Genomic DNA, 71,546 nt, shown 5'->3' with positions numbered 1-71,546 from the left:
CAGGCGGTATTAGTCGTGAAACAATTTCCACAATTTCTTAATTGTGTGCCAAACTCGTAACTCAGATATTCATCTCTATGATCATATCACAGACATTTTATCCTCTTGTCACGACGATCTTCAACTGCACTCTGAAATTACTTGAACCTTTCAATAATTCAGACTTGTGTTTCATCAAGTAAATATTCTCAGCATCTACTCAAATCATCTGTGAAGTAAGAACATAACGATATCCACCGCGTGCCTCAGCACTCATTAGACTGCACACATCAAATGTATTACTTCCAACAAGTTGCTCTCTTGTTCCATCTTACTGAAAACGAGGCCTTTCAGTCATCTTGCCCATGTGGTATGATTTGCATGTCTCAAGTGATTCAAAATCAAGTGAGTCCAAATGATCCATCTGTATGGACTTTCTTCATGCATATATACTAATAGACATGGTTCGCATGTCTCAATCTTTTCAAAAACGAGTGAGTCCAAAGATCCATCAACATGGAGCCTCTTCATGCGTTTTATACCAATATGACTCAAGTGGCAGTGCCACAAGTATGTGGTACTATCATTACTATCTTATATCTTTTGGCATGAACATGTGTATCACTACGATCGAGATTCAATAAACCATTCATTTTAGGTGCAAGACCATTGAAGGTATTATTCAAATAGATAGAGTAACCATTATTCTCCTTTAATGAATAACCGTATTGCGATAAACATAATCCAATCATGTCTATGCTCAACGCAAACACCCAATAACAATTATTCAGGTTTAACCCCAATCTCGATGGTAGAGGGAGCATGCGATGCTTGATCACATCAACCTTGGAAACACTTCCAACACATATCGTCATCTCACCTTTAGCTAGTCTCCGTTTATTCCGCAGCTTTTATTTCGAGTTACTAACACTTAGCAACCGAACCGGTATCTAATACCCTGGTGCTACTAGGAGTACTAGTAAAGTACACATTAATATAATGTATATCCAATATACTTCTGTCGACCTTGCCAGCCTTCTCATCTACGAAGTATCTAGGGTAGTTCTGCTTCAGTGACCGTTCCCCTCATTTCAGAAGCACTTAGTCTCGGGTTTGGGTTCAACCTTGGGTTTCTTCACTAGAGCAGCAACTGATTTGCCGTTTCATGAAGTATCCCTTCTTGCCCTTGCCCTTCTAGAAACTAGTGGTTTTACTAACCATCAACAATTGATGCTCCTACTTGATTTCTACTTTCGCGGTGTCAAACATCGCGAGTTGCTCAAGGATCATCATGTCTATCCCTGATATGTTATAGTTCATCGTGAAGCTCTAATAGCTTGGTGGCAGTGACTATGGAGAACCATCACTATCTCATTTGGAAGATTAACTCCCACTCGATTCAAGTGATTGTAGTACTCAGACAATCTGAGCACATGCTCAACGATTGAGCTTTTCTCCCTTAGTTTGCAGGCTTAAGAAACTTGTCAGAGGTCTCATACCTCTTGACGTGGCACTAGTCTGAAATCCCAATTTCAGTCTTTGGAACATCTCATATGTTCTGCGACGTTTCAAAACCGTCTTTGGTGCCACAATTTTAAACCGTTCAACATTACGCACTGAACTATCACGTAGTCATCAAAACGTGTATGTCAGATGTTCGCAACATCCACAAACGACGCTCGAGGTTCAGCACACCGAGCGGTGCATTAAGGACATAAGCCTTCTATGCAGCAATGAGGGCAATCCTCAGTTTACGGACCCAGTCCGCATAATTGCTACTATCAACTTTCAACTAAATTTTCTCTAGGAACATATCTTAGTAGAACTAAAGCGTAAGCTACGACATTATTTGCAAAGACCTTTTGACTATGTTCATGATAATTAAGTTCATCTGATTATTTAATGAACTCCCACTTAGATAGACATCCCTCTAGTCATCTAAGTGATACATGATCCAAATCGACTAGGCCGTGTCCGATCATCACGTGAGACGGACTAGTCATCATCGGTGAACATCTCCATGTTGATCGTATCTACTATACGACTCATGTTCGACCTTTCGGTCTCTTGTGTTCCGAGGCCATGTGTGTACATGCTAGGCTCGTCAAGTCAACCTAAGTGTTTTGCTTGTGTTCCGAGGCCATGTCTGTACATGCTAGGCTCGTCAACACCCGTTGTATGCGAATGTTAGAATCTATCACACCCGATCATCACGTGGTGCTTCGAAACAACGAACCTTCGCAACGGTGCACAGTTAGGGGGAACACATCTCTTGAAATTTTAGTGAGGGATCATCTTATTTATGCTACCGTCGTTCTAAGCAAATAAGATGTAAACATGACAAACATCACATGCAAATCATAAAGTGACATGATATGGCCAATATCATCTTGCGCCTTTGATCTCCATCTTCGAGGCGCGGCATGATCACCTTCGTCACCAGCATGACACCATGATCTCCATCATCGTGTCTTCATGAAGTTGTCTCGCCAACTATTACTTCTACTACTATGGCTAACGGTTAGCAATAAAGTAAAGTAATTACATGGCGTTTTCATTGACACGCAGGTCATACAATAAATTAAGACAACTCCTATGGCTCCTGCCGGTTGTCATACTCATCGACATGCAAGTCGTGATTCCTATTACAAGAACATGACCAATCTCATACATCACATATATAATTCATCACATCCTTTTGGCCATATCACATCACATAGCATACCCTGCAAAAACAAGTTAGACGTCTTCTAATTGTTGTTGCATGTTTTACGTGGCTGCTGTGGGTTTCTAGCAAGAACGTTTCTTACCTACGCAAAAGCCACAACGATGATATGCCAATTGCTATTTACCCTTCATAAGGACCCTTTTCATCGAATCTGATCCAACTAAAGTGGGAGAGACAGACACCCGCTAGCCACCTTATGCATCAAGTGCATGTCAGTCGGTGGAACCTGTCTCACGTAAGAGTACGTGTAAGGTCGGTCCGGGCCGCTTCATCCCACAATGCCGCCGAATCAAGATAAGACTAGTAATGGCAAGCAAATTGAACAAATCATCGCCCACAAATACTTTGTGTTCTACTCGTGCATAGAATCTACGCATAGACCTAGCTCATGATGCCACTGTTGGGGAACGTAGCAGAAATTCAAAATTTTCTACGCATCACCAAGATCAATCTATGGATTAACTAGCAAAGAGAGAGAGGGGAGTGCATCTTCATACCCTTGAAGATCGCGATGCGGAAGCGTTGCAAGAACGCGGTTGGTGGAGTCGTACACGAAGCGATTCAGATCGCGGCCGAATCCGATCTAAGCACCGAACAACGGTGCCTCCGCGATCAACACATATGCAGCCCGGTGATGTCTCCCATGCCTTGATCCAGCAAGGAGAGAGGGAGAGGTTTGGGAAGACTCCGTCTAGCAGCAGCACAACGGCATGGTGGTGATGGAGGAGCGTGGCACTCCAGCAGGGCTTCGCCAAGCACTGCGAGAGACGAGGAGGGAGAGGGGTAGGGCTGCGCCAAGAGAGAGGGAGACTCGTGTCTTCTGCAGCCCCAAAACCCCCACTATATATAGGGGAAGGGGAGGGGCTGCGCCCCCATCTAGGGTTCTCCCTAGGGGTGGCGGCCAGCCCTAGATTGGATGGAGGGGGCGGCCAAGAGGGGGAGAGAGGGGGGGCGCACCCTAGGTGGGCCTTAGGCCCATCTGAGCCTAGGGTTTTCCCCCTTCCCCCTTTCCATGCGCCTTGGGCCTCTTGTGGGAGGCGCACCAGCCCACCTAGGGGCTGGTCCCTTCCCACACTTGGCCCACGCAGGCCTCGGGGTTGGTGGCCCCTCCCGGTGGACCCCCGAAACCCTCCGGTGGTCCCGGTACATTACCGGTGACGCCCAAAACTCTTCCGGTGGCCAAAACCTCACTTCCTATATATTATTCTTTACCTCCGGACCATTTCGGAACTCCTCGTGACATCCGGGATCTCATCCGGGACTCCGAACAACATTCGGTAACCACATATATCTATTCCCTATAACCATAGCGTCATCGAACCTTAAGTGTGTAGACCCTACGGGTTCGGGAACCATGCAGACATGACCGAGACGTTCTCCGGCCAATAACCAACAGCGGGATCTGGATACCCATGTTGGCTCCCACATGTTCCACGATGATCTCATCGGATGAACCACGATGTCGGGGATTCAATCAATCCCGTATACAATTCCCTTTGCCTATCGGTATGTTACTTGCCCGAGATTCGATCGTCGGTATCCCTATACCTTGTTCAATCTCGTTACTGGCAAGTCTCTTTACTCATTCCGTAATGCATGATCCCGTGGCTAACTCCTTAGTCACATTGAGCTCATTATGATGATGCATTACCGAGTGGGCCCAGAGATACCTCTCCGTCATACGGAGTGACAAATCCCAGTCTCGATTCGTGCCAACCCAACAGACACTTTCGGAGATACCTGTAGTGCACCTTTATAGCCACCCAGTTACGTTGTGGCGTTTGGTACACCCAAGGCATTCCTACGGTATCCGGGAGTTGCACAATCTCATGGTCTAAGGAAATGATACTTGACATTAGAAAAGCTCTAGCAAAATGAACTACACGATCTTGTGCTATGCTTAGGATTGGGTCTTGTCCATCACATCATTCTCCCAATGATGTGATCCCGTTATCAATGACATCCAATGTCCATGGTCAGGAAACCATAACCATCTATTGATCAACGAGCTAGTCAACTAGAGGCTTACTAGGGACATGTTGTGGTCTATGTATTCACACATGTATTACGGTTTCCAGTTAATACAATTATAGCATGAACAATAGACAATTATCATGAACAAGGAAATAAAATAATAACCATTTTATTATTGCCTCTAGGGCATATTTCCAACAGAACCACCGGCCTTCACGCCGCCTCCCTGGCGGGCAAAAAGGATGCACCCTCGCGGAGCAGCCGACCCCGTAGGCAAGAAGATTAAACCCATTACGGGACGAGGAACCGTTCTTGAGGGATGGCTCGATAAGCCATGCAAAATACACACAACACCGGATACTGAACCAACCCACAGCCTCAGAGCATGTTGGATACTCCGGCAAGTGGCTAAGAGCGGTGAGGATATCCTCACCAAAAACACCTCAGAGCAGTACTCTCCGGAAGACGACGACCTCAGTGTATTCATGGTCTTTGAGACTTTCGCTTCAAACAATCGGCGCAAGAGGGCGCTCCGTGACCTCGTCGAAGTCTGCCAAGTCGCAGCAATAAACCCCTGGAATGACACAGCCATAACTTTTAATGCCGATGACGAACCAAAATTCCGGCCAGTCCGGGCACCAGCCGCCCTGGTCCTCAATCCAATTGTGGATGGCTTTCGGCTCACTAAAGTGCTCATGGACGGCAGCAGCGGTCTGAACCTCATCTACGAGGACACGCTCAATAAAATGCAAATAGACAGGAGCTGCATCGAACAAAGTAATACGACCTTTCGAGGAATCATCCCCAGTCGGGAAGCAAGATGCACGGGAAAAATCAAACTCGACGTGGTATTCGGCACGCCGGAGAACTATTGGTCCGAAGAGATAACCTTCCAAGATGCCCGGGCCCAACGGTATTATCACTCTCGCCAGTGATCCGGACATAGCACTCCGCGCCAAAAACAAAACCGCATCCCTGGCCCTCGAGGCACTATCCGAGGCCCTTGCAGCCGAAGAATTAACCGCACTACGCTCCACGGTGGATAGGGACGATGTAATCCTTGATAAGCGGCCCAAATCCACCTCCTTCAAACCAGCTGACGAGATAGTCAAATTTCAAGTTCACCCGACGGACGCGGCAATGGCCGGACTGGAAGAAATAAAAGCTCTTTTAGCAAGCAACCCAATCCTGGCCGCGCCGAACATCGGCAAACCCATGTTATTATACATCTCTGCAAGTCACCAGGTGGTGAGTGCGGTGCTCGTCATTGAACGAGAGGAGGATGGACATAAATTCCCACTTCAGAAACCGGTATACTATGTATCCACTGTTCTCACACCATGCAAATCCCGGTACCCTCATTACCAAAAGATAGCATATGCGGTCTTCATGGCATCCCGGAAGCTACGACACTACTTCCAAGAGTGCTCGATCACGGTGGCTTCCGAAGTACCACTTAATGATATCATAAACAACCGCGACGCTACAGGCCGGATTGCCAAGTGGGCCATTGAGCTCTTGCCATTTGATATAACATACAAACCATGCCGAGCCATTAAATCCCAAGTATTGGCTGACTTTGTCGCCGAATGGACAAAGGCCGAACTCCCTAAAGAGTACGGTACATATTCCAAGTGGGTTATGCACTTCGATGGCTCTAAAATGCTGGCCGGTCTAGGAGCGGGCGTTGTATTAACGTCCCCCACATGAGACATAGTCCAGTACGTACTCCAAATATTATACACAGACTCCAATAACGCAGTCGAATACGAGGCCTTATTGCATGGTCTTCGGATGGTTGTCTCCATGGGCATACAACGCCTGGAGGTGCGCGGGGATTCTAATCTCGCAATATCCCAAATAAACGGAGACTTCAATGCCAAAGATCCGAAGATGGCGGCCTATCGTAACGCCGTACTCAAAATATCAGCTCAGTTCGAGGGTCTCGAGTTTCATCATGTGGCTCGAGAAAGTAATCAAGCGGCGGATGTCCTTGCTCGCATGGGCACCAAGCATGACCCCATCCCGCCTAACATCTTTTTCGAAAGGCTCTTCAAGCCATCCGTGGTGTGGCAGGACGAGAACGACAACACTAGTCCGGATCCGATTATACCCCCAAATTCCGAGCACAATACCGATATCATCGGGGGCTCAGCCACCGAAATAACACCATTGGCCCATCTAATAATGGCAGTAATTGCCCCATGGACTGAACCCTTCTTGGCCTACCTCAATAGGCGAGAGCTCCCTGAGGATCAGAATGAGGCTCGATGCATTGTTCGACGTTCGAAAGCCTACAAAGTTCATGAAGGAGAGCTCTACAAGAAGAGCGCTACCAGAGTCCTTCTAAGATGTATCTTCGAAGAAGAAGGACGGCAACTCCTGGCCGAAATACATGCTGGTCTCGGCGGTCACCACGCCGCAGCTCGGGCTCTTGTAAGTAAAGCCTTCCATACCGGCTTTTTCTGGCCGACGGCCCGAGCAGATGCACATGACCTTGTCCAACGTTGTGTAGGATGCCAGCTTTTCTCCAATCAAAGCCATATGCCGCATACTGCTCTACAAAAAATCCCCATTACTTGGCCTTTCGCGGTCTGGGGGCTTGATATGGTCGGACCCCTTAAAGGGGGAAGCCATCAGAAAAAATATCTGCTGGCCATAAGTGGATAGAGGCCAAACCAGTTAAAACGGCCGAAGCCGAACCAGTGATAGACTTTATATCCGGTGTCGTACACCGTTATGGCATCCCACACAGCATCATCACCGATAACGGCTCCAATTTTACAGCCGATGAAGTGAAAACGTGGTGTGCTAATCTGGGCATCAAGCTCGATTATGCCTCCGTCTATCACCCACAAACAAATGGTCAAGTCGAACGAGCTAATGGTCTTATCATGAGCGGCATTAAGCCCAGACTAGTGCGGTCTTTAAAAGAGTTGGACAAGCACTGGGTCGAGGAGCCCGACTCTGTGCTCTGGGGGCTGCGGACCATGCCCAATCGCACTACCGGATACACACCATTCTTCATGGTGTACGGCGCAGAGGCTATTTTGCCCTGCGACATCATTCATGACTCACCTCGAGTGCGCATGTATGAAAAGAGAGAAGCCGAGCTTGATCGGCAGGACAGTCTAGATGCCCTGGAGGAGGAGCGCGACGTTGCAAAAGCCCGTTCCGCATTCTATCAACAACAGGCTTGCAGATACCAAAGCAGAGAAGTACGGGCCAAGACTTATAATGTTGGTGAACTCGTTCTATGCTTGCCAGAAAAGAAAAAGGACAAACTCAAGCCCAAGTGGGAGGGTCCCTTCATTATAGAAGAAGTTCTCACTGGAGGTGCGCACCGCCTGCGTGATGCATCGGATAATCGTTTAAAGCCGAACCCGTGGAATGCCGCCAGACTCCAAAGATTCTACGCCTAGAGCCGGACTCACTGTTCGTTTTCCTTTCTCCTCTTTCTGTTTTTTCTCTCTTTAACTTTTTTTAGCTTTACAGCCCTTGTGCGGCTAGACCACACACTTATGAGGTACACATCCTTAAATGTACACGCCCATAATACCTGGGGGCTTCTTTTATAGAAGCTTATTATCATTTTCTGAGCATCAAGCTCGCAACATATGCGTCCTTTCCTCATATGTACCTTTTCTTCGCCATTATATGCACCTTTATGACTTAACTTTTTGCCAAGCTGGGTTGCCTGACTCCTGTGCTTATGCCGTACGTTCCCATTTGTTCGGCTAGTGCATAAAGGGAGCACCTCTGCGATTGTTATAACCGGGTCATCCAGACTTGTACCTCAGACTGGGTGAAGCCGAAAGCTAGCATTCTTAAGGGAATAATCGGTCAGCGGACTAAAGACGTTTTACCCTCGTTGAACTATGAATCCCCAGATGTTACGTATACTGCGATTTTTCGAATCACAGTTTGGGCATGCATACTAACGCATGTTCACCCAGGGAAAGGAACCCTTAACGGAACTATTCTCTCTGGAAGATGTTTCTTACAATCAATAAGTAATATAACATAGCTAGCCAGATACAACTTGTCTGTTCAAGCAACTATGATCCCTACGCCTGGTTTGCACGCATGCCCCGGTATTTATCACCGGTCCGGGATTCGGAAACGCTCCGCACCTTTGGGTCTGGAGGTTGAAGCGAAAAGGTCTGCCATGACAATGGTTTTACAATTCGTCTAGGGACAAAATTTGTCAATTGAAGTACATAGTCACTTGGACTCAAAAACTTCTTCCTCTATACCATCTAACAGGTTGTCTAGCTTACAATCCTGTTGTGAAAACTTGGCGGCTATGTTTACTTGGTCATACACCAAGCTCATAGGAATCTCTTGTCCATCTGACCCTTGAGGTCCGACCCGGGCCATATGATTCGGATCAAGTCCAGTGTACCGCGTTTTCACCATGGCCCAGGCCTCTCGCGTGCCTTCCCGGCAGGCTGATATCTTCCATAATTTAAAGCGGCGCCGAGCTCCCTTGAATAGCTCCACAAGCTCCTCCATACTTCCTGGAGGAGATACGGATGGCCATAAAGCCTTAGCTACACTCCGCATTGCTTTCCGCGCTCGATCGTGCACTTGGGACAGCTCTTGTAGCAGATCGCCTTGGGATCCGGACATTTACTCTTTGGGACGGCCAGTCAGCATACCTGCAGACATAAATCTGTCAACTCATTTCTTTACCGCACTACACAAAGGTAAGTTCAAAAGCATACTGAATATGCCGCCCCGTAGCCTCCTGTTTTCTTTTACGGCGTCCACTAGCTGGGCTCGCATGTCTTTTAGCTCCTCGCCCAGTTGGGTGTTGGAATCCTGCAGCTTGTTCTTATCATCCCTGGTCCGCGTCAACACACGTTCGCCAGCGGCCAGTTGCCTTTCGGCCTGTTGTTTACCCGCCTGTGCGACCTTGAGTTCCTCTTTCAGTTGATCTAACGATCCTGCCATGAGAAATATGACAGTATTAACATTACTGGTATATGATTATATTTTTCTGGATGGAGGGGAACATTACCAGGCAGTGCCTCCTTGGTTTTCTCCAGTTCGGCGGTAACAACAGCTAGCTGGGTCCGACACTTCTCCAGCTCATGAGACAACATGTTCTTCTACTCCGTGAGTGCTTGATTATACAACGATCCTTAAATCAGTTGTTTCAAACAACTTCAAGTCTCGAGGGCTACTGGTATATGATTACCAGATTTGTACAATGCGTACTTACCCGCATATCTTTCAAATGCTGGTCGGTGGCTCTGACAAGCCCATCTCGAGCAGCTCGGATGTACGCATCAGCCGAGCAGAAGGCGTTGAATGCCTCTTTAGTAAATCTAGGGTCGCGAAGAGCGGCCCTCCGGCGCCGATGATTCATGGCGCTCTCTACTTCAGAGTTTGTGACAGATACATCATCCGAATCCTTTGAGGGAGGACAGTCCGGCGTCACTCCCGTGTCAGCCCCCGCCCTAGGGGCAGGGTCTGGAACCTGATGGGTGGAGGCGCGATTGGCAGGATCCCCGGACATAGTTCGGCGAATACTCTTCCTGATAAAACACAGCGGACAATGTCACAGTTCGATGTGACGGCCAGAGGGCATATTTAATGTCATACCTCTTGGATGAAGGCTCGGCCGTGTTGTCATTCGCCTTCCTCTTCGAAGACCCGTCCGGCGCAGGAGCCACTCTCTTATGAGACGCCTCTGGTGTAGCATGGCGCACCGAGCGCTTCCCCTTTGGAGCACGAGACAGTGCCGCGGGTGAGGCATAATGAGGAAGTTCATTTGGAGGAGGTGTCTCCTGACTACTTACATATGAAACAGGAAGGAGGCCAGGATAATCGGCCACGATGGCCACTTCTGTGCCATCATAGCTCACCTGGTAGAAGACTCCCTCCTTGAGCTCTACAAATATGTCCGGATCCTCTTCGTATCCGGGGTCGAGGTCCTAGTTATGGTCCTCCGGCTGTGGAGCGGGGCTATGGATCCCTGCGACAGCCTTCCACTATTCCTATTCAAAATGGACGGGTTGTCAATCAAACATAACTCAGGGAGAGGATTGAGTAAGGTGGTGGGAATAAAACTCACCCAGTTTGGAGGATTATACATGGAAAATCCCTCTCGGCGCTTAAGACGAGTGAACTCCTCTTTCTCCCCTTTGTATAGATCGGCCAATATTGTGGCCAGGGCGGCAAGGGTGTCTGGACCCTTTCATCTGTAGCGTGAGGCGTCATCTTCCCCATTATAGTGCCACATGGGGAGCCCTCTGAATTGGAGTGGCTGAACACCCCGCGCTATGGAAATCGCCATTACCTCGATTATTGATAATCCGGACTGGGTGAGTGTCCTTATATTTCCCATTATTTGTTGGACTTCTGTGCTATCTTCCTCCTCGAGGCTCCGAGGGCGCCAGCTGTGGCGTTTCTTCAATGGAGCGCTGGAAAATTCGGGAAGGCCCATTCGAACTGGGTCGGGGAGGGCGACATCTTCAATATAAAACCACTCCGAGGGCCACTCTTCGGATGCCTTCTTCGGCGTGCCGGACAGGTATCCGGTCCCGGCTATGCGCCATATCTCGGCGCCGCCCACCTCGAATACAGATCTCTTTTGGGTGCGAGGGACGAGGCAGAAAAGCTTCCTCCATAATTCAAAATGGGCCTCGCAGCCCAAGAATAGCTCGCAAAGAGCGACAAAACCCGCGATGTGCAGGATGGAGGCCGGTGTGAAATTGTGCAGTTGGAGGCCGTAGTACTCCAGGAGACCTCGGAGGAAAGGGTGGATTGGAAATCCGACGCCTCTTAATAAGAAGGATACGAAGCACACTCGCTCCCCCTGGTTGGATTGGGGAAATTTTCCGCCAGGGCTTCGCCGGTAAAAGAGGTTAATCCTGCCCGAACAGGGACTAGATCCGGGGGGGAGGAATCCCTGCGTTTGAAGCTTACTCAGCTGGTCATGGGATACTGAACATCTCTCCCAATCACCTTTTTCGAAGCCATGGGGGCGGGAGGAAGAACTGGGAGCGCTAGCCATGTTTGAATGGTTTCCCCTAGCAAGCTCTAAGGATTTTCCGCCTGATGTGGAATGACATCTGAGATCCAATCCATTTAAATAGACGCCTTTCTTATATGGCCAGGGTGTTATGTGCAAAAAATACTTTGACCTTTTGTATTCGCTCGACATGTGGAAACAGAATGAATGGAGGCGCAGAAGTCAAAGGGTGTAACATTAAATGAAAAGCCGAGTATAACTCTTCGGGACAGATGCTTTGAAGTATTCGGAGAAGGAACCCGCCTTGCAATGCCGAAGACAATCTGCGCGCCGGACACATCGTCATTGAAACCTGGTTCGGGGGCTACTGAGGGAGTCCTGGATTAAGGGGTCCTCGGGCGTCTGGTCTGTGTGATGTGGGCCGGACTAATGGGCTGTGAAGATACAAGATAGAAGACTTCTTGTCCGGATGGGACTCTCCTTTGCGTGGAAGGCAAGCTTGGCGTTCGGATATGAAGATTCCTTCCTCTGTAAACCGACTCTATACAACCCTAGGTCCCTCCGGTGTCTATATAAACCGGAGGGTTTAGTCCGTAGAGGCTCTCATGATCATAATCATAACCATACAGGCTAGACATCTAGGGTTTAGCCATTACGATCTTGATGTAGATCAACTCTTGTAACCCCATATTCATCCAAGATAATCAAGCAGGAAGTAGGGTATTACCTCCATCAAGAGGGCCCGAACCTGGGTAAACATCGTGTCCCCGTCTCCTGTTACCTTCGATCCTAAGACGCACAGTTCGGGACCCCCCTACCCGAGATCTGCCAGTTTTGACACCGACAGTCGCCACCTTCAAGGGAACCAATAGTGGAATCACGACATCTTGCATTGTGTGAGGGCGTGAGGAGAATACGGTGGCCCTAGTGGCTTCTTGGGGAGCATTGTGCCTCCACACCGCTCCAACGGAGACGTACTTCCTCTCAAAGGGAAGGAACTTCGGTAACACATCCTCGTCTCCACCGGATCCACTCTTGGTTATATCTTACCTTTACTTGTGCAAGCTTATATTGTGTTGTATCCCTTGCTTGCTTGTGTGCTTGTTGTTGTTGCATCATATAGGTTGCTCACCTAGTTGCATATCTAGACAACCTACTTTGATGCAATGTTTAATTTGGTAAAGAAAAGCTAAAATTGTTAGTTGCCTATTCACCCCCCCTCTAGTCAACTATATCAATCCTTTCAGATGCAATGAACAACAAACTTTGATGATGCTCCCAGATATATCACTAGGCCCCGATGGATTCACAATCAATTTTTACATCCATCATTGGAATGTACTAATATATAATATGTGTGTTTGGAAGTGAGGAATTTATTTGAAGAGGGACAAATTCCTGAGATGGTCAATTCCATGGTGTTAGTGCTTATAGTGGAGTTTATATCAAAGCTTACGGTCTTACGTGCATGCTGGCTTTGTGTCGACGTAAAAATAGAGAGCTACGATACCGGTCTTACAAGGCCATGCTAGATTCTTGATCAGAGGCCAAGCGTCATGGTATGTTCAAACTGCCAACTCTTTAATCGTGGAGGCCCTTGCTGTCAGGAACAGAATCAAGCTCGCTTGTGATCTAGGTCTTGGCAACATCACGGTAGAAAATTGATGCGAGCGAGGTAGTAAAGTTGTGGAGGGGTCGGGATCAGGGTTGAACTGAAATTGCATCGATTCTCAAAGAGATTGAAGAGCTCAGCGGCAACTTGAATTTTTTTCCAAGTGAACTTCATTGAACATGAGGCTAATGAAGGGGCACATCGTGTGCCAAGCAGGCTTCTGCTAGTAGAATATATCTTTGGATCAATTTTATACCTAGTTTCTAGTTGTTTATCTGCAAAATGATTAAGCCCACTGATTAATTAATGAAAGCTCTTGATTAAAAAAAAGGGACCATCTTCGTTACCAAACTTCGTTGGGGGTTGGCATTTGCGAACGTTTCCCATGACATTTTTTAGGGGAAAGCCACCTAGTGCACTTAATTAAAATCAAATCAAAGTTACATCGTCCATGATGTCTGGAAGTAAAAGCTGGGAGGATCACCATCCAAAATAAAAGTAGAATTTAAATTGAAACTATGTCTAACAAGGTTGTGCGCTAATCTATTAGCCTCCCTAGGATAATGAGCAAAGGATACCACACCAATACAATATGCTTTTTGAAAACAATCAGCCAAAATAGCAGTATAGCGGCTCCAAATCTCGTTCACGCCATTGCATGCTTGAATAACTTCCAGCTAGTCAGATTCAACAATGACTTGTTGACAGCCAAGTCCTTCAACGAACTCTAGTTCTCACTGAATAGCCATTGCTTCCGCTGTTGTTGCATCAAGGAGATGATGCAACAGCCAGGATGCTCCTGCAAGAGCCTCTCTGTGTCTGTTTTGAAGAATTGCCGCTGCTGCACCCATTCCATCTTCAAAAAGCGGCATCAACATTTAGTTTATAAGAATTGACATGAGGTTTCACCCACATAACTTCATCCGGTTTCTGAACGTTCTTGCCCTTAACAAATTCTCGTCGCTGCCACCATATATACCATGCCCGGAACACCAAAGACTCTCGGAATCCCAACCTACCGAGAACAGGCGGCTGTCTCCCAAGCTGCGTGAGTAATTCTTCAAGGATCACACTACCTGACCTATCAATATGAATGACTTTGCCTATCGTGTCATGTAACCCGAATTTCTTCCATACTTCTTTTGCTCTTTCACGTGCAAACATCAGATGCCACATATCTTCCGGCCCTTGCTTGCATACTGGGTATTGGGGTTGTACCTTGATGTGTCCGTTTGCTAAGATCGACATCCCCGGGACAATACCATGTAAAGCACGCCATGCGAAAAATTTCACCTTGTTTGGAATTTGTAACTTCCACAAAATATCCCATACCAGGTTTGCATTCATAGCTCCTTAGCCATCACCCTGCCTAGTTTGAGCACCAAATTGATGTTCCAATTCAACATAGTAAGCTGATCAGACCGAGAATGAGAACGACTTTGTATACCGCCATGCCACAAAATCTTCAGCTGGCAGACGGCAAAGAGGAGGCAGACGGCAAAATGCCAGATTCCAGTAGTGCATGTTCATGCTCAAGGGGATTTTTAAAATTCTTCCTGCATCCACCCAAATAAAATTATCTCTAGTCAGAGCCTCATCCACAGTCATGTATAGGGATCAATTAAATCATCTACATTTTGTAGAAGTCTTTGCGGATATTCCCTTTTGCTCCTACGTGCATATGCACCCATTGTCGAAATACACATTTCGAAAAGTTGAAAAATTCGGAACAAAAATCCCGCGTGTATATCCGGATATTTTATGTCCGTTCACAAGGTTTCGGTGAAAAACGACGTTTTTTGTGGCTTGTGTAAAAAAGACAATTTCTGATGCTTCATTCTAACTATTCACGAGGCAGGCATTTCTTTATCTTTTTTACACAAGCCACAAAAAACGTCGTTTTTCACCGAAACCTTGTGAACGGACATAAAATGTCCGGATATACACGCGGGATTTTTGTTCCGAATTTTTCAACTTTTATAAATGTGTGTTTTCGACAATGGGTGCATATGCACCTAGGAGCAAAAAAGCCGCGTCCAAGTCTTTGTTCTTTTACAGTTATTACTTTCCTATTCGGACTGCTAGGCATCTAATGGTCCTCCCATATGTTGATATTTGCTCCAGTACGAACTCTTCATATGTGTCCTCTCGTAGCCTAACTATTATGCTCCGCCAAGTAAAAGAGGATCCTTTTTCGGACCCGCTTTCAGTAAATTTCCATCGGGTAATACTTAGCTCTGAGAACAGTTGCACATAAAGAATTTGGTTTTGTGATCAACCTCCAACTTTACTTTGCTAACATAACGAGACTCTAACCCCATGCCTCCATTCTTTTTTGGTACACACATTTTCCACCATGCCCATCAATGCACTCTCTTTTATTCTAAAGTATCTCCCCACCAAAAGCTAGACATTTCATCTATTATGAGATTACAAATCTTCTTGGAAATATTAAAAACTGCCATAACAAAAACAGAGAGACTGGGTAACAGCTTTCAATAAAATTTCTTTGCCATCCGAAAGGAATTTTTCTCGCCAGACCTTCAGTCGCTTTATTACTCTCCCAATAAGATGAATAAAACTGTCACTTAGCATGTCAATTCTTCATAGAGAAAACATTTTCTTTTGAAAAACTGCCATCATTTGATCTCGATCAAACAACTGCGAGGCGTTGGCTGTGAGTTTCTTCCAAGAGAACCTTTGCCGGCTAGCATTATACCGGGGAAAGAAAAGCATCTGCGTCGCCATCCTCCCAAAACCCAAATCGAACTCGCGGCGATCTCTCGCCTTCCCAAACCAACAGACTCTGTACGGTCTTCTCGCTCTCGCGCCCCTCCCACAGTTTGTAGCGTGGCTAGCAGCAGCAGGGTGCCTCGCCGGCAGCTCTAATCTTGGCACTGAGCTGTGCCTCCAACCTGTTTGAGTGAATGCGCAGGTGGACGCGCTTGCTTTCTTCCACGCACTAGATCTTGTGAATTTTCCGTCTCCACCTGATTTTGAGATTCGCTGCTGACCATGGCTGACGCCTCCGCCGGCGGCGGTTCCCTGGACGACTACCCAACCATCGACCCAACCTCTTTCGACGTGGTCCTCTGCGGCACCGGCCTCCCGGAGTCCATCCTCGCCGCTGCCTGCGCGGCCGCCGGGAAGACCGTCCTCCACGTCGACCCCGACGCCTTCTACGGCTCCTTCTACTCCTCCATCCCGCTCCCTTCCGTCCCCTCCTTCCTCTCCGCCGACTCCTCCACCCCCTGCCCGTCCTCAACCACAGCGTCCTCCTCCGCCACCGCTGCATACACCGCCGTCGATCTCAAGCGCCGCAGTCTGTACTCGGAGGTTGAGACCTCGGGGACGGTTCCCGAACCGTCCAGGCGCTTCACGGTCGACCTGGTGGGTCCCAGGCTTCTGTACTGCGCCGACGAGGCCGTGGACCTTCTTCTGAGGTCAGGGGGAAGCCACCATGTGGAGTTCAAGAGCGTGGAAGGGGGCAGCCTCATCTACTGGGATGGTGCGCTCTGCCCGGTGCCAGACTCTAGGCAGGCCATCTTCATGGACAGCACACATCGGTCTAAGGAGAAGCTTAATCTTAGGGATAATCTGAAGGAGAAGACCCTCTTGTTCAGATTCTTCAAGCTTGTCCAGTCACACATTGCCGCATCGTCTCCTGGCGATAAGGATGGGGAGGGCGAAGCCTCTGGTAAGATATCCGAGGAGGACTTGGACCTCCCCTTCATCGAATTCCTCAAGAAACAGCAGCTTCAACCCAAGATTAGAGCGTAAGAGCATGCTCAAGTGTTATAGTGTACTCTATTTTTTTAGCAATTTGACTGATTTAGGCTTTTGTGTCTTGTTTCTAGGGTTGTGCTATATGCAATTGCCATGGCAGATTATGATCAAGATGCTGCAGACTCATGCGAGAAATTGCTAACAACGAGAGATGGAATCAAGACGCTAGCTCTTTATTCCTCGTCCATTGGGAGGTCACTTTGCTCACTCGATCCTTTTTTGGTACTCTTTTGAGAAGACATATCTTCTATGATGTATATACCTTTGTTGGGTAATCTGTTTAGTCTGGTGTAGCTTAAGAGATGTCTAACATGTGGTGATTTTATATGTGACTTGCTGTGGTCTAAATTTTCTATATGTGCTCATTTTATCTTTAACAGGTTTGCTAATGCCCAAGGTGCTTTCATTTATCCTATGTATGGGCATGGCGAGCTACCGCAAGCTTTCTGTCGCTTTGCTGCTGTTAAGGGTGCCCTATATGTAAGATGTTATTCTCAGCTATGTTATTTTTCTTTTTGATAAATCTTACATATACTACTGGAACATGATGATAGTGATGATGTGGTAGGCCAAGGGTTTAACACCTCTCTGCTGGAATGACCTGCCCTTTTAAACCAGAACATGGCCAATTATATTGTCTTTTTTGTGACTCTTTTAATACTTAGACTCTGGTATATCTCTCTTCTGTCAATCAGGTGTTGAGGATGCCAGTCACAGCCCTTCTTGTGGACCAGGTATGATAAAATTTAAGCTCTATGCTGGACGTGTTCGTGCCAATGTTTGTCTGTCTGATATAGTCAATTGTACAATATAATCTTTCCTTTTTGTTGCTCAGTATTTATATATTTTCATTATAGATTTTACTGTCATCTTCAAATGTGTACCAACAAATTGCAAATCGGCATAGGATTCTATGACACCCACTTGATCCAGCAAAGATAGAGTAGAGAGAGTTGGCAAAATTACCTGCTGCTGCTGCTTCAAGAGGGAAAAGATGGAGTGTTATCATAATTAGATTCTCCTGTACTATCAAAGTCTGGAAAAAGATAAAACAATCTGCAAAATTCTTTTTTTTGCATCTTTAGATGGTGAAAATTTGTTGGCAACCACCATGGTTATGCATCTCAGTCCTGAGCTCAACAAGAACAGTTCTGCCAAAGTGTTTGTCCAATCTGCAAAGCAGTCAGGGAGAGCCTGATTTCAAGTACATGCAAGGGATATTTTTTTCCTCTCAGGATAAGAATGATACTGACTCATTTTATATATTTGAACGCATTAGGTCGATTCCCAGAATCAGTAGATCAGCGATCATTTTCAGTGTTTATTTGCCTCTGAGTGATGTCGCATGCTTTAGTTAGGGATCTGCACGATCAATTTTGTAATCTGTGAATAGCACCCAACAATCAACATTCTCTTGATCAGGAAAAGAAGCGTTATATAGGCACCAGATTGGCTTCTGGTCAGGATATTTTGTGCCAGCAGTTGATACTAGGTCCCTCATACAAAATTCCTTCATTGGACATGCCATCTGATGCTTCAGACTCAAACTTGACGAGAAAAGTTGCCAGGGGAGTATGCATAATCAGCAGCTCCATAAAAGAGGCTTCATCAAATGTTCTGGTTGTTTTCCCCCCAAAATGTGAGGACAGTTATTTCTCCTCTGTTAATGTTTGTATTGCTTGAATAAGTGATTTGCTTCTCATTTGTTTCCTTCATTTTAGCATTACAAGAGCAGCAAGCTACAGCTGTTCGGGCGCTTCAGCTGAGCAGCAATGTAGCAGTATGCCCTCCTGGAATGTAAGTTACGTATGCAGTGTTAGTGTTTACTTTTCTGCATCTGACATAGGAACAACTGCATTTGAAATTGTCACCATATAGGCAGGCAACTTTGCTTACAAGCTGATCTCCACCTTGCAGGTTCATGGTATATCTGTCTACTCCCTGTACCGATGCCTTTACGGGAAAGCAGTACATAAACAAGGCTATGGAGGTTCTTTTCAGTACTCAGACTTCAGATGATTCAGAAGGCCATTTGGAGACAACCAGCAAAAACATCGAGGATACAAAGCCAGTGCTAATCTGGAGTTGTGTGTATGTTCAAGAGATCACACAGGTGCATTTATTTGATCATTTTCAACGCTAGTAAAAATATGTGCTGTTAAGATGTCATATACTGTATGTATTTGTATTAAGACATCCATTGTCCCGTCTTCCACTATCAGGGAACATCTGGTACTGTATTGTCATGCCCCATGCCTGATGAAAACCTGGACTACAGAGATATACTGGAATCAACAAAACAGGTATTGCGTTCGTTATGTGTTGGTAAATTTTATTCTCATTTCTGTACTTGCAGGAGATACAGGCCAGGATTCTTTCTGGCTCATCATGGAAGCTTCAGAACTGAATTGTACATGTCAATAGCGAGTGCTTCATTACGGTGTTTGCATTGAAGAAAGAGTAACTAGTATACCTATATAGTGCTGGAGTGAATTCGTCTAGTTCTTGTTAATTTCGTTGTGTCTGATGTACGTTTGGAGATTAGCTCTTCATTTACTTGATAATGTCTCTAGCTCTGTCGAGCATAATGAGATGTGAACACAGAAAAGGCACATGCAACCATCTGCCCTTCATCTTATAAATTCCTTTCATTGTTTTTCTTGCAGTTATTCACAGATACTTATCCTGATGAAGAATTCCTGCCTAGAAACGCAGCTCCTAAATATGCCGATGATGAATCTGATCTTGCAGAGTAGAAACATGTTTGCAGAGGTAATAACATCCCTGCATGTGGAACTTGTACTGTTTTCTCATTTTATTGTTACATGTGAAGATATCAAAATCATTGCACATGGAGCTGTACATTTACTCATAGTTATCTCAGTGTGCTTGAAAATGTTATAACATTTACACATCAGACTTTGCACTGTTTGCTCATAACTTCATTACATTTTGAAATGTGAACAACTGTGAATTTGCACGAACAAAACTTTTGAAACAGTTTTCTCCAGACCTGCTTGGATCCTGAATGAGAAAAGATGGGTTAACAAAAGAAATGCCAGGGAAGCTCCACTATCAATTTTTTTTATAGAACACCAAAATATGTTGCTGTTGAAGCATCTATTTAAATATTGGTCACATTCTCTCCGGAAAGTACATATGGTGCCAAATAACCCAAAATATCGAATAACAAAGAGTTAAATATATCTCAATTTCGTTAGGACAATGTATGGTGATAGATGATGTGACATGGCTTTCGTTTTGAAGTTCACGTGCTCTGGTAATTCCCAGTTTGGCTTGGTCAAGGTGCACCATTGGTTACAATGTTCTTGTGAACACTATCATACTGGCTCACCTTACAAAAAAAAAATCTTATCCTGAGTAGGTTGTTATTTTCCGCAGGGTTAGTGTTTTTCTGGACAAATATTCCACAGAAGATACATGAGGCATTTTAGATACATCGCACCAACATGGATGATCTGCTCAGTGAGCGAGACCACAGACAACGTTGATGGTTGTATGGCTTGTTGCAGTACCTGTAGTTGTTACTGCACAAGCTACATGTGGCGCCTTTCATTTGTTGCACTGGTTCTTGCTACATGTGGCGCCTTTCATTTGTTGCACTGGTTCTTTGTACGAGTGAAACAGAGTAATGAAATTGAGTTTAAACTACTGGTCTGATGCATCCACGGAGTCTGTTACCATAACTATCCTTGAAGTCGAAACAAGGATAACTTCGAGGGCACCGGCCTTGTGTTGTGCGGGTGATGAGCGGGTGATGAGCTTGCTGTCGATGTATCGTCAGCGCATGTCGATCACTGCAATTGGTGCCGGGATCTTGTGGAGTGCATGCCTCTTCACCTTTGCTGGAAAGTCCTGGGTCTGCTCCTCCCATAGCAGTCACGACTTATGCTGTCTGGCGGAGGTGGAGGGCGGCATGTTGGTGGAGCGGGGCCTCCCCTTGGTATGTGCTTGTGTTGTTGGTGTCTGCTGCAGCGTTTGACATGTTGTCGACACGGGAGTGGGGTTGGCCTTGTTGAGTTTTGATGTTTGGAGTGGGCTTGACCCTTGATAGATGTATTGGGTTTTGCTTGGTTTTCTGTAATTAACTGGGCAACAATCTTCTTAATTAATAGAACTGGTAAAGCTTTTGCCCGTGTTTAAAAAAAAGCTTTCATATTTCGAAAGATCGCCCAACGGAACATTATAAAAGGCTTTACACCATGTACACCATAGGACATTGATCTCGTACCCTGCATAAATATCAACATAATGAAACAGTGAGATTTTGGTAGAAGAACATAAACACTATGTATTTAATAAGTTTGCTTCAAAACCAAACACGTTCCACACCCGTTTCATCTGGTTTTCATGGTGCATTATAGTATGCCATCTACCATCAAGTCCACATGGTATTTTGGTTTGGTATCTATAATCATCTAATTCACCATGCTTCCTAATTTGGAGCCCTCTCGTTCAGCTGAGGTGTTCAATTTTGGATTTCGTTCATGATTTTGATAGGGTCAACTATTTCTCAACGAGCTTTCTCATTCAGTTGAGGTACTATTCAATTTTTGATTTGATCCATGATCTTGGTTGGTCAACGATTTTTCAAATTAATCGGCAAAACCAACCTATAACAACACATTGGTCCTGTGTGCCCTCTCACCATCTAAACAAAGAAGCGCCGACATGTGACATTGTAGAATAGAAACAATATCAGTACATGTGGTCATCAAAGCAAAAAACCTTCGTCGCATAAGTATTGGTTGATTAGCAGATAACAAAAAATAGAGTTAAATACATTGGAGGTGCCTCAACTTGTCATGTACGGCCAGTTTAGTGCCTAAAGTTGCAAAATACATAAAATTGATGCTCAAACTTGTCTGGTTGTGCAAATACGGTGGCTCCATCCGTATCTAGACATACGTCTAGCCTGTGTGGCATGCCAACGCGGCAGTGGCCCACTTGTAAGTGGCTGACAGCGGGGAATGCGCTAGGTGGCCGGCGCATGAGGATTTTTTTAGAAAACTCCCTCATGTTTTATTTGATCACATATGAAAACGTGAAAAATTAGAGAAAAAGTTGCGTGAGGCAGGATTGATCGTGAGACCTCGTGATAGCAGATTGTAGTGCACTCCCAGGTTGTCTACGAGGACATACTCTACTCATCTAAAATTAACAAGGTCGAATTATCTCTACTTCTAATGAAGCAGTTGGTGAATAGTATTCACGGTTTATTTTCGCTGTTTTTTTTCGTCTCCGCTGCCCCCGTATCAACGCACCAAAAAAACCCCACCAGAGGAAAACCCGCTCCTCTCGATTCCTATCCACGTACGACATCCTTCGCCGCCGCCCCATCTCCGATCTCCCTTCGCCGCCGCCCTCGCACTCGCATCAAGTCGCCGCCGATCCCTGCGCTACCTCGACGGGAGCCATCACAAATCCATTCCTTCGCCGCCGCCCTGCGCCACCACTCCTATGACGCCGCCTCCCGCCAGTCTCCACCAGCACCGCGACGTGCGTGGCCTCCACATGCGCCGTCACCGCCCCTCGAGATCCGGCCGTCGTCGAGGGCGTATCCATCCAGCAGTGCGCCGTCACCTCCCCTCCAGATCCGGCCGTCGTCAAGGCCGTATCCATCCCTCTCCTCTCCACCTCTGGCGACTCCCATGGCGATTCTAGGGTTTAACCCTACGATCTCCACCTGGCGAACCCAATGGATGGCCTCCTCCATTGGGACTTTTCCCCCGGCCTTAAGGTCGAGGCACAGGTGCGTGCACGGTTTGGATCTACGGTCCACTTCGTCCCCAACCCCGGCTCCAAGGAATTCTTCCTTGAAGTTTCCTTCTCCTCCGCCTCTTTTCCCCTCTCGGTGGACTCGGTTGGTTTGGCTCTTCAATCATGTATTGGAGGGCTTACTGATGGTTTCAATGTTGTTCGCTTGGGGGATCGTCATTTCCGGTTCTCGGTGGCATCAAATCGAGTGGGTCACTTTATCTTTGGTCTATGGGACCGTATTTGGCCGGATTTTATCTGTCACTTTCATTTGCATCGCGGTATGGACAATCGCCCCCGGATTCAATCATGGCATGCGGACTCTGAGCTGACTGGTTTGGCTTCTTCACCTGGTCCGGCTATCAAATCTAAATGGTTATCTTCACAGCATAATGTGCCTATGGATCCTGCATCTATTCCAGTGTTTCAGAATTTGGGTTTGATCCCGCCGCCGCCGGACTTGCATTCCGGCGAGCCTCCGGCTGCGATCTCTTTTGGTAGTTTTCTGGCTCCGGTTTCTCCGGATATTCTTCGGATTGGGTCCATATCCCTACCTATCTCCTCCAATATTCCGGCCAAGTTGCCTTCTTTTCGAGGTGGGTTGTTTGATTTGGGATCATGGGAGTCCATCCCGGATGATACTCTTTACTCCATTTTGGATGGATGGCAGGCTGGTTATGATAATGACAGTGTTAAGCAAATGGTACAAATTTCATCAGTTCCAACCAAAGATTATATATACAAACGGCTTAAGCATTGTTCTATATGTGATCGGCTTGGACATGTCGCAGACAATTGCACTGGGTACTTTTATCACAGTTGTGGGGGTATTTCTGGGCATGGTTCCTGTTTTTCTTCACGTAGAAACTCCAACAAGCATGTGTCATGCAAGGTGGGCCCGGACCCTTTAGGCCATCCATGCAATGCCTGCTCTGCAACTGACCACATGACTAGGCTTTGTCCTGGGCTTCGTCGTTGCACGCTTTGCCACCGTCTGGGTCATGCGGCCCGTAAGCCCAGATCTTGCAAATTTTTACCTCATTGGGCTTGGGCACAAAAATCCGTACAAGTAACAAAATCTGAGAGGATCTTGCCTCGGGGTGAGTTGGGTGTGTCTGTGTTTGGAAATTCTATGGTTGTTGGTATGGCCCGTGTTGTGAGGGATACGCGTGCTCGTTGGGTTTGGAAACAGAAACAGAAAATCCCACGCTCCTCGGAAGTGGCCACCCCCCATTGCTTGACGATACGCCTCCCCGGTCAGGGTGTAGTCACTTCAGCCTGCCAAAAACCCCAATCGGGTGAGCTGGCGTCCTCCTCGAGCTCACCACCCCCACCTTCATTGCCCCCGTTCCCATCGCCTTCTCTCTGTCCATCATCGGCGATTCCCCTTTGGGCGGATACCAAACCTCCGGCAACTCTAGCTATGGTGAACTTCCCAGTGCGCCCGTTCGCCTTCGCTCCGGTTGGATCGACCTTCGACCGTGGCCCTGCTCATCGCGTCCAGCGCCATGCATGGTGGTAGATGATCCGCCCCTCAACCATGACAGGTATGCTATTGTTTCAGTCCATCCTCCAGTCCCTGATCATCAAAAGGAGCTCTGGCTAGCCGAGGTCTGTCGCATTATCACTGGGGATCTAGAGTATGATTTGGTGGATGATTTTATTTACCCGCTGGGAATTGGTTGTGTGGTTTTTGCGGATATGGAGAGTCGGGATGCTGCCATTAGAGAGGGACCTCACGCTCTGACTGAGGATTCTACTTTCTCTTTAGTACCTCATGACGAATGTTTCAATATGCGCATGCCTGCTTTTGAATATGAGGTTTGGGTCATGTTTCTAGCTTTCCCAATGGACTACCAGACTGAACACTATATTCATAAGGCTGTCTCTAATTTTGGAAAGCTTCTTGTCTGGCCACGCCCGGATCACAACAAAGCTAGAGTTCTGGTTAAGTGTCATATCAAAGATGTTGCTGAGGTGCCGCACAGTCTGTTGGTTACCAGGGTTGGTTTGTTGCCAGGGCTTGCTCGATCTTGGTCTGTACCTGTGTATGTTCTGAATGGCAGAAATACTATTCCCAGCTTAGTTGGTAATGAAGATGTTCCTCCTCTTCTGAATGCATCACCCCACCCATATGAGCTTCCCTATTACACCCTCATGCAGCAAGCAAGAATTGATGAGATGGCTGCTCAAGAGGCTCTGAATGAAGCGGCATGGAACGCCCCGGATCCTGCCCAGGAGCACATTCAGGATAATGGTTGGCCTATGTGGCCCGTGGTTCCTCCGCCATACACAGGGTTCAGTTTTAGAACTTTCTTCCAGTACGACGGGCCGTCCCTGATGGATGGTGTGGACCCAGAAAACAATGTTCAGGACAATCTGTCTGATATTTGGTCTTCTGACTCAGAGTTTCAGGCGGTGGAAGCCAAGGTTTTGTGCTTGGGAATCCTGCTGCATAACTAGCGTTTGTCAGAGCAGGAGGAGATTCAGCTAATTTCTTTGTGGTTGCCGATCATGAGTTGTTGCTTTGGATGGGAGGGATGCTCAAACGCATATATACGCCGGCCCTCACCTTTCAGCAATCTAAGGCTGTTATGTTACTCCTTAACCCGTTCAAGTTTCTCTAGAACCAACTGAATGCTGCTGCGGCTGCCTAGCTTGAAGGCATGGTCCCAGAGCGTGATGTTATGTCAGAGGTGTTCAGTTCAATCTTTCAGTCGGGGGCTGTCATCATACCCTCGTTTCTGCTGCAGGAGTCTGTTGAACACAGGTCTGAAGTGATTGATACTGATTGGGAGATGGCGGCTCGCTCTCCTGGTCTCAAGGCGATCTCACGACTTGTTTATGAAGATACAGAGTTACAGTCAGTGCCCCTGTCTGATCAAGAGACTGCTCTTCAGGTGATTGCTTCTACTTCTCTTTATAATGCTCCCCAGTCCCGCAATGTGCTAGTGCCTCTCGACACAACCACTGTCAAAAGAAGCACTCGATCTAACAAGTATGATGGCTTCAAGATCAATCACGTCTCTGACACCAAGCGCTCTAAGTCACGGGTGAAACCACGCGAGACCTCTTTTATCACAGCTGTTTCTTTGGCTGCTGCCCCCGTGCAGGTTAGGTCTGATGCTTGTCCCCCTCCTATGTCGATTGAAGATCTTCAACAGATGGGCAGCCGTTGCGGGATTGCGCAGGATGTTCTTTCTCCCGAGAAGCTGCTGGATGATCAGCGCTCGTCCACTGGAGCTGGAGACTGAATTTTCGCTCGCTCATGAATAAGTCGTGGAATGTACTGTCGTGGAACATCAGGGGCATCAACTCTGATGCTAAAACTTTGGCTCTTAGGAATGCTATTGATACTAGTGGTTGTTCTGTGCTATGTATCCAGGAAACAAAGCGTGACTCTTTTGATCTGGCGTTTATTAAAACTTTCTGCCCTAAGCGTTTTGATAAATTTGTGTTTGCCCCATCAGTGGGTGCCACTGGTGGTCTTATTATAATATGGAATAGCTCTGTGTTTGTGGGCACGCCTTGGTATGTTGACTCGTTTGCTGTGGGTGTCTCTTTCGTTGCTACTCAGTCTAGTGATTCTTGGAAATTGATCAATGTCTATGGTCCATGCTCTGGTCAGCGTCGGGTGGATTTTACTAACTGGTTATTTGACCTAAATATACCCGATGATGAAAATTGGTTGATCCTTGGAGATTTCAATTTTATTCGTTCCACGAATAATAGAAACAAGCCTGGGGGCGACGCTGCGGACATGTTGTTGTTTAATGAAATCATTCGAGCGCAGTCTCTGATGGAGTTACCTGTGAAGGGCAGAACATATACCTGGAGCAATATGCAAGACGACCCCCTGCTCGAACAGCTCGATTGGTTCTTTTCTTCCTCTTGTTGGACTACCTCCTTTCCAAACACGATGGTCCTGCCATTGGGGAAACCGGTGTCTAATCATATTCCGTGTGTGGTTGCAATTGAATCTAATATCCCCAAGTCCAAGCTCTTCCGCTTTGAGAATTTTTGGGTTAACCATGCTGGGTTTATGGATGTGGTTGCCGCCTCTTGGTCCAAGGCATGCCATGCCCCGAACGCTGCTGCCCGCATTTGTAAAAAACTGAAAACTCTGAGATATGATCTCAAGAGATGGAGCAGATATATCTCAAAGCTGAAAATTATGATCCAGAACAGTAATGAATCTTTAGCTATGATGGATAATCTCGAGGACAAAAGACCTCTATTTATCCAGGAGTCAAACTTTCGGAGGATTTTGAAATCTCACTTGCAGACACTGCTAAAGTTTCAGAACGAGTACTGGAGGAAAAGATGCACGATCAGGTATTTCAGATTTGCTGATGAAAACACCAAGCTCTTTCAATCTCTGGCCACTGAGAGATATAGACACAATTCTATTGCCATGCTTCGTGATGATGCTGTGGAAATCCATGACCACGTCGGCAAGGAAGGGGTGTTGTTCAAAACCTATAAGGATCGTTTGGGTTCTTCTAAACCCACTAACATGCGTTTTGATCTTTCTAGAATCATTCGCCGGATCGAGGGACTGGATCAATTGTCGGCACCTTTTTCCAATGAAGAGATTGATACTGTAATTAAGGAAATGCCGAGTGACAGGGCTCCGGGTCCTGATGGTTTTAATGGTTGTTTCCTTAAGAGCTGCTGGCAGATCATCAAGTCGGACTTCTATGAGCTGTGCCATGCCTTTCATGCTAGAGGGCTAGATATCACCAGCATTAGTGAGGGGTATATCACCTTGATCCCTAAGAACTCTTCTCCAGAAACTGCAAATGATTATAGACCAATTACCTTACTGAATTGTTGTCTGAAAATCATCACAAAGATCTTGGCTAATCGGCTACAGAAAGTCATCCTCAAAATCATCCACAAAAACCAGTACAGTTTCATCAAAGGGAGGACAATCCAAGATTGCCTGGCGTGGTTGTTTGAATACATCCATCAATGCCATACCTCAGCGAGGGAAAACATCCTCCTCAAGTTAGACTTTGCTAAGGCGTTTGACACGATTGAGCACGCCCCCATGATGGAGATCATGAAGCACATGGGTTTTGATGACAAATGGCTTGGATGGATGAAAACGATCTTTGGCTCGGGGGTTTCTTCTGTACTCCTTAATGGAGTTCCTGCTCGGAAATTTAACTGTAAATGTGGTGTGCGACAGGGTGACCCTCTCTCACCGTTGATCTTCGTCCTTGTGGCTGACCTTCTCCAAGCAGCAATTAATGATGCTTTCGCTCGAGGACTAGTTGAGCTTCCTCTCCCTCGTGACAGTGCGGGTGACTTCCCCGTTGTCCAATACGCTGACGACACGATTTTGGTTATGCAGGCATGTCCTGAACAGGCTGCCCGTATGAAAACTATCTTGGAGGATTATGCTATTTCGATTGGGCTGAAGATCAATTTTCAGAAATCAACTCTTATACCCATTAACATTGATCACCAGCGTGCTTGTGAATTGGCTGGGGTTTTTGGTTGTTCTGTTGGTTCCACGCCCTTCACCTACCTCGGCCTACCAATGGGCACGACGAGGCCAAGTGTTCTCGATCTTATGCCGCTAGTAAATGCAGTCGAGAGGAAGACGTCCACTGCGTTGTCGCTGATGTCATCCGGGGCCAAACTGACCTTGGTCAATTCTGTTGTGACTTCGATGCTGATATATGCAATGTGCACAATCAAATTGCACGCAAAAGTGATCGAGCATCTGGACAAACTGCGTAGATATTGCCTCTGGGCAAAAAACTCTGATGATGGGGTCAAGAATAACTCCCTTGCGGCCTGGGAACTTGTCTGCCGCCCAAAACGCTGCGGAGGCCTTGGTGTGATTGATATCAAAACACAGAATATTGCCCTTCTCCTAAAACATCTATTCAAATTCTATAATCATGAAGATGTCCCCTGGGTGGAGCTGGTTTGGGACGCTTACTACAGAAACAGAATACCGCATGCAACTGAGGCAGTGGGCTCTTTCTGGTGGAAGGACGTGATGCAACTCAGTGGGATCTTCCGGGGGATCACCAAAGTCACCCCGGGGGATGGCTCTAGCGCTTTATTCTGGAAAGATGTTGGGTCTGATAATAGTCAGGATTGCCCACTCATGGACATGTACCCACGGGCTTTCTCATTTTGCTTGAATGAAGACGACTCCATTGCTAAGGTTCTTACTGCAACTGACCCAGCCATGATCTTTAGTCTACCTCTCTCGATCCAGGCGAGGGAGGAAATCAAAGAGATCCAGGAGGGGTTGACACAAAATCGTGTGGCCAATGACCGTTGTGACATCCGGGAATGCACGCTCGGGCGCTTCTCGTCCAAGAAATTCTATAATCACTGCTACAAGCAGGTTGTGGCAGATGAGGCGTTCGGATGGCTCTGGAAAGCCAAGAGCCCGATCAAATTCAAGATGTTTGGGTGGCTACTCCTAGTTGATCGTCTGAATACCAGGAATATGCTCAAACGCAGACATTTTGCTGTCGCGGGGGGCAACTACACATGCATGTTCTGTCAAAACCCTCCCGAGGAAACTGTGGAACATCTGTTCTTCAATTGCCCCTTTAGCCAACACTGCTGGAGTAAAGTTGGATTGGCGTGGCCGATAGATGCCAACAGATTGGCTCTGCTGCGTGGGGGTAGGGATAACTGGAGGCAACCTCTTTTCATGGATATATTTCTTTTGGCTGCTTGGAGTCTATGGATGGAGAGAAACAACCAACACTTCAGAGGGATTCAGCATTCCTTCGGAGCATGGCTGGCTAGATTCAAGCATCTTTTGGAGTTGCTAACACATAACTGCAGAGAGGAACTTCGCCCCTTCCTGTCTAATTACATTGTAAATTTGGGTCACTAGGGTTGTGGATAGCTTGCATGGCCGGGGGGCCGCAAAACCCCTTTGTAACACATATGTAACTGTTCCTTTGTGAGTAATACAAAGTCAGTGGGAGCCTCTCCCACTGTCATTCACCCTCAAAAAAAGGTCGTATCCATCCAGCAGCACGCTGGCATCCCAATCATCACCTTCCGCGGCGTCATCGCCCAGGCCCAGTCTGGGGCCGGCAAGACGTCCATGATCTCCCTCTTCGTCTGCCAGGTTATCGAGACCAACGTCCACAAGTAAGATGCCCGACCCTCCCCTTCTTCTACCATCACTGGATTTGTCAAATTGATTGTTTGGGCAAAGAATTTGATTTTAGGGTTAACTTGTTCATCTTGGATTGCCATCACCCGCTAGAACATGTCTCATTCGCGGAGATTCATTCATATGTCGGACCGCATGTGCTCAGCATATATTTTGTGGCTGGATGTGTGATTTCAGCATACACACTTGACAGTATACGTTGGACGCTGTTTCACCATCATTTAACAATGTAATGCATCAGCTTTCTATGATGCATATGCCCTTGATTCAAAATAAATTTGTGGAACCTGTTAAAACAATACACTAGCTTTGATAATGTATATATAGCACTTGCTCTGAAAGAGTGAAGTTGAAGTTAATATCGGGTACACCGTTGATTATGTAGGGTGCATGCATTAGCGATGACATGGACAGGGGCTTCACTGACAGGAAGAACTTGCTCATGGACCGCAGGACCATGGCTCCCAAGATCGATGACCTCAAGTCTCAGCCGTGCCTTTAGGGTTCCTCTCAAGAATTACACACAAGGTCCTGTTCCCAGTTCTGTTAACATGACTGACGGCTGATTCTGCATGATTCCCTTGATTTGTGCATGACACATCTTCGTTCATTTGCAGATTCTTACTCGAGGTACCGACCCTGAGGTCCTTCTTGGTGCCACATGTGGTTGGTGGGCTGCATTTTTTAAGTTGGTATGATGAACTGGACTTTGTAAATGAGCACATATATACACTGAATCCTGGTAAATGGCAGCTGAATTTCAAGTACAGGGGACTCTTCTGCCCGATCACAGTTTTCACACATTAATAACTGTATGGCTCCATCAGCGTGAATTCATTTTTCGGGGGGAAATTTAAGTGCACATAGCTGCAAAGATGTGAAGATCCATATCGGTCTTGTTTGATATTCTTTGAGTTGGTTTAGATAGAGAGAAGTGACCTCTTTCATGTCAAGTGCATGTGCCATTTACTACAGCCAAAGTGTAGACTGATGTACGCTTATAATTTGTTCTTTTGCTTTTTCTTGGCTGCATGCTTGCATCCAATTCAGATTTTCCATGTGCACTTCAGAACTAATCATGCCTGTACAGATGAGAAATTGAGCAAATTTTTTAGTCTTTGATAGAAACTGAACAAGTTTCTCATGAGTTTTTTTATATACTTCAAGCCTACTGCTCATCCAGCTCTATGTGCAGTTTGGAGATATGCTTTATTGATCATGCAACCTCCTTCTTTTCTCATCCCTTTTATATTTTTATTTCAAATACTCTGTGTTAGCAAAATCCTGTTGCATGACTAGACCAACTATCTGGTGATTCAGGCACTACATTAGTGATTGGGGCAATGGTCAGACCTGCTTGCATGAAAAAAAGGGCAATTTGGATGTGCTTGCAGGAGCTCAGAACTCACCTATTGATGACTCACCTTGGAAACTGGTTTTTTAAAGGTTGGTGACTCTGACTGGACACTTGATTCTGCACTTGGTCGTGATAGATTTTTTTACATGTCACACTATACTTGTAGTAAAATTAGATTTGAAATGAAGATTGCAACTTAAACCTATATATATATATCAACTACATAATTAGACAACATGTATGATACTTGGAAAGGTATGTTATGTTGTTCAATGTTCACATATTTCCTCCCAGTGTAAACAACTATTTTTAACCCTATGCGAGTGTCCTACATCTTCTTTTTTTCTGTTGCCATAGGTCTTGGAGATCACCTTTGGTAACAAACACTCAGGACTGCTCTAACTTATTATATGAAATAATGTTCGGCCATAGTATATTTTTTCTACACTTGATGTTAGGTAACTCTGAACCATGAAGCCCAAATTGTGTTGATATTTTTATGGAATTTTATGATCAAATACTAATTTATAGTTTTTACTTAGTTTCTGCTTTTGCCGTTTTAAAAAAAGCAAACATTCATGGCGTTCTTCAATTGCTTCATCACTAATTTATTGTCTCCTTTTCCAGGCTGACAAGGCGACAGATGCGGGGCCTTCTTCAATTTCAAGTCACACATGCCATCGTCGTCCAGGTCAGTGGTGCCCCGTGCCCATCGACGACATCATGCAGCTGTTCGCCAACGCCTGGATGAATCACTTCAAGACATTATTCCTTGACCATAATGTAGTGCCGCCCTGGACTAGCAGCTTGTCGCCTACACCTCAATACAATACCCAGAAGTGCATCCGCGCCGGCAGCAAGCACAACGACCTCGACGCCATGGGAAACAGTACTCCTTGATGGGAACTAGACCTTCAGGTATGATGGGAGCTTCGAAGAGGAAGCCAACGGATATTCATGGGAGCTCCTCGTCAAAGTATGATTCTTCCCTTCATTCGCCTTCTCGATCACTTGCCTTTTAGTTTACCCAAAAAATGAGTTTACGTATAATACTGTGTATTGTACGAATCAAATGTATGGTGGCTTTGCTCTTTTCCAAATAGATGGTTGGCTGTTATTCCTTTGATCATTAGATTGTTATTACTTAAATGTTCTAATATACTGTACAAAGCTTTCATTTATGTCTTCATAAAAATCACTCTGAAAGTTCATCCAAAAAAGCACTCTGAATATATATTTTTATTTGAAATCCGTATACATATATTTCTATGCAAGCTGAGCTCGTCAATACAAATGTTATTTTGTACAACAATTTTGGTCCCATTGGTGTTGATCCCTTTGATCTCTGGCCATATGACTTCCCATTCAAGATATGACGGGGCATGGATGTGATACACCCACATACAGAGATGTTTAGATGTGAAGTTGGCAAGAGCAGGCTTGTTTGTAGATGAAGTTTTTATACATATGACTGACCACTCTAGCCTTGCCACCATTAGTGTAGTGTTCTTATCTTCCTTCCCATGTTTTGTTGAAAGATCAAAATTTTCTGTATAATACAAATACAACCATTTATCATTACAGGTGAGGGATTTAGTATAGAAAGCTACTTTACAAGTAGTCTCAAGCTGGAGGATAACAGATTGGTCGCGACGTTAGGGATCCCCATCAATGTTATACTATTTGTCTCCAGGTATATGATCACTCCAAATTCTAGATATTCTAGCGAGTAGATGAGGTGAAAGTATGTGCAACATAGTTCTTTTTTTTGTTTTGCTCTAATTTCTGCGGGAGTGTTGTTAAATCCCATGTAGCACGATGGTGGTTGTATGCTGCCGTGGAGGAATTAAAGGCACATGTTGATTAAAAGAATGGCCACTAATATTGTCGAGTAATTACTTGATCTGCTCATGATTAATTAGTACCCCAATTTGTTTTCTCAAAAAGGTACAATATTGTTATGGTAAGAGTTACACTTTGTGGCAAATAGCATTCAGATTTATAGATTGATTTCTCTTAGAAAAAATATAGATTTATCCCTGATTCTGTGAGCTCACTAATTATGAAGCTAACACAAGTATAATTACCTAATACTTACCTCCACCTCATCGTTGACATCGTGCAGTACCATGGCAGAGGTTTCTTTTGTGCATGGATTTCCAAGCGCTCCGGCCGTCATTGGCGGAAGCGTGGGTTTTAATTGGCCAACATTCATCTTTTAGGCGCTGTGTTTATGTAGAGAATTTTACTTAACAGGTCTGGATGGCATCTTTTGTCAAAACAAAATCACGTTTGTTTTTATATATTTTCTGCCTGACGCGTAAAGTGTTCCATTATTGTTTTCTTTTGGGGAAATAATTATGCTTTAGGATGAACTGGTTTAGTTCCTTTTTATGTTGCTAAAACCCTATAGCTTGCTTTTATGTAGAAGTCCCTGGATGAACTTACTACAATCTTTATTGTCAGGACACATTGGTACTGAGCTTTCTTGCAAAGGTGCTATGTTCTAACTGTGGTGTATATAGTTGTATAGTTTATAGTGAAAGCTGCGTTCTTGTCAGGCCACAGTAGTTGTATAGTTTAGATTATACCTTGAGTTAGTTTTGTGCTTGTGGAAGTGCAGTGGCGATTGCAAGACGGCTTGGTTCAGCTTCATTAATATAGCACCATCTTCACAATACTGTACATTATATTCTTAGACGGCTGGGTTCAACCTTGAGACCTTTGAAGTAAAATACACTTAGTAGTTTTAAATTTCAAGTGGCATGGCTTACAATATGTAAGTGGGTTTTCCACACTTGTAACATGAGAGAATCTGCATAGATCTCAAGGTTGTCATTCGTGGCTGAGACAATGTTTCTAAATCAAGGGACCCGCACTTCGTCATTATCTAAATTGCGCTTGATTATTTTCCTAAAGGGACCTGCACTTCGTCATTACCTAAGCGCATCAGTTAGAAGAAAAGTTAGAGCTGACGGGAGTGGTGCCAACAGTTTCCACAATAATCGTCTGACAAATAAATATATATCTTCTCATTTTTCAGATTTTGTTGTTCATTTCAGTTAAATCTATTAGCTTACTGGTTGTGGTATAACTATTTCTAGAATTTACAATGTGGTTTCCGTGCCTATTGATTTAACTTGATGAGAGAAATGACTTCTTGGGTTCACTATTCACTCTACATTCTGAGTGGTTGTAACTTTTTTGCTTCTGAAGTGTCAAAGGATACAAAAATCAGGATGATATATTAGGCTGAGACAATGTTTATAAATCAAGAGACCTGCACTTCGTCATTATCTAAATTGCGCTTGATTATTTCCCCCCAGCAATATCAAGATGAGGATACAAGCAGATCAAGTGTACAAGACGTGTAGTCTCCTCGTGAAGGTGGCTGAGCTATGAATTTGCTCTTGGTATATTTACCTATGCTGGATATGGGGTCAGATCTTTGGTATGCAGGTGAATGTATATGGAACAATGATTGCACATATTACAGTAAGCTATATTCTCTTCACATTTATGCATATTCTTGTTGGGACAAAAAAAGTGGTTATAATAAGCAGATTCTTGTTGGGACCAAAAAAAGTGGTTATAATAAGCAGATATATTTCTTCCCATTTACGCATATTCTTACTGGGAGAGAAAAACAAAGCAGTGATAATATGCAGTTTTACATAAGCTTATGTCTTGCATAGAACCGAAAACTAATGATTATTGCTTGTTTTCTGACTTCTGTTGCAGAATGTGAAAGCTTATTACCCACATAAAACAAGTAGGTGTTACGAAGTCCTTGTATGCCTAATTATTGTTGTTGTAGTTGTCATACACGCGTAACAACCTGTGACATACACACGCATACCCGTGATCTCTCTCCTACAAATATCCTTGACTAATTCCTCAGAAGTATATGTAAAAACAGAAACAAATGCTTCATGCCCGCTCACTTGGAAACAAATGCTTCGATGGCCAATGCGCAACTAATTGCATGCACACTTACAAAATATTTCTAACAACCAATCAGGACATTTCACTTACGAGGATCAGTCAAAAAGTTAGCACGTACTAGAAAGAGACCCGACCGTGATTTGTGTACTATAAAGGAACGGAGGGAGGGAGTAATGTCTTATTTGGTAGTGAAATAAAGCAAATAAGTCAGGAAAAAATAGGTGATGTGAGAAAACTAGGTAGAGAATAGATTTGTGTGGAAAATTAATCTGCAACAATTATTATGGTCATCCCAAACAAATTGAGGGAAGATTTTTCCCTTTAATAATTATTATGCGACCACCTTCCTAACCAAGCTTCGATTGTCCTGTTGGTACATACATGAAGAACATTGTCTATAGAGCGATACTGACATCATAGGTGAGAAATTTGGCACTTCGGTGATGCGAAGACTTGAGGAAGAAGGTAATGTTATTGAGCTTACAAGTTACATTTTTTTGTGTGTAACATAGTTCTTTTATAGTAAAATTGGATCTCTCTATTGGGTATGGCTTTCTACATGGCATTCAGTGTAACCTGCCAAATCTCTCCCCTATGATTTTTTTAAAGTATAGCACCCAAATGATTCACCCATGACATGTTCTTGAAATTGATTTGCACTGCTGATTATTCAAAACACGAGTGTTAGATTTTGTAGTCTGAAAATATGATAATGATGCCGAGAGAAGAGAGCATGCGTACGATCCATGAACTTGATGTGCGAGATGGTATGACTTCTTCAGAGAACCATCTTGATCCTTCCTTTTTCTTCATAATATTGCCAACCATTGAGATTGTGGTGCGGGAGGTCGCGGGTGCTAAAGATTGTGGCACAGTTTAGAGGGTTGGCCGGCGGCGGAGGCGGCGACTCAGGTTGGGGGCGACAAGCAAAATATTTCAAAAGCCCGTGGCAACGCACGGGCTTTCTACTAGTATATATTGCATTGCTATGCGAAAGGTAGCATTGAAGCAGGGACACATTGTGTCGCTTGTTTTGAAGTTCAAAGAAACGGACTTTTACAGCTAAAAAAATTCTGAATTTTTTTGCACATGCACACATAGAAGTGTAATATAATTTTTTGAAGTTGTACTAACTCTGTACTAGACTAGCATCAATTAATATGGATCCGATGGAGTAATAATAAATTAAAACTGCCATAAACTTAAAGAAAGTTTTAGTGCATTTGGAAAAAGTTCATCACGTTTTTGGAAAATGTTTCATTTGTATTAAAAATTTGTAACGTGCTTTTTAAAAATGTCCATCTTTCATTAGAAAATTCACAATGTGTATTAAAAAAACTCAATGTGTATTAAAAATTTATTCTGTAACATGTTAAATAATTGCATTAAAAGTTCAACACAATACTTTTTAATACATGTTGAATAGTTTACAAATACTATGTTGTCAATTTGTTAATAATTGGTTATTTTAGAAATACAATGAAGATGAACAATGATTGTGTGTGTGCTTGTTGTCCAGAATGAACATACATAAATTTATAAAACAATTTCTAATATAGGTTCAACTATTTAAAGCCCCATAAATTTTGAAAAAGTTCATGCCTACCTCTTCAAAGTACACAATAATGAAACAAAAAAGATTTAAAATACAGAATAATTGCATGTTGTATTTTTTGTATGCGAAAAATTATGTGTCATGAAACAAAGCAAGAACTTGGACAAAATAAAAATAAAACTGATAGATAATGCATTAGGAAAATTGCAGAGCGATACATGAAAAGTGTCTATATAGCTTTCTAGCTTAGAGCAACTCTAGCAGACCCCGCATCCCGCCGGCCCACAAAACGCGTTCGCGCAAAACGGCCTTTGCGGGCCGGCGCGGACAACCACAGATGCAAACCCCTCAAACGGACCCGTAGAATATGCTTTTTTACGGGTCGGCTTTGCGGGGTCTGCTCTTTGCGCCGCTGCATCCCGCATCTCATCGGCCCGCAAATATCAAATCCAACATAATACAACAATAGAAAGCAAAACTAAATTATTCAAATCAAACATAATACAATAATCATCCACATTACAAATAATTATTCAAATCACCGTAGCAAACTTAAATAATGCCATACAAAACTTGTCATGAATACAAATACAAATGAATACAAAAAGGAGTCACTGTCCAGCCCTTTGCCAATGGTGCTCAATGAGATCCTCCTGAAGTTGAAAGTGTGTGTTTGCATTTTCAATCTCCTTGTATGTCTGAAGAAAAGCTCTAATGCGGTTAGGGTCTCTAGCTGGTTTGACACGGCTACCCACATTGTCGTAGAAGAATTCCAAGTTCATTCCTCTCTCGTCTTCAAGAATCATATTGTGCAGGATAACACAACATGTCATGATATTTTTCAAGGTTTTCTTGTCCCAAAAACGAGCAGGACCACGGACAATGGCAAACCTAGATTGCAAAATACCGAATGCTCTTTCAATGTCTTTTCGGGCTGCCTCTTGCACCCTTGCAAATTCACATTGTTTTTTAGTTTTGGGTTCTTTGATGCTTTTGACAAATGTGCACCAAGGAGGGTATATACCATCTGCAAGATAGTACCTCTTTGTGTATTCATGCCCATTGATAGCGTGGTTGCAAGCAGGAGCATCACCACTAGCAAGCCTAGCAAACAAATGAGACCGTTGCAACACAGTGATATCATTGAGAGTGCCCGGCATACCAAAAAAGCAATGCCAAATCCATAAATCCTCGGATGCTATGGCCTCTAGCACAATTGTTGCATCACGAGACTTGCCACAATACATTCCTTGCCATGCCTTGGGGCAATTTTTCCAAGTCCAATGCATACAATCAATGCTACCTAGCATGCCAGGCCAACCTCTCCTCTCATTAGATGCCATCAATTTCTTTGTGTCATCTTCGTTGGGTGCCCGAAGATACTCAGTACCAAAGACACGGATGATCACCTTTGCAAATCTATGTACAGACTCAATTGTAGTATCTTCACCAATGCGAAGGTACTCATTGGCATAGTCAGCCGGAACACCATATGCAATCACCCGCATTGCCGCAGAGATTTTTTGATATGCACTAAATCCCTTTAAGCCAGCAACATTTCTTCTTTGAGTAAAATACCGGCAATTTGCCTCGCAAGCTTGAACAATTTTGACAAAGAGGGATCGGCGCATTCGGTACCTTCTCCGGAAGAGGTGCGGTGGATATGTAGGATTCTCCGCGAAGTAGTCTTGCATCAACATCTCGTTCCCAAGATGACGATTCCGAGGAATGCAAAGACGCCCGAAGGTCGATCCTCGCCTCCTCTTCTGGTTCTCGTCTTCATACTCCTTCACGCCAAGTGCCATGACCAATGTCTGCTGCCGAAAGTTTGCAAGCATGGTCTCAACATCCTAGTCGTCCGAATCGGACGAATCGGAGAGCAAGAACTTCTCGCACGGGCTCAACTCCATCTACATGCGTACCGGCGCGTCAATTAACTATACCGCTCGCAAAAATCACAAAAATACGCACTAACCGGTGGTGGACGCGGCGGGTGATCCCGGGCGGCGATGAGGACGGCTCTTCTCGCCGGATCCGCGGGGGGGGGGGGGGGGGTCGGTGCAGCGTCTCCGTGCGGGAGGGTGTGGGGCGGCCCCGCGGACCGATTCCGCCCGTAGATTTGGCCGGAATCGCCGGCGGCGGGCGGAAGCAAGGGCGGTCGGCGGCGGAAGGAGGGAGGAAGGCGCGCGGGTTGAAATGTCCCTCCCGCCAACTGCTTCTCTGTGATGCAGGGCACCGTGGCCGCGAGGGGGAAATCTGCGTATTCCCGGGTTGGGGTCGGGATTTTGCCGCGCCCCTCAAAAATTTTTGCGGGCCGGGGCGGGATGCGGGGTCTGGTCGGACAGGTTTTTCCGCCCCTACCTACATTTTGGCGGTTATTTTATGGGTCGAGGGCGGATGCGGGGTCTGCTAGAGTTGCTGTACGCATGGCATATTTCAGCTGGTTGACCAGATCATGGTGTAGTTATCCCAGCTAGGTTCAAAACCCCTTCCCGTTGATGTTTTTTCATGTTAGTTCTCGCATGTCGTATTTGAGGTCTTTTTTATGTGATTAAATAAAATATGAGGGGGTTTCTGCAAAATAAATCCTCACGAGTGGAGCACCCAGCATGTTCCGCGCTCTTAGCCACTGGCAAGTAGGCCACAGCCATACAGACATGCTACAAGACTAGACGTACGTCTGCATACAGACGGAGGTACCGTATTTGCACAACCAAACAAGTTCAAGCATCAATTTTGTGTATTTTGCAACTTTGCGCACTAAATTGACCGTGCAGAACAAGTTGGGGCACCTGTAATATATTTAGCTCACTAAAACACCACATTAAAAAAAAGAAAACACACTTCAGCATGTTCCCCACGCGTTAAACCAATTTTGTGACCAGAAATTTGAAATGAAATCCTCATTCGAGGCTATCTCTCAAGCTGGATCGATCTATAGGCGCTCCCATTTTTATAGTCGCTTCTAAATACTTCATCACCATAAAATAACAGTCTGGATCTTTTGCACCAGGATGCTTATTTTGTTTTGTTTGTTCCGTTATATCCATGATAGTGAAACCTAATCCTTTTCTCGATCGTATGGATTTTTCTTTTTGAAATAGCAGCGTGGATGCAGAAGCCGGGATCTTTTTGAAATACAGAATAAATCCGAGTAGATAAGCACAAATCATACCTACAGCTAATTGTTTTTATTTATTTGATGAGAAGACTGTCCTATTTAGAATTGCAGTTGCTTGATACTCGATCGTGTATTATAATTCCATTGCTTGATACTCGATCGTGTAGCAGTTAGCTAGTCAGAATCGTATATACAGTTAACTAGCATTGCCCGTGTCACGGAATTAGACCCATCGATCTAGTTCCCACCCTTGCGCATCGAGAGCTCAAGTCAAGTGCAGCTGGGAGAGGAGTGCCAATGGAGGGGACGCCGCAGCTGGAGACCGGCGGCGGCGAGTACACGCAGGACGGCACGACGGACCTCTGCGGCAACCCGGTCATCCGATCCAATCGAGGAGGATGGAAAGCATGCTCCTTCGTTCTTGGTAAGGAAGCTCCGCGTGCCTAACCTTCATTTCGTTGCACGTAAGGTCGTAAGGAAGAAGAAGCCCGATATCCCTGGCCTGCAACGCCGAAGAAGCCATGGCTGACCAAGTGACCTGCAGTGTACGAGGTGTTCGAGCGGATGGCGCCCTATGGAATCGCGTCCAACCTGGTGCTGTACCTGACGAGGGAGCTGCACCAGGGCACGGTGCGCTCCGCCAACAACGTCACCAACTGGGCCGGCACCAGCCTCATCACGCCCGTCCTCGGCGCCTACATCGCCGACGCCCACCTCGGACGCTACCGCACCTTCATGGCCGCCTCCGCCATCTACCTTCTCGTAAGTCCTTCCCTTCCTTCATACCTCCGCTCGGGCCGCCGGCAAAAGCTCTCCCTGAAAATGGAAAAAAAAAACTTGGCCAACGGATGATTGCGCAGGGAATGTGCCTGCTGACCATGGCCGTGTCGCTGGCGTGCGGCACCGGCACGGCGGACCCGACCTGCGAGCGCAAGGCGTCGAGCCTGCAGCTGGGCGTGTTCTTTCTGGCCCTGTACACCCTCGCCGTCGGCACAGGCGGCACCAAGCCCAACATCTCCACCATCGGCGCCGACCAGTTCGACAAGCACGAGCCGAGGGAGCGCCGGCAGAAGCTCTCCTTCTTCAACTGGTGGATGTTCAGCATCTTCCTAGGCACGCTCTTCGCCAACACCGTCCTCGTCTACATCCAGGACAAGATCGGCTGGACCGTCGGCTACGCGCTCCCCACCATCGGCCTCGCCGTCTCCATCGCCGTGTTCACCGCCGGAACGCCCCTGTACCGCCACAAGCCGACCTCACCCGAGAGCTCCCTCGCCAAGATGGCCGGGGTCATCGTCACCGCCGTCCGCAAGTGCCGCGTCACGGCGCCCGCGGACCCGCGCGACCTGCACGAGCTCGACCCGGACCAATACGACAGGAAAAAGACGTCCCCGCTGCCCCACACGCCGACTTTCAGTGTGCTGAGCAAAGCGGCGGTGAGGACCGGGGCCGGGAGCACGTCGCGGTGGTCGCTGAGCACGGTGACGCAGGTGGAGGAGACGAAGCAGATGCTCAAGATGCTTCCCGTGCTGTTCATCACGTTCGTGCCGAGCGCGATGCTGGCCCAGATCAACACGCTGTTCGTGAAGCAGGGCACGACGCTGGAGCGGCGCGTCGGCGGCTTCGACATCCCGCCGGCGAGCCTGCAGGGGTTCGTGACCGTCTCCATGCTCGTCTCCGTCGTGATCTACGACCGCCTCTTCGTGCCCTGCATGCGGCGCCTGACAAAGAACCCGCGGGGCATCTCGCTGCTCCAGCGGATGGGCGTCGGGCTCGTCCTCCACATCGCGATCATGGTGATCGCGTCGGCGACCGAGCGGCACCGCCTGGCCGTGGCGCGCGAGAACGGCGTGCTCGACAGCAGGGGCACGATGGTCCGGCTCTCCATCTTCGTGCTGCTCCCGCAGTTCGTGCTCATGGGCGTCGCCGACGCCTTCCTGAGTTGGACAGGAGAATTCTCACTATATTCAGTCTCAGGTACAACAAGCGTTTATATACACACGCGCTGTACAGGTTGTTACAACAGAATCGGATAAGTGCTAATCATGCCGAACGTGGAGATGATGGCGTTCGTGCGCTGGAGAGTCGCGGGTGACTCGGTCCTGGAGGTTTGCCTCCCGTGCGTGGTGGCCTGTCAGGTGGACCGTCAGCAGGTTTCCAACACCCCCCCGCAACCGCAACAGGGTGCTCGCGGACGTTGAGGCTGGATCGGAAAGCTGTGAAGATGCTCGCAGGGAGGCCCTTCGTGAACACATCAGCGTACTGGGATGTGGTAGGCACATGCAGCAAGCGAACTTCGCCCAGGGAGACGCGCTCACGGACGAAGTGAAGGTCGATCTCCACGTGCTTACTACGTTGATGCTGCACGGGGTTGCTCGACATGTACATGGCGCTGACATTGTCGCAGTAGACGACGGTAGCTCGCTGCGGAGGGCGGCGGATCTCGGTGAGGAGTTGACGAAGCTAGACCGCCTCGGCCACCGCGTTGGCGATGCCCTTGTACTCGGCCTCAGCGCTCGAGTGCGAGACCGTGTTCTGCCGCTTCGAAGACCAGCTGACGAGGTTGGAGCCGAGGTACACGGCAAACCCCGACGTGGATTTGCGGGTGTCGGGGCACCCCGCCCAATCCGCGTCGGTGTACACGGTGAGATCGTTGCCGGAGTCGCGGTAGAACTGGAGCCCGAGACGCGTCGTACCGCGCACATAGCGGAGGACACGTTTCACCAGCTGGTAGTGAGCATCCCTGGGAGCATGCATGAACAAGCAACATTGTTGGACAGCATAAGAAATATCGGGGCGCGTCAGAGTCAAGTATTGCAAGGCTCCGGCTAAGCTCCTGTAGAGAGAGGGGTCGTGGAAGAGAGGCCCGTCCATGGCGGATGGTTTGCTGGTGGTGTCGACGGGGGTTGAGACCGGTTTGCAATTTAGCATGCCGGCGCCATCCAAGACCTCAAGGGCATATTGTTCCTGAGAAAGGTGGATGCCAGTGGAGTTGCGGTGTACGTTGATGCCGAGGAAGTGGCGAAGAGGGCCCAGATCAGTCATGGCGAACTCGCGATGAAGAGAGCCGACAATGGACTGGAGTAAGGGCGTGGAGCTCGCGGTGAGGATAATATCATCAACGTACAAAAGGAGATACGCCGTGTCATGCCCACGATGCAAAGTGAACAGAGAGGAGTCGGCCTTGGAAGCACGGAACCCGAGGGTGATGAGGTAGCCGGTGAACCTGGAGAACCAAGCGCGCGGCGCCTGCTTGAGCCCATACAGCGAGCGGTTGAGACGACACACGTCTCGTGGGCGCGAGGAGTCGATGAAGCCGGCAGGCTGCGCACTGTACACCGTCTCGGCGAGGTGCCCGTGCAAGAAGGCGTTCTTGACGTCGAGCTGGTGGACGGGCCACGAAGAGCTGGTGGCGACGCCGAGGACGACCCGAATGGTGGCCGGTTTAACCACGGGACTAAAAGTCTCGCCGTAGTCGACACCGGCCTGTTGTGTGAAGCCGCGAAGAACCCATCGAGCCTTGTACCGCGCTAGCGTCCCGTCGGGGTTGAACTTGTGGCGAAAGATCCACTTGCCGGAGACCACATTTGCACCTGCAGGACGTGAAACCAACGACCAAGTGTCATTCCGCAACAATGCATGAAACTCTTCTAACATTGCATTAGACCAGTTCGGATCCTTAAGAGCCACGCGGTAAGAGGAGGGAATGGGGCTGATGGTAGGAGGAGTGGTGACAGAGAGGTTTAACTGGGACTTGGGTTGGGCAAAGCCAGACTTGGAGCGTGTGTGCATGCGGCGGAGGTTGACTGGTGGTGCTACTGGAACAGCTCGGGGCGGTAGCGGGCGAGGAGCGGCAGACGACGTTGCATGGGACGCCGGCTCGGGATTGGTTGCATGGCTGGAAGTGGATGCATGTGTTGCATGGCGGCCGGACGCAGGAGTGGTGGGCGGCCTGTCGTGGGTGGGGCCAACAGGTGGGACGCTGGGAGGCGTGGTTGGCTCGCGTTGAGTTGTCGGGCGGGTGGGATTGGGCGCGGCGGGCGAGGCGGGCAGGTGCGCAGTCTGCGGAGCGAGCGCAGGGCCGGGAGAAGACGCGGGCCTGTCGTACGAGGTAGGTAGGATCGGGACGCCGGAAAAAGGGGTGGATCCGGTGTGGGAGGTGGTGGTGTGGTCAGCCGTGCGTTGAGAGAGGAAAACGGGAAGGTTTGTTCGTCAAAAACAACGCTACGGGAGATGTGAACTTTGCGCGTGCGTAGGTCGAGGCATCTGTAGCCCTTATGCTCAAGTGGATACCCGAGGAACACACATGGCGTGGATCGGGGGGCGAGCTTGTGCGGTGCAAGATGAGCGAGATTGGGGAAACAAAGACACCCAAACACCCTCATGTGATCATAGGACGGATGGCTACCATTGAGAAGGTAGAAAGGAGTGAGGTTGTGCACCGCCGAAGAGGGGCGCCGATTGATCAGATGATTGGCGGCATGGAGAGCCTCGACCCAATATTCTGGAGGCATCTGGGCGTGGATGAGGAGAGTTCGTAGCACGTCATTTGTGGTGCGTAGGAGGCGCTCTGCTTTCCCGTTTTGCGCGGAAGTGTGCGGGCAAGAGAGGCAGTAGACGACGCCGGAGCGAGAGAGATAGTCACGAAGAGAGTGAGAAAGGAACTCCCTCCATTGTCGCACTGCAAACACCGAATAACAACATTATATTGTGTGAGGACGTGAGAAAAGAAACGTTGTAAGACGGCAGCAGTGTCAGACTTGTGGCGCAAGGGAAATACCCAAGAATAATGGGAAAAATCATCTAGTACGACTAGGTAATATTGGTACCCAGAAAAACTGCAAACAGGGGATGTCCAGAGATCACAGTGGATTAATTGGAAAGGAGCAGTAGTATATGAAAAAGATTGTGGAAATGGTAAACGAGGTTGCTTGCCTAACTTGCAAGATTCACACACACGAGAATCATTGCTCTTATTACAGGAATCAAGGAAATTGTTTGCTAATATGGAAATAGAAGTAGAACTAGGGTGCCCTAGCCGCAAGTGCCACAAGTCGCCTGCTCCGGAGATGGTGAAGGCCATGCCGCCGTCTTTATTGGATCGGAAAAACGGGTAGAGGTCGCCGGAGCTACTGGACCACATCAGAATTCTCCCTGTGGCCATGTCCTTCACAGTGAAACCGAACGGATCAAAAGAGACAATACACCAATTATCGCGAGTAAAACGACCCACAGAAATGAGATTTTTGACAATACGGGGAGAAATCAATACGTGGTTAAGTTGGAAGGGGTAGGGAGAGAGATTAGAGGAGCCGGTGGCTACTACGGGAATCACAGAACCGTCGCCTACTGTAATGGTAGAGGGAGTATGCATTGAAGGAGGAAGGAGCTTGGTGAGGTTACCACTGGACCCGGCGACGTGGGATGTAGCTCCTGTGTCCATGAACCACTCGTGGGTGGCCGGAGGCTGCTGCATGTTGAGGTTGGCGAAGGCCTGGGCCATCATGGCCTGCTGCTGGTCCCATGGAGGCGGGGACGACGAGGACGGCACGCCGACGGGGTAGGCTTGGTGCGGAGCTCCGGGCGTGGGCCGAGGACCCCGGCGGAGTTGGGCGGCATCCAAGGCGCCCGCCATTGCTGTGGGGAGGGCGCCGGGGAGCCCCACGGCGCGAAGTACCCGAGCCACGGCTGTTGGCCGCGCCCGAGTGGAGCAGGCGATGAGGTGTTGGAGCCGCGCCCACGTCCGCGCCCGCCACGCTGGCGGTCGCCGGAGGGTGGAGTGGCCGCCCCCTTGCCCTTGTCAGTTGGGGACGGAGGAGGCTGGCGCTCACCGCGGTCGCCACCGCGCTCGGAGTTGCCAGACGACGAGCCGCCGCCGTGCCCGATGGAGAGAGCCCCGGCCCCCTCGGTGCGTTCCCGCTCACCCAGCGAGATCTCCTCCAGCAGGAGACGGGAGCGCGCCTGGTTGAACGTGGGAAACGGCACCTGCATGGGAAGCAAGGTAGCCATGACGTGGAAGCGGCGGCTGAGGCCCCGCACAAGCTGCAGCGTGAGGGAGCGGTCGGTGACGGGCTCGCCCACGTCGGCCATGGCGTCGGAGAGCTGCTTCAGGCGACGGCAGTACTGGGCGATGCTCAGATCGCCCTGTACCGTAGCCCGGAACTCCGCCCCGATGTGGACGGTGCGGCCGGCGGCGTTGTCGCGGAAGAAGACCTCCAGCTCGCGCCAGAGGTGGTACGCGGTGTTGTTCGGCGACTGGACCACGTCGTAGAGTTCATCGGAGATCGTGGCGTAGATCCAGAGTACGATGGTAATGTCATCGTTCCTCCAGACGGCATCAGCATGCAGGGGGTCAACGGCTTCCTCGACGTGATCCTCGACCTGGTACTTGGTTAGTACAAAGGCGAAGAGCTGGCGCCATTTCGAGCAATTGTTGGCGTCCAGGCTGAGCTTGAAGGGGATGAAGGACGAGATATTAATGTGATGCATGGATGGAGGAGGAGCGACGGGGACCTGGGCGGCCAGCGCTGCCAGGGCGAGCGCACGGCCGGGAGCAGCAGGGGCGCGCAGGGGCGCTGGAGCGCGCGCGCGGAGGATCGGGGCGCGGATGGGCGCCGGAGCAGCAGGAGCCGGTGCGGGGGCAGGCGCAGGCTCGGGGGCGACGCAGGACAGGTCGAAGACGGCGTCGGCGTCCCCAAAGGAGCGGGTGCGCCGGAGAGGGCGGCGGACGCTCATGGCGAAGGCGGAAGCGAGAGGATCGAGAGTGTCTGATACCAAGTTGGAGAGGAGAATTCTCACTATATTCAGTCTCAGGTACAACAAGCGTTTATATACACGCTGTACAGGTTGTTACAATAGAATCGGATAAGTGCTAATCATGTCGAACGCGGAGATGATGGCGTTCGTGCGCTGGAGAGTCGCGGGTGACTCGGTCCTGGAGGTTTGCCTCCGTGCGTGGTGGCCTGTCAGGTGGACCGTCAGCAGGTTTCCAACATCCTGGAGGTGGCCAAGATCGAGTTCTTCTATGACCAGGCGCCCGAGGGGATGAAGAGCCTCGGCACGTCCTACGCCATGACCAGCCTCGGCGTCGGCAACTTCCTCAGCAGCTTCCTGCTGTCGACGGTGTCGCGCGTCACGCGACGGAGCGGAAGAGGACATGGAGGCTGGATCCAGAACAACCTCAACGCCTCGCGGCTGGACCTCTACTACGCCTTCGCCGTGCTTAACTGTGCTAACCTCCTCGTCTTCTTCGCCGTGTGCCGGATGTACGTGTACAACGCCGACAGCGCTGACGGTGGCAAGGAGAAGCAGGGGAGGCCAGGAATCGTGAAGGAGCCAATGATAATACTCCCTCCGTTCCAAAATAGATGACTCAACTGTTGGCTTTTGATCACTAGACCAAATTGCCCAGGAGCTACACAAGACACGTGCTAAGCTAGCTAGCTATCGAGCAAGCAGCTTGATCGATCTGGCCGTGCGTGCGTACACGAGGCTGTCTTGTACGTGCGTGCGTAGCCGGCGACTCTCTCCACGTAAACTTGCGAACGAACAGAAGAAACTCTTTTTCGGTGCGGTCGACTTGCACCTTTTCATTTATTTGCTCTCATTATATAAAGGGATACAGCCACCCCGTCCAACACGTCGCCGAGTCGGCAACTAACACGACGGAGACCCGGACTCGTACAAGCACTTGTCCGATTTACTTACGTGAACACTAAAACGACTAGTACTAGGACTCTTTGGACTACTACGTGACCATACCTAATACTACAACTAGATTAACTCTTACATTCACCTCCTTAATCTGGTTGCTTTGTCTCCATCGCTTGTACTCCCACTTTCTTCCTCATCTCGATGAACTTCTGTCAGACCGAGGGACTTCGTGAGAATGTCGGCAAGCTGGTCCTTCGTGTTCACATGCTGAACTTCGATCAACCCTTCCTCAATGCACTCCCGGATATGGTGGAACCGGGTATCTATGTACTTGCTCCTCTCGTGATGAACCGGATTTTTGCACAGTGAGATTGCAGCTTGGTTGTCGATCTTCAACGACACCTTCTGCACCTCCCACTTTGCAAGATCAGCTAGGAGTCTTCTCAGCCACACTGCTTGACAAGCCGACGTGCTTGCCGCTATGTATTCTGCCTCGCATGAAGACAGCGCAACCACCTTTTGCTTCTGAGAATTCTAGCTGATAGGATTTGGGCCAAGATAGAATATCATGCCCGTTGTGCTTTTCCGGTCATCCACATCACCTGCCATGTCACTATCTGAGTATCCATGGAGGACCAACCCTTCCTTTCCCTTTCTATACGTGCAGCCAAGATTTATAGTGCCTTTCACATAGCGCAAGATTTGCTTGACCGCGCTCATGTGCTCGATTGTCGGATTCTCCATGAAACGACTCACGATCCCGACTGAATAAGACAAGTCAGGTCGGGTATGCACCAAATATCTTAGGCTGCCCACAACGCTTGATACATTGTGGTGTCCACCGGCGGATTTGAGCTACGCTTGCTCAACTTGTGGCGTTGGTCCATTGGAGCTTGTGTCTCGTAGCAATCTGTCATGCCACACTTGTCCAATAACTTAACCGCATAAGCCGATTGACATAGGGGAATCTCCCCGGAGCTTTGCTTCACTTCGATGCCCAAGTAATAGCTGAGTAATCCCAGATCGCTCATGCTAAACTTTTTTTTTCATCCGCGCCTTGAAATGTTCAATTTCTTGCGCGCTATCTCCGGTGATAATCAGATCGTCGACATAAACTCCAACTAGCAGGTTTGATCCTTTGGAGTTCTTTGTATAGACCGCGTGCTCGAGGGGACATCTCTTGAACCCGAGCGAGATCAAACTTCGGTCTAACTTTGCGTTCCAAGCTCTTGGCGCTTGCTTCAGCCCGTAAAGTGCCTTCTTGAGCTTGTAAACTTTCCCTTCTTGGCCTTTCTTCTCGTAGCCGAAGGGTTGTTCCACGTACACTTCTTCTTTGAGGTCGCCGTTGAGGAAAGCGGATTTCACATCCATATGATGAACCTTCCAATCCTCTTGTGCTGCCAAAGCTAGGAGCACTCTTACCGTCTCGATTCGAGCAACCGGTGCAAACACCTCCTCATAGTCAACTCCTTGACATTGTACGTAGCCCTTTGCAACGAGTCTTGCCTTGTACTTCACAATGGCACCCTTCGTGTCCTTCTTTAACTTGTAAACCCAGTTCAAACCTATAGCCTTTTGGTTCGGAGGTCGGGTTACCAAAGTCCACGTGCCATTGCTCTCGATCGCCTTCATCTCCTCATCCATGGCGTGCATCCAACTTGAACTTTTGCTCGCCTCTACGAAGTTCGCCGGCTCCTCAACTCCGAGTAAACACAAATCGGAGTACTCGAGCGTAACTGGCTTTGCGTACTTGTAGACTTTCTTGAGGGTCTTGTAGCGACGAGGCCCGGAAGAATCCGTTGTGGATTGCGAAGGAGGCGACACAAATTGTGTCGGCGTCGATGCACTTGAGGAAGACGGTTGAGTCTCGGGCGTGGTAGATGCCGGGTCGTTGGCATCCGCGTCATCGGCGTAGTCGTCATGATCGTGACCATCATCTTGATTGTCATCATCACTATGCGCCTCGTTGTCGATGTCGTTGCCGAGATCTCTACCCGTGTCTTGCGCGTCGTTGTCGCTATCACCTTGCGACCCATGCGCGTCGTCGTCGGTGTCGGCACCATGGTGATCACTGCCGTTGCGGTCACCTTGGTTGGGCGTCTTACCAACCACCTGGACGTCCTCCCCTGCATCACCATCAGTTGGAAATTCAACTGTGAATATGTTACCGTTTGGAGCATCGTTGGCTACTGCGCTCCAATTCCACGCTTGGTTTTCTTCAAACACGACGTCGCGTGAAATCCGTAGACGCTTGTTTCGTGGATCGTAGAAGCGGTATGCCTTGGTGTCGGAACTCCTCTCGTACCCGATGAACACCATCTTGGTGCTACGATCGGCAAGCTTTGCGAGATGCGGCTCCGCCGTCTTCACATGTGCCACACACCCAAACGTCCGTAGATGAGACACATTCGGCTTCCGTCCGTAAATTGCTTCATACGGAGTCTTGCCGATCACTGCCTTCGTTGGAGCCCGATTGAGAAGATAGACCGCCGTCGAGACAGCTTCTCCCCAAAAAGTCCCCGGCAAGTTCTTGCTCTTGAGTAAACTTCTCGCCATGTCAACGACGGTTCGATTGCGCCTTTCAATAATCCCGTTCTGCTGCGGCGTATAAGGTGCCATGAGGAACCTCTTTATGCCAATCTTCTCGCAGTAGTCGTTGAACTCGTTCGACGTAAACTCTCCGCCGCGATCTGTTCGTAGAGCGCGAACCTTCAGCTTGTGTTCCATCTCTGTTGCAGCCTTCAGCTTCTTGAACGCTTCAAACGCCTCATCTTTAGATCGTAGGAGAACGACCCACATGTATCTCGAGTAGTCATCTACCACAAGGAAGAAGTACTTCTTTCCTCCGTGAGTTGCTGGGGTGATAGGGCCACAAAGATCACCATGAAGCAGCTCGAGTGCATCACTTGCACGATAGGTAGACTGAGCAGGGAACGGCCTGCGGTGCTGTTTTCCAACCAAGCACCCATCACATACTCGATCAACATGGTCGATTAACGGCATCCCAGATACCATCTCCATCTTCGACATCTTCTTGAAGGCGTAGAAGTTAACGTGTCCAAATCTAGCATGCCATAACCACGAATCATCATCACTCTTGGCGAGCCAACACTCCGGTTGAGATTGATCGAGGTTGAGGATATAGAGCCTGTTCCGCGTGCGATTCACACGCGCTAGCACGTTTCGGAGGTTGTCGAAGATCGTCATCAGTCCATTCTCAATATCCACCTTGCATCCATTCTCATCAAGTTTCCCGACAGAGATGATGTTTTTGCGAAGCCGTGGGATTTAGTACACTCCGGTGAGTATGCGATGTTCTCCTGTGAGACCCTCGAAGAGGACAGAACCTTGCCCGCAAATCTCCACATTTGAACCATCACGGAACTTGACCGAGCCTTGAACATCATATTCCAACTCGAGGAACTTCTCCTTGCACCCCGTCATGTGGTTACTGGCACCCGTGTCGAGATACCACGACACGTTCTGGCTCCTGGATAACTTTGGTGTTACCTTTTTCTCATGAAGTAGCACCTTTCGGTTTGGTTTCACAACCGCTGTTTGGACGAGATCACAAACTTCGGCCATCAGAAGACCTGGACGTTCGTCTTCCTGCTTTGCCAAATTTGCCTTGATCTCCCGCTTGTTAGGCTCCGGACAATCCTTCGCAAAGTGACCCATCTCGTTGCAGTTATAGCACTTGACCTCGGACATATCCAAGTTCCGTGACTTCAGCTCTTTAGATCGGTCCGCCTTACCACGACTTTGTGGCTTGCCTTTTCCTTTGCCTTTTCCGGTTTGTCCGCGCTTCGCGTTGCTTGAGCCTTCACCACCATCACGCCTTCCTTTGCTACTTGGGGCCTCCCAATCTGCGCGAGAGTACATGAGTTGGTCACCACCTCCTCCTTTGCCTTTCCGACAGCCACGAGCATTCTCTTCCCATGTCCGCAAGCGTCCGATCGCCTCCGTTATGGTCATGTCGTCGATGTCATAAAGCTGCTCGAGCGTGCCGATGATGTACGTGAATTTATCAGTCACCAAACTGAAAAACTTCTCCACAATCTCGGTCTCGTCGAGCTTTGCACCAAGCGCGCGGATCTCTCCCACCAAAGTAGTCAGACGCATGGCATAGTCGTTCACCGATTCAGTTTCCTCCATCTGCAACTTGTGAAATTGGCGCTTCAGCACTTGTGCCCGAGCCTTCGTGACGCGATCTTCTCCGATCCTCATCTCTTTGAGTGCGTTCCGCGCCTCTCTTGCTGTCTCGAACTCCGCCAATGTCATCAGCACGGAATCTGGCACAGACTGGGCTATGGCGGCCATGGCACCTTCGTCGCACTCCTCGTCGACGTCGTCGTCCGTAATGGCCTGCCACACTCGCAGGGTTCGGAGAATGATCTTCATCTTCACTGCCCACACGCCGTAGTTGGCGTCGGTGAGCATCGGGTACTGGATGGGGATGTTGCGATGCGCTTGCACATTGGCGCCGCCCGTTCCGCCACCACTGGTTGCTGACTTGCCACCCTTCTTCACCTTGTCACCGTTCTTGTTTGCCTTGGAACCGCCGTTGACGGACTTGTTCCCCTTGGAACCGCCGTTGCCGGACTTGACTAACTAAGCGTCGCTGTCCGTCATCGTAGATCGTCGAGGCTCTAGATACCAATTGTTGGCTTTTGATCACTAAACCAAATTGCCCAGGAGCTACACAAGACACGTGCAAAGCTAGCTAGCTATCAAGCAAGCAGCTTGATCGATCTGGCCGTGCGTGCGTACACGAGGCTGTCTTGTACCTGCGTGCGTAGCCGGCGACTCTCTCCACGTAAACTTGCGAACGAACAGAAGAAGAAACTCTATTTGCGGTGCGGTCGACTTGCACCTTTTCGTTTATTTGCTCAGTATATAAAGGGATACAGCCACCCCGTCCAACACGTCGCCGAGTCGACAACCAACACGACGGAGACCCGGACTCGTACAAGCACTTGTCCGATTTACTTACGTGAACACTAAAACGACTAGTACTAGGACTCTTTGGACTACTACGTGACCATACCTAATACTACAACTAGATTAACTCTTACATCGTACTAACTTTAGTACAAAGTTAGTACAAAGTTGAGTCATCTATTTTAAAACGGAGGGAGTAGTACACAATAGTATATCTCCTAGGAATTAGCACATACCCAGACCCAAAATAACATTTAAAACGTTCAATTTCAGATTTCACATTAAACAAATCAGTTGCTAACATGTGTCTTTTGCCAACATGACGAGTCCATTAAACACTTATTTTTTGAGTGTAAGTTTACTCGCGTAGTCTGGACCATAATTCAAGTAGCTTCAAATCTATATCCCCATGTAGTGCGCGTAACATTTCGGCAATTGGTTGCGGGGTATCGATAAACAATTTTCTGCACATCTACTCGTGGGAGCGGCTGCCTTATGTTGGGCACTGTGGCTTACCAGAAATGATGTGATTTTTAACAATAAATGTGTTTCATGTCCTGTGCAGGTTATCCATGCGTGTACGCGATGGCTCCGTACGTGATCTATCGTGCAGAGGCCGGAGGACAGAGACATTTTTATGATGACGTCTATACGGCTGGAGCATACAGCCAGGGAGGTTTTCTCCCAACATGGATGGCGGTGTAATCTCCGGATAGGAGTTGCCCCACCCTAGGCTGGACTGATTTACTTTTGCTACAAAACGATATTTATTTTAGGCTTGTTGGATATGTTGGCTGTGTGCATCGCGCTATGCAGAGGCCGGGCATTCTTCAATGCTGTTCTATCACCTCGATATATCAATTGAATGAAACGTTCTTTATCGAAAAAAAAACAAATCAGTTGCACAAACTAAATACAGTTGCACCAAAATAAATGTGCAATTGCACAACAATTACAACAAATAAAATGTGCAATTGCGCAAAAAACAAAAGAGCAATGTTATTGGTGCGAATGGATATTACAAAAAGTTTTACACACTAGTACAATCGGAAGGGAGTTAGAGCAAGTACAATAAGCTTATGTAAGCGGGCTATAAGAGTTAAAATATTATATTTCCGCTGACATAGAGAGGAGAGAGAAGAGGAGCCGGCTACAGAATAAGAGACAACTGTAACACATGCTCCTAGATACTATGTGAGAGTGAGACGTGACCCATGCATTAATAAAGTAGCACATCTTTATATCTAACTATTGTACGTGTCGGCTATAACCTTGACTATAGATGACATTGTAACATTATATAGTCATCAGCTAGTTGTACTATTAACCATGCTCTTAGCTAAAATCATGGGGCGGTTACCCAACCTTCGTCCGGAGCGTTCCTTTTTCCGCCCTACCTCATTTCTCTTAGGTTTTGTCCGCAAGCCCGCCTCCCTCCTCTATCGATTTTTGTTTCATTCCCCATCGATTTCCCATGTCCCACCTTCTCCCCAGTTCTCCCGTTCCATCTAAAGTGCACCAGTGGACATAGCGAGCAAAAGAATTCTAGGGTTCCCCTAGCCCCGCCACCATGCCCGTTCGACCACTGCCAGCCATCCGCACTCAGGCGCCGCCCATACAAGCTCCGCCACCTCCTATACGTGCTACAGATCGCCAACCCGTCCGCACACAACCTCTGATGTGCCGTCGGTGCTAGAGCTACGCAGCCCTGCATGTGGCACCGTACCTTTTATCCAAATGTAGCAATAGACGGTATATGTTCACAAAGTTAGGCCATGCCGCCCGTGGTAGGGTGAGATTGAACATACCGAGTGTTCCCTGAAGTCATCCGGAATGGTGAGATAGAACTTCGTTTCCGACTAGCCGCGACCACACTTGCCCGATTTGTGCTCGCACTGTGGACACATGAATGAAAACCCATGAATCAGCTAGAAGAAAAATGAATACACGGCGATTTCTGCCGGTTGATTAACAGCGAGGGACGGACTACGATAAGAGATGAGTGAATATTTTGCTAAATTGATTACCTTCTCCATGAGAAAATCCCCGGCCCAATCCCGCAGAAAACCCCAATCGAAGAGTCTAGAATGTTGGTGCAAGTCAGTGCAGATAGGCGGCGGCAAGCGGTAGGGGCAAAATTCTGTGCCGTTTGGAGCGTGACCTCGGCCTGCCAACGATAGCCGTCGAGCTTAGGGTGACCGCCGCGATAGAAGTTGATGTGGTGCAGAGTTGCGGAGGAGTCCGAGCCCAGTGGGTGGGGATGAAGTGGGCAGGGGGGCAAGGGTTTTCTTTTTTCCTTTTGCATGTGTGGGTGAACACACACGGTTCGCAGAGGCGACGAAGATGAATCGTGTGCGATAGTAAATCACCGAGATTGAAGGGGAATCCAAATTTCCTTCCTAGTTTATCATTCATTTTTTTTCTACGATCGACATACCCCCTCCAATGCAACATGTTCAAATTTGGCATTTTTCTGGGCTCATTTACCATATTTACGTGATTATTTGTCTTTTCTAGGCATTAATGCACATTATTCAAATTCAAACAATCGGTGCACGAAAAGGTGCCCGAGAACGGTCTGGAAAACCATGCTCATGCTATTTAGTAAATTTTCATGCCTTTTACAAGGAATGGGCAGAGATTTTAAGGAAATGTGTGGCAATACTCATAAACGCGTCGTTTATTGGCTTTTCAACTATAGAAAAATGAAGTACATGCTTGAAAAACATGACAGCTGGCATGGTGCCATGATATGGCCTCATCGTGCCCTGGTGAAAATTTGAGAAGGTTTGGCTTATGTCATCATGCACGCCCTTCATAAATCAAACCATCACCGAGTAAGTTTCATGGTTTCGAGGGGGAAATCACCAAGATTGAAGGGGAATCCAAATTTCCATCCTAGTATGTCATTCAATTTTTTTTTCAACGATCAACATACCCCCTCCAATGCAACGTGTTCAAATTTGACATTTTTCCGGGATCATTACCATATTTAGGGGATTATGTGCATTTTCTAGGCATTAATGCACATAATTCAAATTCGAACAATTGGTGCATGAAAAGGTGCACAAGAACGGCCTGGAAAACCATGCTCGTGCTATTTAGTAAATTCTCATGCCTTTTACAAGGAATGACAGAGATTTCAAGGGAATGTGTGGCAATAGTCAACGACAAACGTGTCGTTTATTAGTTTTTCAACTACTGAAAAATGAAATACATGCTTGGAAAACATGATGCTCGGCGTGGTGCATGGTATGGCCTCACGTTGCCCTAGTAAAAATTTGAGAAGGTTTGGCTTATGTCGTCATGCACGCCTTTCATAAATCAAACCATCACCGAGGAAGTCTCATGGTTTCGAGGGGGAAATCACCAAGATTGAAGGGGAATCCAAATTTCCTTCGTCCTTTGTCCATGAGTTTTTTCTACAATGAACATACACCCTACAAATCATCGTGTTAAAATTTGGCACTTTTCCGAGTTCATTTACCATATTTAGGGGATCATGTGCATTTTCTAGGCATTAATGCACATAATTCAAATTCAAACAATCGGTGCATGAAAAGGTGCACAAGAACGGTCTGGAAAACCATGCTCATGCTATTTAGTAAATTCTCATGCCTTTTACAAGGAATGGGCCGAGATTTCATGGGAATGTGTGTCAATAGTCAACCACAAATGCGTCGTTTATTGGTTTTTCAACTATAGAAATTTGAAATACATGCTTGAAAAACATGATGCCTGGCATGGTGCCATGGTATGGCCTCACCATGCCCTGGTAAAAAATTGAGAAGGTTTGGCTTATGTCATCATGCTCGCCCTTCGTAAATCGAACCATCACCGAGGAAGTTCCATGATTTCGAGAGGGAATCACCAAGATTGAAGGGGAATCCAAATTTCCCGCGTTCTTTGTCCTGACTTTTTTTCTACGATGAGTATACACCCTGCAAATCACCGTGTTCAAATTTGGCACTTTTCGGGCTCATTTACCATATTTAGGGGATTATGTGCATTTTCTAGGCATTTAGCGCATATAAATCCAATCCAGCTACAGTTGCACGGTTTTGATGAGAGGGACGTGGATTGCCATTCGATCGCGTCGCATCCTACGGTGCACACGCACGATCCGCGTGGCTGGGGTTCCGACCAATCGTAACGCCACACACAATAGGCTCAGCTCACACTGTTTCTGGAGGCGACAGAGATGAACCGTGTGCGATAATGAATGAGCAAGATTATAAGGGAAGCCAAATTTCCTTTGTCGTTTGTCGTCGAGCTCTTAAAAACCACCGCGGTGTTCGGCTGTCCGGCCATGCCAACCCAGACCTCTCTCCAAGCATCGTTCATGGCACCGTGGTGCACAGTAACTAGTAAGGAAGCGATGGCATCCCGCCGCGCCGAGTTCCTCACCGCCCGCGACCGCACACATGGTAAGGAAGCGATAGCATCCCGTCGTGCCGAGTTCATCGCCACCCGCGGCCGCACAAGTATGTGGGTGGACTTTGATGCTGCCATGGCCGAATGGGCGGTGGATCTAGAGGCGACCAAAGCTGCATAGAAGGAGCAGAAAAGGCAGAAAGCAGTCAAGAAAAGAGAGTCCCGCTGCCGCGAGAAAGAAGAGGCCGCACGCCGTGCTGAGTAGAGATCGGCGGAGATCGAAGCACGGCGGGCTACCGCTGACAAGGGCGGGAAGGAGAACGACGGCGTCTGGCCAGCATGCCCCGATGCCAGCATGTGAGAAGTAGTTAGTGCGCGTGTCTCCCGTAAGTTTGTATAATTAATTACGAGCATCTACCAGTACTACATATGTACTAGTTTTAGAGCAAATGACCAGTAGTACTTTAAGTTGGTACTATCTACTCTTAACGTACAATGTCGGTAAGCGCGTCCTTTGAGGGCTTTGAGCGTTGATTAGCATGTGTTCGCTGGAGTTTTGTAGCCGCAACCCGGCCCTAAATACTCCCGATAGGTCCACCAGCAGCCACCGGAAGCCACGGAGATTAGAGCTGGCCGCAGCTGGTTTTTAGTCCCAGCTCACCGTTGGAGTTGGCCGCACATCAGCTTAAATAGCTGCCCTGGCGGATGGCAGCAAGCTTCTCTCTTGTTGCATAGGATCAATTCTGGCTATGCGAGCGAGGAAGGTTGACACTTGATTGCATTTCATAAACCGATGATTGTTCATCGGGTATCACCTTTGCCTCCTTCATGTACATTGAATAATCCTGCTACAATGAAAGAGATTTTTAAATTAGGTGCGGCTGGAGATGCTGATAGATATACACAAAACACATGGTTTCTATGGCGTACCCGTGTGCGTTTTTTTGCATTAAGGATCCATAAGTCAGTTACCTGTGCGATGTTTCCTAATAAAGCAAGCATACCATTGACCAAAAAAATCAACTACACGTGTACATTTTTTTAGAGACGGGATCTACCAATTTTCTCTTTTCTCGCACACGAGTATTTTACGCGCTTCGTCTGTGTTGTGTGTTTCCCCCACCCAAGTTTCAAATTTCGCAGCGAGATTTTCATTAGGCGCGCGATTTTAGAATTTATTCCTCTCACCACATACCCAGCCATCAAATTTCCACATTATCTCCCCCACGCCGCTGCCCCCCTCCCGGCAGCTCAAACTGTCACCGCCGCAACCACAGCTTCAACCACATCTACGTTCTGCCCAAGCATCGTCGATCCAGTCAGGTAACCCACTGATCTCTATCATGGCCCCGACCTGATTCTTTAAATGGCGCCTGCGAAACATCCTCATGCCTCCAAATCCCCCACCCTACATCTAGAGCATCGCCGCGCAAGCCCAACCACATATCACGTGGAGGTCGAGGAGCTGATGGCGGTCGATGGCGCGATGGCCGTTGTGTGTGTTGACCCAGAGGAACACCTCGCCTCTGCCGCCGCCGACTTGGTGCAGGCTCTGGCCTAGATGAAGTTCCCCAATGACTACCCCCCAGGACTTACCAAGTATGATCTGAACAGCTCAATCTTACCAATACCACTTGCAATGGCTATGTTTTGTACGGTTCATGTTTTAAGCATGTTCGTGCCTTGTCTATTTCAGTACTGCACACTGTGTGATGTTCAAGTATTAACTGTCCATCTCAACTTCACCAATACCAGCAACAAACTTACAATACATGACTCAGGATGCTGTTAATCTTTTTGTAATTAAACAATTGTATCCATTTTTTAATCTGTCCCTTTGCTACCATGTTACTCTTCGTGATGAAGATATCACTAGAGATGCTGCCCATTGGCTATTTTTGGTGGATGCAACAGGGCGCGACCACCCCCAGGGCGTGCCAAGATGCCTTGTGGGGTCCACAGGACCCCACTCACTTAGAGCCCACTTTATCTCCTACATCCAGAAAATCATGGTTCCGCTATCTCTTGTGTTCTTGCTCCAAAACTTGAGATTTTTTATCTCTTTGCTTGGAGCTTCGTTTCCAAAACTGTTTTGAGGGATTGCTCCTTAGTATGTGGCTCCTCCATTGTTTCAACTACGTTTTGCTTTAGTGGATTACAATTTGCATAATTAGCTGCTCTTGGTGCTGAAGGAAATATGCCCTAGAGGCAATAATAAAGTTGTTATTTATATTTCCTTATATCATGATAAATGTTTATTATTCATGCTAGAATTGTATTAACCGGAAATTTAGTACATGTGTGAATATATAGACAAACAAAGCGTCACTAGTATGCCTCTACTTGACTAGCTCGTTGAATCAAAGATGGTTAAGTTTCCTAGCCATGGACATGAGTTGTCATTTGATTAACGGGATCACATCATTAGAGAATGATGTGATTGACTTGACCCATTCCGTTAGCTTAGCATTTGATCGTTTAGTATATTGCTATTGCTTTCTTCATGACTTATACATGTTTCTATGACTATGAAATTATGCAACTCCTGAATACCGGAGGAACACTTTGTGTGCTACCAAACATCACAACATAACTGGGTGATTATAAAGGTGCTCTACAGGTGTCTCCGATGGTACTTGTTGAGTTGGCATAGATCGAGATTAGGATTTGTCACTCCGTTTGTCGAAGAGGTATCTCTGGGCCCTCTCGGTAATGCACATCACTATAAGCCTTTCAAGCAATGCAACTAATGAGTTAGTAGCGGGATGATTTATTACGGAGCGAGTAAAGAGACTTGCTGGTAACGAGATTGAACTAGGTATTGGGATACCGACGATCGGATCTTGGGCAAGTAACATACCGATGACAAAGGGAACAACGTATGTTGTTATGCGGTTTGACCGATAAAGATCTTCGTAGAATATGTAGGAACCAATATGAATATCCAGGTTCCGCTATTGGTTATTGACCGGAGATGAGTCTCGGTCATGTCTACATAGTTCTCGAACCCGTAGAGTCCGCACGCTTAACGTTTGATGACGATTGGTAATATGAGTTTATGTATTTTGATGAACCGAAGGTAGTTCGGAGTCCTGGATATGATCACGGACATGACGAGTAGTCTCGAAATGGTCGAGACATAAAGATCGATATATTGGATGACTATGTTTGGACTTCGGAAGGGTTCCGGGTAAGTTCGGACAAATACCGGAGTACCGGGGGGGGGGGGGGGGGGTTATCGGAACCCCCCGGGGAGTGTAATGGGCCTATTGGGCCTTAGTGGAGAAGAGGAGGGGCGGCCAGGGCAGGCCGCACGCCCCCTCCCCCTCTAGTCCCAATTGGACAAGGAAGGGGGGGGGGGCGCCCCCCTTTTTCCTCCCCCCTCTCTCCTCCTTCCTTCCCTCCTACTCCTACTCTTGGAAGGGTTGGAGTCCTACTCCCGATGGGAGTAGGACAACCGTTGGGGCGCGCCTAGGAGGCCGCCCCCTCCCCTCCTCCACTCCTTTATATACGGGGGAAGGGGGCACCCCATAGACACACAAGTTGATCAGTTGATATTTTAGCCGTGTGCGGTGCCCCCCTCCACCATAATCCACCTCAGTCATATCGTAGCGGTGCTTAGGCGAAGCCCTGTGTCGGTAGCATCATCATCACCGTCATCACGCCGTCGTGCTGACGGAACTCTCCCTCGAAGCTCTGCTGGATCGTGAGTTCGTGGGACGTCACCGAGCTGAACGTGTGTTGAACTCGGAGGTGCCGTGTGTTCGGTACTTGGATCGGTCGGATCATGAAGACGTACGACTACATCAACCGCGTTGTCATAACACTTCTGCTTACGGTCTACGAGGGTACGTGGACGACACTCTCCCCTCTCGTTGCTATGAATCACCATGATCTTGCATGTGCGTAGGAAAATTTTGAAATTACTACGTTCCCCAACAGTGGCATCCGAGCCAGGTTTATGCGTAGATGTTATATGCACGAGTAGAACACAAATCAGTTATGGGCGATACAAGTCATACTGCTTACCAGCATGTCATACTTTGATTCGGCGGTATTGTTGGATGAAGCGGCCCGGACCGACATTACGCGTACGCTTACGCGAGACTGGTTCTACCGACGTGCTTCACACACAGGTGGCTCGCGGGTGTCAGTTTCTCCAACTTTAGTTGAATCGAGTGTGGCTAAGCCTGGTCCTTGTGAAGGTTAAAACAACACTAACTTGACGAACTATCGTTGTAGTTTTGATGTGTAGGTAAGAACGGTTCTTGCTCAGCCCGTAGCAGCCACGTAAAACTTGCAACAACAAAGTAGAGGACGTCTAACTTGTTTTTGCAGGGCATGTTGTGATGTGATATGGTCAAGGCATGATGCTATATTTATTGTATGAGATGATCATGTTTTGTAACCGAGTTATCGGCAACTAGCAGGAGCCATATGGTTGTCGCTTTATTGTATGCAATGCAATCGCCCTGTAATTGCTTTACTTTATCACTAAGCGGTAGCGATAGTCATAGAAGCAATAGTTGGCGAGACGACAACGATGCTACGATGGAGATCAAGGTGTCGCGCCGGTGACGATGGTGATCATGATGGTGCTTTGGAGATGGAGATCAAAGGCACAAGATGATGATGGCCATATCGTATCACTTATATTGATTGCATGTGATGTTTATCTTTTATGCATCTTATTTTTCTTAGATCCACGGTAGCATTATAAGATGATCTATCACTAAATTTCAAGGTATAAGTGTTCTCCCTGAGTATGCACCGTTGCGAAAGTTCGTCGTGCCGAGACACCACGTGATGATCAGGTGTGATAAGCTCTACGTTCACATACAACGGGTGCAAGCCAGTTTTGCACACACAGAATACTCGGGTTAAACTTGACGAGCCTAGCATATGCAGATATGGCCTCGGAACACTGAGACCGAAAGGTCGAGCGTGAATCATATAGTAGATATGATCAACATAGTGATGTTCACCATTGAAAACTACTCCATCTCACGTGATGATCAGACATGGTTTAGTTGATATGGATCACGTGATCACTTAGATGATTAGAGGGATGTCTGTCTAAGTGGGAGTTCTTAAGTAATTTGATTAATTGAACTTTAATTTATCATGAACTTAGTACCTGATAGTATTTTGCATGTCTATGTTGTTGTAGATAGATGGCCCGTGCTGTTGTTCCGTTGAATTTTAATGCGTTCTTTGAGAAAGCAAAGTTGAAAGATGATGGTAGCAATTACACGGACTGGGTCCGTAACTTGAGGATTATCCTCATTGCTCCACAGAAGAATTACATCCTGGAAGCACCGCTAGGTGCCAAACCCGCTGCAGAAGCAACCCCAGATGTTATGAACGTCTAGCAGAGCAAAGCTGATGACTACTCGATAGTTCAGTGTGCCATTCTTTACGGCTAAGAACCGGGACTTCAACGACGTTTTGAACGTCATGGAGCATATGAGATGTTCCAGGAGTTGAAGTTAATATTGCAAGCAAATGCCCGGATTGAGAGATATGAAGTCTCCAATAAGTTCTACAGCTGCAAAATGGAGGAGAATAGTTCTGTCAGTGAGCATATACTCAAAATGTCTGGGTATAACAATCACTTAATTCAACCGGGAGTTAATCTTCCGGATGATAGTGTCATTGACAGAATCTTCAATCACCGCCACCAAGCTACAAGAGCTTCGTGATGAAATATAATATGAAAGGGATGGATAAGACAATTCCCGAGCTCTTCGCAATGCTAAAGGCTGCAGAGGTAGAAATCAAGAAGGAGCATCAAGTGTTGATGGTCAACAAGACCACCAGTTTCAAGTAAAAGGGTAAAGGGAAGAAGGGTAACTTCAAGAAGAACGGTAAGCAAGTTGCTGCTCAAGTGAAGAAGCCCAAGTCTGGACCTAAGCCTGAGACTGAGTGCTTCTACTGCAAAGGGACTGGTCACTGGAAGCGGAACTGCCCCAAGTATTTGGCGGATAAGAAGGATGGCAAGGTGAACAAAGGTATATGTGATATACATGTTATTGATGTGTACCTTACTAATGCTCGCAGTAGTGCCTGGGTATTTGATACTGGTTCTGTTGCTAATATTTGCAACTCGAAACAGGGACTACGGATTAAGCGAAAATTGGCTAAGGATGAGGTGACAATGCGCGTGGGAAATGGTTCCAAAGTCGATGTGATCGCGGTCGTCACGCTACCTCTACATCTACCTTCAGGATTAGTTTTAGACCTGAATAATTGTTATTTGGTGCCAGCGTTGAGCATGAACATTATATCTGGATCTTGTTTGATGCGAGACGGTTATTCATTTAAATCGGAGAATAATGGTTGTTCTATTTATATGAGTAATATCTTTCATGGTCATGCACCCTTGAGGAGTGGTATATTCTTTTTGAATCTCGATAGTAGTGATACACATTTTCATAATATTGAAGCCAAAAGATGCATACTTGATAATGATAGTGCAACTTATTTGTGGCACTGCTGTTTAGGTCATATTGGTGTAAAGCGCATGAAGAAACTCCATTCTGATGGACTTTTGGAATCACTTGATTATGAATCACTTGGTACTTGCGAACCATGCCTCATGGGCAAAATGACTAAAACACCATTCTCCGGAACAATCGAGCGAGCAACAGATTTATTGGAAATCATACATACTGATGTATGTGGTCCAATGAATGTTGAGGCTCGCGGCGGGTATCGTTATTTTCTCACCTTCACAGATGATTTGAGCAGATATGGGTATATCTACTTAATGAAACATAAGTCTGAAACATTTGAAAAGTTCAAAGAATTTCAGAGTGAAGTGGAAAATCATCGTAACAAGAAAATAAAGTTTCTATGATCTGATCATGGAGGAGAATATTTGAGTTACGAGTTTGGTCTTCATTTGAAACAATGCGGAATAGTTCCGCAACTCACGCCACCCGGAACACCACAGCGTAATGGTGTGTCCGAACGTCGTAATCGTACTTTACTAGATATGGTGCGATCTACGATGTCTCTTACTGATTTACTGCTATCGTTTTGGGGTTATGCTTTAGAGACGGCTGCATTCACGTTAAATAGGGCACCATCTAAATTCGTTGGGACGACGCCTTATGAACTGTGGTTTGGCAAGAAACCAAAGTTGTCGTTTCTTAAAGTTTGGGGCTGCGATGCTGATGTGAAAAAGCTTCAACCTGATAAGCTCGAACCAAAATCGGAGAAATGTGTCTTCATAGGATACCCAAAGGAGACTGTTGGGTACACCTTCTATCATAGATCTGAAGGCAAGACATTCATTGCTAAGAATGGATCTTTTCTAGAGAAGGAGCTTCTCTCGAAAGAAGTGAGTGGGAGGAAAGTAGAACTTGATGAGGTAACTGTACCTGCTCCCTTATTGGAAAGTAGTTCATCACAGAAATCTGTTCCTGTGACTTCTACACCAATTAGTGAGGACGCTAATGATGATGATCATGTAACTTCAGATCAAGTTACTACCAAACCTCGTAGGTCAAAAAAGAGCCTCCTTCTTTACCACTTTAGGGGATGGGGGTGAAGGGGGGTTTACATACAACCGGGGCAAAGTGGTTTATGATTGAATCTCAAAGGCATTCTTATCATTTGGTAGATCCAAGTCCACAGAGTAAGATCCGCACCAGAGTGGTACAGTAATCCTGTTCTGGAGGTCATGTAACTTGACCATGACGAACCTACGAACTATGAGGAAGCGATGATGAGCCCAGATTCCGCAAAATGGCTTGAGGCCATGAAATCTGAGATGGGATCCATGTATGAGAACAAAGTGTGGACTTTGGTTGACTTGCCCGATGATCGGTAAGCCATCGAGAATAAAAGGATCTTCAAGAAGAAGACTGACGCTGACGGTAATGCTACTGTCTACAAAGCTTGACTTGTTGCGAAAGGTTTTCGACAAGTTCAAGGAGTTGACTACGATGAGACTTTCTCACCTGTAGCGATGCTTAAGTCCGTCTGAATCATGTTAGCAATTGCCGCATTTTATGATTATGAAATTTGGCAAATGGATGTAAAGACTACATTCCTGAATGGATTTCTGGAAGAAGAGTTGTATATGATGCAACCTAAAGGTTTTATCAATCCAAAGGATGCTAACAAAGTGTGTAAGCTCCAGCGATCCATCTATGGACTGGTGCAAGCATCTCAGAGTTGGAATAAACGTTTTGATAGTGTGATCAAAGCATATGGTTTTATACAGACTTTTGGAGAAGCCTGTATTTACAAGAAAGTGAGTGGGAGCTCTGTAGCATTTCTAATATTATATGTGGATGACATATTGTTGATTGGAAATGATATAGAATTCCTGGATAGCATAAAAGGATACTTGAATAAGAGTTTTTCAATGAAAGACCTCGGTGAAGCTGCTTATATATTGGGCATCAAGATCTATAGAGATAGATCAAGACGCCTAATCGGACTTTCACAAAGCACATACCTTGATAAAGTTTTGGAGAAGTTCAAAATGGATCAAGCAAAGAAAGGGTTCTTGCCTGTGTTACAAGGTGTGAAGTTGAGTCAGACTCAATGCCCGACCACTGCAGAAGATAGAGAGAAAATGAAAGATGTTCCCTATGCTTCAGCCATAGGCTCTATCATGTATGCAATGCTGTGTACCAGACCTGATGTGTGCCTTGCTATTAGCTTAGCAGGGAGGTAGCAAAGTAATCTAGGAGTGGATCACTGGACAACGGTCAAGAACATCCTGAAATACCTGAAAAGGACTAGGGATATGTTTCTCGTTTATGGAGGTGACAAAGAGCTCGTCGTAAATGGTTATGTCGATGCAAGCTTTGACACTGATCCGGATGACTCTAAGTCAAAAACTGGATACGCGTTTATATTGAACGGTGGAGCTGTCAGTTGGTGCAGTTCTAAACAAAGCGTCATGACGGGATCTACGTGCGAAGTGGAGTACATAGCTGCTTCAGAAGCAGCAAATGAAGGAGTCTAGATGAAGGAGTTTATATCCGATCTAGGTGTCATACCTAGTGCATCGGGTCCAATGAAAATCTTTTGTGACAATACTGGTGCAATTGCCTTGGCAAAGGAATCCAGATTTCACAAGAGAACCAAGCACATCAAGAGACGCTTCAATTCCATCCGCGACCAAGTCAAGGAGGGAGACATAGAGATTTGCAAGATACATACGGATCTGAATGTTGCAGACCCGTTGACTAAGCCTCTCTCACGAGCAAAACATGATCAGCACCAAGACTCCATGGGTGTTAGAATCATTACTGTGTAATCTAGATTATTGACTCTAGTGCAAGTGGGAGACTGAAGGAAATATGCCCTAGAGGCAATAATAAAGTTGTTATTTATATTTCCTTATATCATGATAAATGTTTATTATTCATGCTAGAATTGTATTAACCGGAAATTTAGTACATGTGTGAATATATAGACAAACAGAGCGTCACTAGTATGCCTCTACTTGACTAGCTCGTTGAATCAAAGATGGTTAAGTTTCCTAGCCATGGACATGAGTTGTCATTTGATTAACGGGATCACATCATTAGAGAATGATGTGATTGACTTGACCCATTCCGTTAGCTTAGCATTTGATCGTTTAGTATATTGCTATTGCTTTCTTCATGACTTATACATGTTCCTATGACTATGAGATTATGCAACTCCTGAATACCGGAGGAACACTTTGTGTGCTACCAAACGTCACAACGTAACTGGGTGATTATAAAGGTGCTCTACAGGTGTCTCCGATGGTACTTGTTGAGTTGGCATAGATCGAGATTAGGATTTGTCACTCCGTTTGTCAGAGAGGTATCTCTCGGCCCTCTTGGTAATGCACATCACTATAAGCCTTGCAAGCAATGCAACTAATGAGTTAGTAGCGGGATGATGTATAACGGAACGAGTAAAGAGACTTGCCAGTAATGAGATTGAACTAGGTATTGGGATACCGACGATCGAATCTCGGGCAAGTAACATACCGATGACAAAGGGAACAACGTATGTTGTTATGCGGTTTGACCGATAAAGATCTTCGTAGAATATGTAGGAACCAATATGAGCATCCAGGTTCCTCTATTGGTTATTGACCGGAGATGAGTCTCGGTCATGTCTACATAATTCTCGAACCCGTAGGGTCCGCACGCTTAACGTTCGGTGACGATCGGTAATATGAGTTTATGTGTTTTGATCAACTGTAACGCCCCGAGACCGACGCTTCAGAAGACTTCCTTATTTTCGTGATCGCCGTGTGTTCCTTTTGGTGCTTGCTCTTTTATTTTTGCATTGCATCATGTCATCATGCCATCATGTCATTAAATCTTTGCATAAAAACCCAACTAAATAAATTGCATGGATCTTCGATCCATTTAAATCGAGGGAGTTCACATGGTGATTTCTCTTTATAACATATCCTCCTAATATTTATGGAGCTATTATAAATATTCCATTAGTTGGAGTTCACCATAACACACTTGCAAATATCCCAATGCCTTTGTTATCTTAATTCTTGGTCTCCAACCTCGCATTATATTTTTTCATCTTATTCCGGAGCCCCACCAAAAATCCGGACATTTTTGGACCTCCCTACCCTCAATTCCTATTCAATCATTTGAATTTAAATCAAATGAGTTTGAATTTAAATCTTTCAATCTTGGCCTTTTCTATTTTTTTCGGAACAAGCACTTTGTTGTGAGTCCGGGAAAATAATCCCCATGCCCAAATTCTTGTCCACTCTTCCTTTTCTCTCCTTTTCTTTCTTTGTTTTTTTTTTCTGTTTTTAGTAGAGTTTTGGCAGAAGAGGGAGAGAGAAGAGAGAAAGCCCAGCTGGGCCTCCCAACTACCGCGCCGGCCCATCCACTTCACGACCCAAGGCCCAACCGATGTCTATCTAACCCTAGCCCCCATCTCCTCTCGCTCTCTCCTCTTGATCCCTCCAGCGCCGCCAAAGGGGAGGAGCCCCTCGTACCAGTGCCCGATCCCCTCGCTGCCTCCACCTCGAGACCCCCGCGCACGACCTCCTCCTCGCCGCCCTTGGTGCCGCGCCACCGGACCTCCCCGTCGCCCTCGTCAACGATCAGTGCCGCGGCCTCCTCCCGAGCGCCCCTCCTTCCAGCAAGCGCGCCCGCCGGCGTCGACCACCACCACCAGGAGCTCCGCCGCCCCTCTGCTCCTGCTTCCTCTCCTGCGCCTCCGCCGGCCTGGTCCGCCTCGCCGCTGCCTCCGCCGGCCTCCCTCCGTCTCGTCCCCGCCGCCAAGTCCTTTGCCACCCTTCTGCACATCACCGCCTGCCCGCCTTGGCCTCCTGCCATGGACCAGAGGAGCTGCGCCCCGCTCCTCCCTCGACCGCGCTAGTCACCGGAGCCGTGACGGCTGCCGCCCCGTGGCCGCTCCATGCCTCACCGTCCCCTGTGTGTTCCGTCGCCTCGCACCCGTCGTCTGGCCAGCTGCGGGCCAGCGCCGCCGCCCGTTGACCTCCTCTGCCATGGCCTTCTCCTCGTCCGCGCCGACCGATGCCAGCAGCGCCGGCCGCCGTCGTCCTGTTCGTATTCCAGCGAGGCGAGGCACCGAGCTCCGCCGCAAGTCCCTCTGCTGCTCTGCGTCGCGCCGCTGCTCTGCTTCCCGGAGAACCTCGACGAGAGCCTCGCTCGCGCCCCCTTTGTCCCGTCGCCAAGACCCGTAAGCGGACTGTCAAGCATCGCCTCCGGGGTTTTGCGTCAAGTACCCCACCGGCAAGACCGACACCCGTACCAGTACACCGGCGCTGAGGATTTCGTCTAGTCCTTCGACGACCGACGCTTAGTACCACTACGTTTGCCATGTACATCGACACCAAGACCGGACCGACAAGTACCCCGACAACGAGTGTACCTCTACCGTCGATCCCGTGGACGTCAAGTACCTCTCCGAAAACGAACGTGTGCCACTACTTCCACTAACGTCGCCGAAGGAACCGTCAAGTTCGACTACCTCCGCGTGCACCGCTACTTCCACTACCGTCGCGAGAACGACTACTTTCATGATGACCCCGTGAACATCTACTTCCACTTCGAACACGTTCCGCCCTGAATGCATGCTTTGAAGGTATAACCCCGAGACGACGTCCGTGGTACGATTGCATGTGTTGTATGAGATGCCCGTGTTTGCATCGTGTTCGAGTTGTCTTTGCACGTTCCTCGTTTCCATACCACTAACCCGTGGGAGCCCGGAATCCGGGAGCACCCCACCATCCTTGCGCGACACGCTCACGCCCATTTCTTTTGCACCGGTATCTCCGTAAGCTACCGGAACCGATATGTTGCCGTGGCATCATTTTCGGATTCGTTGCCGTGGCACCCCTTTCTTCCACCACGGCGACAAATGCTTCATAACATGCTCATATCAACATTTTCATAAAATTGCATATACCTTGCATATGTCATCCGCATCATGATAACAACATTAAAAATGTCTAAAATTGTGTTTGTATTAAATTGCTAAATGACATGAGGATTTTCCGGAATTATTGTTTGTTGTTCCGGCCTCATTTGAACTCTGCCTAAATAGGTAGTTTCCATATGCTTCACCTCTTGCCATGGTTAATAACATTTAATATTGTTGGGTCCATAAACGATAGAGAACTAAATAATTAAATGTGGTGTTTCTTCAATATGCAACTCGTTGCATATTGAGCTCCACTTAACTTGTAGTATTGTTTGTTGCACTTTGCCATGCCATGCCTCATTAAACCGGACATGCATCATATTTGTTTTTGCATCATGCCATGTGTATGTGGTGGTTGTTTACTTTGTTGTTTGTTTCTTTCCGGGTTGCTTCTCTCGTTAGCTTCGGTTTCGTTCCGGAGTTGTGAGGACTCGTTCATCTACATCCGCTTGTCTTCTTCATGGACTCGTTCTTCTTCCTTGCGGGATCTCAGGCAAGATGACCACCCCTCGAAATCACTTCTATCTTTGCTTGCTAGTTGTTCGCTCTATTGCTATGCCGCGTTACCTATTCACTTGCTCTTCAAGCCTCCCAAATTGCCATGAACCTCTAACCTTTGTCACCTTCCTAGCAAACCGTTGTTTGGCTATGTTACCGCTTTTGCTCAGCCCCTCTTATAGCGTTGTTAGTTGCAGGTGAAGTTGAAGATTGCTCCATGTTGGTTTATGTTTATGTTGGGATATCACAATATCTCTTATATTATTAATGCATCTATATATTTGGTAAAGGGTGGAAGGCTCGGCCTTATGCCTGGTGTTTTGTTGCACTCTTGCCGCCCTAGTTTCCGTCATACCGGTGTTATGTTCCTTGATTTTGCGTTCCTTACGCGGTTGGGTGATTTATGGGACCCCCTTGACAGTTCGCTTTGAATAAAACTCCTCCAGCAAGGCCCAACCTTGGTTTTACCATTTTCTACCACCTATCCCCTTTTCCCTTGGGTTCTGCAGACTCAAGGGTCATCTTTATTTTAGACCCCCCCGGGCCAGTGCTCCTTCGAGTGTTGGTCCGAACTGAGCAGACTGCGGGGCCCCCTCTTGGAAACTCGAGGTATGGTTTTACTCGTAGGATGTCTCATCCGGTGTGCCCTGAGAACGAGATATGTGCAGCTCCTATCGGGATTTGTCGGCACATTCGGGTGGCTTTGCTGGTCTTGTTTTACCATTGTCGAGATGTCTTGTAAACCGGGATTCCGAGACTGATCGGGTCTTCCTGGGAGAAGGTTTATCCTTCGTTGACTGTGAGAGCTTATGATGGGCTAAGTTGGGACACCCCTGCAGGGTATTATCTTTCGAAAGCCGTGCCCGCGGTTAAGTGGCAGATGGGAATTTGTTAATATCCGGTTGTAGAGAACTTGACACTTGACCTTAAATAAAACGCTTCAACCGCGTGTGTAGCCGTGATGGTCTCTTCTCGGCGGAGTCCGGGAAGTGAACACGGTTTCTGGGTTATGTTTGACGTAAGTAGGAGTTCAGGATCACTTCTTGATCATTGCTAGTTCACGACCGTTCCGTTGCTTCTCTTCTCGCTCTCTTTTGCGTATGTTAGCCACCATATATGCTTAGTGCTTGCTGCAGCTCCACCTCACTACACCATCCTTTCCTATAAGCTTAAATAGTCTTGATCTCGCGGGTGTGAGATTGCTGAGTCCTCGTGACTCACAGATACTTCCAAAACAGTTGTAGGTGCCGATGAGACCAGTGCAGGTGACGCAACTGAGCTCAAGTGGGAGCTCGATGAAGATCTTGTCCGTTATGTTGTTTCTTTTCATTTTGATCAGTAGTGGTGCCCAGTTGGGACGATCAGGGATCTAGCAGTTGGGTTGTCTTCTTTTATCTTGGTTCCGTAGTCGGACCTATGTGTGTATCTTGGATGATGTATGATTTATTTATGTATTGTGTGAAGTGGCGATTGTAAGCCAACTCTCTATCCCATTCTTATTCATTACATGGGATTGTGTGAAGATGACCCTTCTTGCGACAAAACCACAATGCGGTTATGCCTCTACGTCGTGCCTCGACACGTGGGAGATATAGCCGCATCGTGGGCGTTACATGAACCGAAGGTAGTTCGGAGTCCCGGATATGATCACAGACATGAGGAGGAGTCTCGA

At 47.3% G+C, this 71,546-nt stretch overlaps 3 protein-coding genes across 6 annotated transcripts; 2 read left to right on the top strand and 1 right to left on the bottom strand.

Moving 5' to 3' along the window:
- Positions 1-15,945: 15,945 nt before the first annotated feature.
- On the top strand, positions 15,946-34,978 carry LOC109776970 (rab escort protein 1). Of its 4 annotated transcripts, XR_012204693.1 has the most exons (16): positions 15,946-17,051; positions 17,133-17,255; positions 17,442-17,541; positions 17,757-17,795; positions 18,484-18,700; positions 18,783-18,858; positions 18,979-19,174; positions 19,284-19,364; positions 19,728-19,833; positions 30,390-30,532; positions 30,622-30,696; positions 31,325-31,450; positions 31,989-32,052; positions 32,149-32,337; positions 32,946-33,054; positions 34,688-34,820. XR_012204693.1 is itself a non-coding variant. In XM_020335629.4 (10 exons), exons 1-9 carry the CDS (start codon positions 16,291-16,293, stop codon positions 19,815-19,817), a joined length of 1,683 nt encoding a protein of 560 aa, XP_020191218.1. In that variant the 5' UTR covers positions 15,946-16,290; the 3' UTR covers positions 19,818-19,833; positions 20,464-20,733. The 4 variants fall into 4 exon arrangements, 2 of the variants coding, with proteins under 2 accessions (XP_020191218.1, XP_020191219.1); XR_005772561.3 differs by having other exon boundaries at positions 30,622-31,450; positions 34,688-34,978; XM_020335629.4 differs by lacking the exons at positions 30,390-30,532; positions 30,622-30,696; positions 31,325-31,450; ... (2 more) ...; positions 32,946-33,054; positions 34,688-34,820 and adding an exon at positions 20,464-20,733.
- A 4,847-nt stretch (positions 34,979-39,825) lies between these two features.
- On the top strand, positions 39,826-47,353 carry LOC109776969 (protein NRT1/ PTR FAMILY 5.2-like). The gene is made up of 4 exons (XM_045234197.1): positions 39,826-40,406; positions 40,527-40,744; positions 40,843-41,904; positions 46,964-47,353. Exons 1-4 carry the CDS (start codon positions 40,280-40,282, stop codon positions 47,351-47,353), a joined length of 1,797 nt encoding a protein of 598 aa, XP_045090132.1. The 5' UTR covers positions 39,826-40,279.
- Positions 44,835-47,022, bottom strand: LOC123497840 (uncharacterized). Its single transcript, XM_045234761.2, has 2 exons — positions 45,386-47,022; positions 44,835-45,149 (listed from the first exon to the last, which is right to left on the bottom strand). The coding sequence occupies exon 1, from the start codon at positions 46,715-46,717 to the stop codon at positions 45,485-45,487; it is 1,233 nt and encodes a 410-aa protein (XP_045090696.1). The 5' UTR covers positions 46,718-47,022; the 3' UTR covers positions 44,835-45,149; positions 45,386-45,484.
- Positions 47,354-71,546: the final 24,193 nt, after the last annotated feature.

Source organism: Aegilops tauschii, chromosome 3, assembly GCF_002575655.3.
Source record: "Aegilops tauschii subsp. strangulata cultivar AL8/78 chromosome 3, Aet v6.0, whole genome shotgun sequence".
Taxonomy (NCBI): Eukaryota; Viridiplantae; Streptophyta; class Magnoliopsida; order Poales; family Poaceae; genus Aegilops; species Aegilops tauschii.
Note: the sequence above shows the minus strand (reverse complement) of the source record. Positions and strands in the feature narration are given on the sequence as shown.

What these genes read in the sequence shown, in the direction of transcription:
- LOC123497840 (XM_045234761.2), bottom strand. Translation starts at nt 46,717, where the DNA reads ATGAGCGTCCGCCGCCCTCTCCGGCGCACCCGCTCCTTTGGGGACGCC.
- LOC109776969 (XM_045234197.1), top strand. Translation starts at nt 40,280, where the DNA reads ATGGAGGGGACGCCGCAGCTGGAGACCGGCGGCGGCGAGTACACGCAG. An exon ending in AGCATGCTCCTTCGTTCTTG is followed by an intron (nt 40,407 to 40,526) that starts GTAAGGAAGCTC and finishes AGTGACCTGCAG; the next exon opens with TGTACGAGGTGTTCGAGCGG. An exon ending in CCTCCGCCATCTACCTTCTC is followed by an intron (nt 40,745 to 40,842) that starts GTAAGTCCTTCC and finishes ATGATTGCGCAG; the next exon opens with GGAATGTGCCTGCTGACCAT.
- LOC109776970 (XM_020335629.4), top strand. Translation starts at nt 16,291, where the DNA reads ATGGCTGACGCCTCCGCCGGCGGCGGTTCCCTGGACGACTACCCAACC. An exon ending in CTTCAACCCAAGATTAGAGC is followed by an intron (nt 17,052 to 17,132) that starts GTAAGAGCATGC and finishes TCTTGTTTCTAG; the next exon opens with GGTTGTGCTATATGCAATTG. An exon ending in TACTGGAATCAACAAAACAG is followed by an intron (nt 19,365 to 19,727) that starts GTATTGCGTTCG and finishes TTTTTCTTGCAG; the next exon opens with TTATTCACAGATACTTATCC.